The following is a 72,089-nucleotide window of genomic DNA, read 5'->3' on the forward strand; positions in this document are numbered from 1 at the left end:
GTTGCCTGGTGGCAAGCTGGATTGATTGTTGAGCTTCGTAGTTCTTTAGAAACCTGCAAGGAATCAATGTCAGAGGAGCTGGGGTGACTAACCCGGCGAGGTCGCTTCGATGCTTAAGTCAGTACTCTCATAATAGACTGCGAACTAAAAATCACAAAGTATGAGAGCTAGAATATGCTCATTTGTCCCCCCAATGCCATTGGGGTTGGTGCCTTGATATAGGCATTGTTTGGCGTGGGCTTCATGCATCGCATCCGAGATTTCCGTGAGGTCGTCTAAGTGGTCTGAGATTCCCGAAGGTAACCGCCATGCATGTTGACCACCCTCCGGATCATTCGGCATATGGGCCAACTTCCAAGGATCGTGAGAGTGTTAGGATATGCATGCCGAATTCGTCGGCAAGCACGTCTCGTAGACTGCCAGGTCGGCGCCTGTGCCAGGCCGCCAATTCGACGCCCGTGCCAGGCTGCCAGGTTGGCGCTTGGGCCAGGCCACCAAGTCACGCCTGGGCCATGCCGCCAGGTCGCGCCTGGGCCCGGCCGCCAGGTGGGACACCATCAACTTGGCTAAGGCAAGTTGTTGCCTAAGTGGTTCCAGGTGTCACCTAATTGTTCCGAGGTGCCATATGTCACAATATCATTGGAGGGCCAAATCCGCCCTCATCAACACCATCATCCACGAGAATGATGCCTAACATAAATTTCCACATAAAAACTGCTTCCATATATGCTTGTTCCAGCTAACATTAGTGCTTTGCTTAAAGTCCTCGTGAACTCCCATGCAGAAGAAACAGTAAATTCACCATTTGAATTATTCATCCACACTAGAAAATCCCTATTATTAGAGAGCCTTAAACCAGAGTTTACAGCAATGTCTTGGATCTCCACTTCCACATTAAAATTATCTGGAAAAGACCATGATCCACTAGTACCCAAAACTTCGTTAATTTTGAAGTCAATTAGACTGTTGTCATTAGTAAAATTACACAAAGGGCCCATACCTGACCAATTTTGATGCCAAAAGGATTTGTTGCCATTCCCAACTATCCATTTTACATTGGAAAAAGCAATCTCTTTAACATCAAAAATTTCCTTCCAATATCAAGTCAAGTTTGCTTTTAAATTTGCCATTGCCAAGTGATTATCACCAAGGTATCTAGCTGTAAAAAAATCTAGCCCATAAGTTATTGTTCTCAATCAATTTGAAACAAGCCTTTACCCTAAAAGCTTTTATCATCTCAAAGAGGAATTGCACCCCTAGACCCCATTCCTCGCATGGTTTACACACAAAATCCCAACTTCGCTAATGGTATTTAGATCCAAATTTAGAACTGCCCCAGAAGAAGTTAGTTAGCATCTTATGTATACGGTGGATTACTGCCTTAGGATATGTATGGGCATGCTATTAAGCACATGCCTAATGAGGATTAATTTACCACTTGAAGAGAGGAGTCTCGCCTTCCAACCTTCAATCTTTCTATCATACCACATCTTTCCATCCACACTATCATCATGGAATGGTACACGTCGCTGTGCCAAAATCTAGGAAAGCAACAACCTTTAACATATGGGAAGCCAGAAATAAGTGCATTTTTTAGAACATAAGGCATGGACACGAACAAATAGTTAAAGCAATTGGATGCTTCTCCATCGAAATCCCTCTACCCCAATCATACAACCCAAGACACATACCATAAACCAGTTGCAACATATCAGTATATCAACTTATTTACTGATGGCTCTTTTGATCCAAATTCAGGATATGCAGGACAAGGGTTCATCATCCAACATGTCCATGAACACTACACCATTGCAGAAGGAAGCTCTTACTGGGCAATCAACAGCTATAAAGCTGAAATTCGAGCCATGTTAAGAGGATTGCAGGTGGCCTATGAAAAAGGGGTTCTACATCTTCTGGTATATACTGATAATGCAGCGCTAGTCAAATTCACAAAGACTGATCAAGTCTCTCAATGGTTCGAGCTACCACACAGAAGCTACCTCAGAAGACTGATATGCTCTTTTGAATCTATAGACTTTATACATATAGCTAGATATTACAATCAAGCAGCCCACCTTTTTGCATATATATCTTGTAATGGACAGCTTAACTTATATTTCAGTACCTCCCATCCAAATCTTGTAAGCACTTCAACTTAATAGAATTGAAGACTTCTTGATTAAAAAAAAAGGGTTGGCATCGATGGATAATTGGGCCTTTTGATGGCCTCTATAGTTGGGTATTTGGGTTGAATTGAAATGGTTGAGATTTCAAAATCGAGGTTGCTTAGCTGGGTCAAAATCAACGTTTTTGTTTATTGACATTTGATGACCTAATTTCGGACATCCTTACCCAATCCACAAACAACCCATCTTATGAGATAGAATTTCTTAATTAACTTTTGTGCTTTTCTGCCTTTTGGCTTTGAGGGTGTCTCGCATTAAGTACCAGCCACCTGCCGCTCCCCCATTCTGTCTTACCCTTTCTTTTCTCCTTCATTTAAATGATCTTGACACGTTAAATTAATAGTATTCAAATTAACTGGGAGAAGATAATCAAGATATTTTACTAATGTCCCGTTTGTAATGGTTGAAATTTTGATTGAGCTATTTCTTACTAAGGCATCATTTGTTTTGTGGATTTTAGTAGGGGGGAAACTGGTCAATGGGATTGTTATTTCCATTGACCAGTTCTCTTGTATTATTTTTCAGGATTTAAGTGGGACTCATGGTATATATGTTTTTCTTGGATATCACTTACTCAAGGAAATGTTATCATTCTCCTATTTGACAAAGTTAATTTTCCCAAATGGATAGTAAATGCTTAAAATATAATATGTCAAAAATACCCATTAAACAATATAATCTAAAAAGTATGGACTTGTACCCAAGGGCAAAAATGATAAAACATAGAAAAATTAACCACTTACCCAGAAAAGTGAGTGAGGCAAAAGAACATAAAAAAGTTGAGAGATCTCATTTATTGGGTAAATTTAACAAAAAGAAATATAGATAAATGCACTTACTTGGATAAACAACCTCTTTATAAACAAACAATTCTCGAATTACCTTGGAGAAGCCATTAGGAGAAACTTCAATGAAAATTTGTTATTTTGGCCTTTCCGGAATTTTTACCAAAACATTGTTTATAAACCATCCAAGTGGGGCCTGCCTTATAAAGCAAAAGTCAAAAGCTACAAAGCTAAAGCCCTTTCTTCAAAGGGCATACCGTTGTTTAGGGTGATTAAACTTGTATTGCACTACTAGGAACAGAAAAAAACTTTGGATGTTGGGGTCAATGGCCTGGGCTGTAGACGAGCTTCTTCCCCATGACACTTATCATGGGAGTGGAATAAAAAAGAGTAATTGCATTCAATATTTCTTTTTTTTTTTGACAAAAAAGATAAATAGGGGACTGAATGAATTGGCCCTCCTCTTTAGCTCCCACTGCATTTGGTAGCATTTATGGAACCAAATTTTGGATGTTGGAAAAGTTACAAGTCAACTATTTTTTGCTCACGGTGATGGAGGCTGAAACACTAGAAAATTTCCGACATTGCCAAATTACCAAACATCGCCTAACATGAGTTCACATCTCTGCCCCATAAGGAGCCGCCCCACAGCACATCCCCGCCGTGTATTGGGATAGCAGGAGATGTTTCTAATACACGGCGGGGATGTGCTGTAGGGCATTGTGGGGTGGCTCCTTGTGGGGCGGAGATGTGATCTCGCCTAACATGCCTGGATCTGATACAGATTTCAGATATGATAGTTATTTCCTTCGCTGAATAGGACATGACGTGTTGTTACTTTCTTACATCTTTTGAACAGGGATCCCTTGCTTTTTCTTAACAACAACCACTAATTTTATTGAAAACAAGGGCTTCTAAAATTTATGAAGAACTCTTTCTTTCTGATATGGATTTTTTTTTTTTCTATTAAAATTTGCCACATGAAAAGCACAAGCATGGTTCAAAATATCAATGCATATTGTGCTGTATCATAGATAGCAGTTCTTTGGGTCATCTAGATGCTAAATGTTGAAAGTTAGGGGTTTTTATATGGTTTAAACATTAATATCCATTTGAGAATAATCAAACTATTCTGAGGTAGAGTGCAGTCTAAAAATCCCTTTTTTTCTTAAGAGTATCGATTGTTGAAAATTCTGAGCACACGATCTTTGCATATTCAGAGGTATAAATCATGACGGAAAGAGGGTGGTGCATGTGATCCTTACATTCTAGAGTGCTTCCGGTCTATGAATTAAGCTGAGTAGTTGATTCTAGTAAGTTGAAATTGTTATTTGGGCTCATTCATTTACCCGTAAATAAGAGGGGGAAGTTGGTTGATGGGTATCTCTTTCTCATTGATTAATTTTATAGTGTTCTTTTTGCATTAAATGGGGCCCCACGGTAAAGATAACTTCATCTATTTGGGTAAATAAACATCTCTCCGGTGGATAAGTAATTTTCTCATTGATCAATTTTACAATGTTATTTTTGCATTAAAGGGGCCTCACGATAAAGATAGCTTCATTTATCTAGATAAATACCCATCTCCCATGCAGGTAAGTTAGTTTCATGCACAAGGGAAAAGTTTATAAATATGATGGAATAAATTTGTCCTTTTCACATTAACTTTTTATAAGTAAAAATATTATTATATTACTTAATTGGAAACCAAAAGAACATGAGTGAGTGAACTTATTCAGGTAAGTGTTACACACGAAACATTTACGTGGGTAATGCACTTACTTTGAGTAAGTGATGAATTTGTAAATGAACATGGCCTTAAGAAAAGATCCTTTACATGATAAAATTTCCTCCTCTCTCCACCCTACTAGCACCACCATGGTACCTCTTTTGCAGTAGCCATGCTTAAAATTCTAAAACTTTAAGAGGAAAGTGTATATAAAATGAAGGGTTTGATTACGATAGTAAAAAAAAAACTTGTAAGAATCAACTAGGATCATAGAAGTGGTAAGGTGTTAATCAAAGTTCATACGAGGGTTTTGATTGGTCAATTCTCTTTATCATACCTTTCCCACATCATAGATTTACCTTGAAATGAATTATATAAATTCTAGCATATAGGAACACTGTTCATTCTATATGATGCAATAATGAATTGTGATCACAGTATCACACAACCCCTTGTATTGACACACATGCCACTTTATGTATTATGACCCTAGGTCCCATTATGACATCAGCTCCCATGGAATGAGAGGCCAAGGTCTTTTTATACACTATAGAATGAATAGTGATCCGAAAATATAGGCCATTATTCATATATTCGTTGAATAAACCAAATTCAATTATCTCATATTTTCCCTTCAAATATGGGCCATTAATCATATATTCAACCTAATTTTTTTTGGTCCACAAAGCCTTACAAATTAGAATTTCCCCTAAAATCTAGGTTCCCTTTAAATTTTAATTGCTTATAAAATGTATGACAAATAAATAAATTCCTGAAATTTGCATAATGTTTAGTTGCACTAGAAATAATGTGGAAACTATCCTACAGATGGCTAGGTCCTACATGTTCAACCACATATTTCTCAATTATTTAGGTTTATTTTTGAAGTTAGAAAACACCTAGAAAATCTACTAGATGTACAATTTATTTTCTTATTTGTAAGTACATGTAATTTACCATCACCCGGATTATGACGAGGGCATTAAAGAAAAACCATATGGAGGAATCCAGACCGGGACACCTATGCAATGCTACATGAACACTTCATCAAAACGATGAAAGGCTCATACACTTGCAATGAGCACACCGGGCCACATAAGACTTGCAATGGGCACAAAATGCCTTATAGGATTTGTGATGAATATAGAGGGTCACCCAAAGACATGTGATGAACAATGAATGTCACCGGAGATTGGTAATGGATGCAAGATAACATCACATATCCAAAACAAACCTAGCATGGTGACAGTATCATGCAATGAGCACAATGCGCCATCCGAGACCAGTGATGGGTATATAATGATATTGCAACTCTGTGATAAACTCAATACACTATCATCATCTTGCAATAAGCATAAAATAGCAACTCACGCCATGATGAACAATAAACAAAGCCAAAGCCAGCAATATATGTTCACAGGCAACTCGTGCTCCGCACAATCATGGAAAGCCACGACAAAACGCTTCAAAGATGTCTTATAGAGACATTCTAATACGTCAACCAATCGAAAGTCCTGACATGTGGCTGCGAGAAAACCCGTGAAGGGGTGTAGCTGACAATTGACATGCGCTATATGATAATCTTTAGAGAAACGAAACTCTATCTCTAGAAAGTCTCGTTAGACACATGACCAAACCTTAGTGAAGTTTGCTTGATAACTGACATAAAGATAAATATCAATTTTTCTAATAGGGAAAGGTCTATTTTGGGATCTTCCCCTAATAGCCTTACGATCCCGTTTATAAAAATAGAATCATTATCCTCCACATTAAAGCCTTAGGAATAATAAAAGAATATGCAAACCTGAATTGATCAATGCCTAACTCCATTGAAAAAAATCAGGGAGCATGCATATAAACAACCACTTATGAATCTACAAAATAGGATAGATCAGCTCATTGAACAAGAAAAGCACGAAAGAATCACCCTTAATAGGCTGCATTTGGTTGCAAAAATGATGACTATACATTTTGGTTTTTTATTTTTGCGTTTAAATTGATTTTGTCACATTTGTATGTGAGAAATAAAATGAAATAACCTCCACTTTCAATGAAAGAGAATGGAGGTAAGATGGATGTTATTAGAGTGAAGTAAGATGCAAGATGATGCAATTCCCATGAGGAAGATAAATTTTGCATCCGTTCCTTGGATGAAATGTTCTCACTCCCAATAAAGGAAAAATAGAAAAAATACAAAATTTGCATTAATTAGAAATGCAAATCATAATTACAAATAAATAATAGCGAACTGAAGGGGGTTCCGATTTTTCTTATAATACTTCCAAAATAAAAAAATAATTAGGCTTGGAGAAAGTCCAAAGCTAGCTTTTCTTTGTTTATTTTTCTCAAGACTCCCCCGTTATTAATATTTATTTAGTAATAAATAGTTAATAATCCCCCCTCATTTTAATATTACAGCCGGAGCCGGGAATTCTGAACACTGTTTCTGTTTCCCGCACGGCCGTGCCTCCGAGTCTCTGACTGTTAATCTGTTACCGATACGTTTCGTTTTCGTCTGGATTCGACTACGTCATCCGTGTCATTAAAATATAACTGAGTATATTATCCCAAATATAAGGGACGCATTTCCTACACGCCTCGTGTAGGTAAGGGGACGCAGATAATAAATAGCACGTGACAGCTTGGCTCCAGGCTCGGATTGGGTTAACGTCGAACAGATTCTTCACTTTTCACGTGATACTAGGCCACGTGTATAAAGTTCTCATTTTAAGCTGCTCGTAAAGGAATGTACTGGACCGTGTAGAGACCAATTGACGAGTTGGGATCTGCTCTCATTTAACGCGCCTCACACCGATTTCACAGTCACATCCCACTTATGGACGGGAGATGTTTCCGATGTGCGGCCAAACATGCTGTGAGGTCGCAGTGTGAGGTGCGAAGTGTATGGAGAAGATCTGCCCTCGCAATGGACATTATAGAGGAGCGACTAGCGAGCGAGGGAGAGAAGGACAAAAGAAGAAAGCAGCCGTGCAGGTTGTGAGCGGAGTATTTCGTTTCACATGCGTGTGTGCGTGTGGGTTTCAATTTCAAGACGTTCAGACGCGGAGCGGCGGACGCCGAAACAACCGAATCCACTCTCTTCTCATTTGGTCTTTTTTTTTTTTTTCTCTCTCTCCCCGACAGAGAGAGAGAGAGGGAGAGAGGGAGAGAGAGAAAGAGCATCAGACCTTCAATTGACTCTGGAACGATGGCGGCTTTTAGGGTTTTGTAGAGATATTTGAGTTCTATCTATGGAAATGCCCGGGAGGCGATCCAATTACACTCTGCTGAGTCAATATCCTGAAGAACAGCAAGCACAGCTGCAGCAGCCATCCAAGTTCTCTGTGGCGGGTGGTAGTGCAGGTGCAGCGCCAGTGACGTTCTACGAGTCTTTGTCTGCGGAGAAGAACAAAGGGAAGACGGAGAGGGGGTTCGATTGGGATGGAGATCATCGACTGCAGCAAGGGGGAGGACGGATCGGGAGTATGTTTCCGTCGATCGGATTGCAGAGGCAGTCGAGTGGGAGTAGTTTTGGGGAGAGCTCGTTGTCGGGGGATTATTACAACCAGCCGCTATCTGTGGTAGCGAATGATCAGGAAGTTTTCGGTCAATTGCAGGAAGATGGATTTAAGGTTGGTGGTGGAGAGTCGAGGCTGAAAGTGGTGGAAGCGGGAGGATCTTCTTCGTCCAAGAGCTGGGCTCAGCAGACTGAGGAGAGTTATCAGTTGCAGCTGGCGTTGGCGCTTCGGCTTTCATCAGAAGCCACTTGTGCTGATGATCCCAATTTCTTGGATCCCGTCCCTGATGAATCCGCTCTCAGGTCTTCTTCTTCCTCGGCAGAGGCTATGTCTCATCGATTCTGGGTACGCTTTTACTTTTATTTATACATATTTGAGTTTTCCATGTTTTTTGTCTGGTTTGCTTTAAGCTTCGTGGTAATTGGCCTCTAGGGTTTGATTGTTCCCTCTTGATAAAGTAAATTTTAATGTTCATTCCTCGACTTCCTCGACTTTAATTCATTTAGAAAATTCATGACTGAAACGATGGAATCCAGAAAGTTTATTTATTTTGCCCTCTTTTCTGTTTGCTACACTGAAATGTTATCTGAAATAAACACTGAATTAGGCCATGAGTGTAAGGTTGTACATTATAATTCAAATAGCTTTCAGGGTTTCATAACAATTGCCTAAATTACCTAACTTGCTATCTATTCCCAGTCGTTATTATTGTTATAAGTATACCAGTATCAATAATGAGATTCGATCTTTAAGATACGTTTTACTTCACTGAATAATTGATTCATCACCTTCACTTATATCAGAAAGAAGAGGTAGTTTTGGTTTTTGACCAACAGACTGATATCTTATATACTATTCTTTTTCTTTTTTTTTTGACCAGTCACTCTTATGAGGTGCAAATTAAAATCTGATTTTATCTGTCCATTTTATTTCGCTTGCTCCAGGTGAATGGTTGCTTATCTTACTTTGACAAGATTCCGGATGGATTTTATGTGATTCATGGAATGGATCCTTATGTATGGACAGTTTGCTCTGATCTCCAAGAGACTGGTCGGATCCCATCTATTGAATCACTCAAGGGTGTTGATTCTTGTGATGGTTCATCAATTGAAGTGATTTTAATTGATAAACGCGGTGATCCTGGTTTGAGAGAGCTACAAAGTAGGGTACAGAACCTTTCCTGTAGCTGCATTACTAAAAAGGAAATGGTTGATCAGCTTGCAAGGCTTGTCTGCCATCACATGGGGTGAGTAGTTTACATTGCTATACCTACAAGTGTCCAGAATTCATTTAATCATGCTATAATTCTGGTAACCAAGCTTTTTGTCGCTGTCACAAGGGGTGCAGCTTCTACAGGAGAAGATGGTTTCCTTTCAAACTGGAAGGACTGCAGTGAGGTTTTAAAGGATTGTTTAGGTTCTGTTGTGTTTCCACTGGGAAGTCTATCATTTGGCCTTTGCAGACATCGTGCTCTTCTGTTCAAAGTAAATTTCTTATCTTATATTTGACATTTTAAAGTTCATGGTGGCTGTATTTTCAAATCTTTGATATGTTCAATTTTTTGGTGTGTGTGGGGAGGGGGGAGGGTTGTGCCTTCGTCCTAGCTAACTAGGGGTGCAAATGGATCGGGTCATGATCCGATCCGCTCATATTTGGTCGAATTTGGATCACCCCTATCCGATTTGAGAAGATCCGATCCAATATATGTTGTATATTTATAAATATATATAATACATATGTATATGTTATATATTTATTTATAAATATATTATTTATATTGTATTTTTATAAATTTGTTATATTATTTATTTTTTATAAAAATATGTATATATATGAAGAAAATAATTAAAAAAATACTTGTGTTCTGTGTTCTTTCTTTATTTAAATTGGTATATTTTTATTTTCTTTTAATAATTTATTAATTTTTAAAGAAAACAAGTCGGGTCGGATCAGATCTGAAGATCCGACTTACCGATAGGATTTGAATTCAAATCAAGGCTTATCAGATCTGACCGGATCAGATCAGACATGAACAGTGTCAGATCGGATTCGGATATATCCTGATTTGAATATGACCTGATCTGTTTGCATCTTCTTTGATCTTTTGCTGCTATAAAGACTTCTGCCATTATGCCTCCATTTAGATGTTCGTTTGCAGACATTTTATCTTGTTCGATTTATATAAGAAACACATAGGATTGAAACCATTTTGTCAAGTCTGAGGAGGTTCACTTGCATTTTTGGTACACTTTACAGGTGTTAGCAGACACAATTGACTTACCTTGCCGGGTTGCTAAAGGTTGCAAATATTGTAGGAGAGATGATGCCTCCTCCTGTCTTGTGCGGTTTGGTCCTGACAGGTATTTTGTGTTGCTTGGGCCTTGGCTTCTTTACCTTGATATTGATGATAAAGTGTATTATCAGCATAATTTGCTTCATGTGAATAGCATAAGAACAGGACTAAAGGTCCCCAAAAAGGCGCTGTTTAATACAAAACCAATACTAATTGTCAAAGAAGGTGAAGAATAGAGAAGAAATGGAAACTGAAGCAAAATGAGCATGTTGATAACCAAAAGTTTGGGGGGGGGTTGAAAAGATGCATGGGAATGGTAAAAAATACAGATAAATCATATCTATTGTAATTGATGGGCCTTGGGATCCTTTAGAACAAGACTTTAAATTGGTATGACTACACCTAAGCTTCCCAGGGCACCCTCTAATGCACCCCCCCACCCCAAAAACAATGTTCAATGCCATTTGCGAGCATTCTTTCCTTTTAATGAACTTTTTTTGAAGATAAATAAAAAAAGAAAATTTAATAAGGAAACTAATTAAAGAAGATGCATCAGGGTGATAAAAAATCACCCAACAAAGGAAAGACCAAGACTTTCAACCTGACCCCTTAGATAATCAACCCTAATGACCATGAGAGACCAAGGTTAATGTTGGTGTTGGTGGAAATGTTGACTCTCCAAATATAAGACACATGTGAGAAATGTCGGAAATATTGTAAAAATTATAGACACAGTGGAAACATTGTAAAATATAGAATGATAATTTATGAAAAATAAAAGAATAGGCACACCTTTTTAGATTATCTTGTTCCAAATCATTAAACAAAGCTAAGAAACTAAGGTTATAGACAAAATAATACTTTCTGAAGTTGCCCTCCTTAAGATTCAGAGCTTCATGATAGAATGAGTTAAAGCAAAATTTGAACTCATAAAAAGTGTAAATGGCTGCAATGGATCAACCAAATAATCTATTACACAAACAAAAACTAATATTTAACTTCATGTTTGAAATGAATATTGAGCTAGCTCAAAGTGGTAATCAAGTTAGACGAACAATAACGTTGTTACTCCACATATATACAATATTGTTACCAACTTATGTTATAATACTATCCCTTATACTCCACATAGTGCTGATAATGTTCATTGAGGAATATGTTGATTCCAGTAAATTTCATGTCACTACCCATGGAAGTGAAAATGGAAATATGTCGTGGAAACTATCTCTTGTACTTCACATAGTGCTGGTACTGTTCATTGGGGAGTATGTCGATTCTGGTAAAATTTCATGTTGCTACCCATGGAAATGGAAATATGTTGTGGAAATATTAGGGAAATTAGGGACATTTTGGACCATGCGAGACAAGCTGAAAGCCCCCACCCCAACAGCAAAACAATGAGCTATGAGCCCAAACCAAAGATCACAAGGAAGCTCCTTCCAAAATTCACAAAAATAAACAATCCCACCCAACCCTCCCAGCCCCTACCTTATAACAATGAAACGCCCTGAACCCAAAACCTCAATTCCAATTAGAACCAAACATCAAGCTTTGCCCATTTCCTCAGTACATTCAGTGTCTAAAGCAGAACTCTCTCTTCCTTTCTCAAAGGCTTTCTTTATCTTCTTCCCCTTCTTCTTCGGCCCCACCCCAAATACTCCTATCTTTAATCTGGCAAAAATTTTAGAAACTTGCACTATTTGATTAGTTTTCTGTCTTCTGAATCTTTTTACTGTGTTAGGAATTTTCTCCATCACCGAAGAAGCAACCCTGTTAGCATTGATCCTTTCTAACTCAAATATCACATTCTTTTCGAATAATTGAGCTGCACCTAAATCTTCTCTCTCAGTGACTCTGTGTTGCTACAAACTATGTATACATGCTGATAGAATAAAAGTTAGGTGGATTCATGTAATCGTTGGAACAGATGGGAAGACTACACTCTTGCAAGTTCAAGAGTACCGAGATAAATGTTTCTTCCTAAATGGGATTGTGAAAATGCAAGAGGAAAAGTAGTGCCATCCACAGTTTCAAGGCGCCAAGGCGAGATAGGCGACATGGGATCACCTTATTGCCTACACCTAGGTGATGGTTTTTTTTTGAACAAAAAAACATGAATTCTTGGATGGATTATTCCCTACATCTTCATAAAGATGTATAAATTTCATTTAAAACATAGAAAATCAACATATTCATGAAAAATGCAAGAAAGATAAGACATTTCAGAAAATAGAGGGTTGAGCCTCTATTTTTGTTGCAGGAAAGAAGAAGAACAAAATAATAATCAATATGTGTTGATTAGACAAATTTTGAGTTCTTCTTTTGAAGTCTTCAAGAGCAGCTTTTCCCATGGATAGAGGTAAAGTATTGTGACCTAATGGTTTTTCCATGGGATTCTTTCAAGATTGTTGGGAAATTGTTAAGGAACATATGATGCAGTCTTTGAAGAAATTCAAGATACGAGGAAATACTTGATGTGTGGGATGACAAATAAGGGGGAAGTATGTAAAGTAACAAGGTTATGGGGTAGGCAGCAGGGGCTGGCCTAATCTTCTATGAGGTGCAACCGTGCAAGTAACATGTTTGTTTGTATACATTTCTTCTCGCAATTAATTAATCTTTTCAATAGCTACCAATAAAAAATTCATAGGTTAGAATTGTTGGATCACTGTTTGGTTGGAAAATTCTTAGGGGGAACTCTAGATGAAGAGTTCATTTCTGTTTTGATTGGAAGCTGGGCTATCCTGTTGATGTTAAATTGTTAGGTGGAGGATTGTTCCTATTTTGTTTGTAGAGAAAGGAAGATGCTGTAGATGTTCTTGAATGGGAATGTTCACAAAATTGAATTCCTGAATTTTGAATTTGATTGTTGGAAACCACTAGCAGGATATATTAAATGATCAGTTTTCAAATTTGGTTAATTGGTTTGGAATATTGTATTCAGAGTACTCCTTCATGCTTTGCCTTTTGAGTTGTCAAGTCAATTAGTGATGTTGGTAGATTTACTGATGTTGATAGGAAAAATGTCAACTGGAGTCTTATTAAGCTGGTGTGGCCATGTGGATTCTTGTAGAGGAGTTTAGAGTTATTATTTTAGAGAGGCTAAAGAGGAAGACATCATCAGGTTCTTGTATTATTGGTGACGTCAAAGAAAAATCTTATTCATAAAAAAAGAGTCAAAGAAAAATCTTTGGAGTTGGATATGACGAAGGAATGTTTAGTTCCAGCTTTGGCTGAAGATGGTGATAGAGGCCTAGAAACAAAACTAAAGAAGGCTTTGCACGATTTTCAAGACACCAAGGCGAGGCTAGACAACAGGGGCACCTAGGCGATGGATTTTCTTTTAAATAAAAACCATGAATCTCACAGTAACTCCCTAGGCTCCATAGCAATTTCACTAGTAGTTATCTATAATCTTCATAAAAGAAGTATAAACTTCGTATTAAAACATGATAAATCAACATATTCATGAGAAAAAAGAAGAAAGAAAAGAAATTTCAAAAAGTACAGGGGTGCCTAGCCCAGTTTTTCAAAAATTTGTTGATTGGACATTTTTCTTTGACTTAGGTTTTGAAATCTTTGAGGATTCAAGACAATTACACCAACACATGTTGATTGAACCCATCAGCTTGGTGTGGAAAATCTAATACTTGAAGGAGACTCTAAAGTTGTTGTGGGGTGGCTGGCAGATTTGGACTCGGTGGTTTGTGCTACAGGGATCTTTTAAAAAAAGCTAAGTGGCTAACTAGAAACATGGATATTAGCTTACACTGGGTGGGAAGGTTGGCAAATGCTCTGGCTGAGTCTTGCCAAACAAGGGGTTAATGGGGAAAATTTTTACTGGTCTGCTTTGTAATCTATCCCCTACTGTTTATCCTGTAATTTTCTTTTAAGGAGAGGTTGCACGTTGCACCCCGTGCCTCTCCTTGAGATACCTGTAATAGCTCTCATTTCTTGTTAATAAAATGACATTTCAATTATCAAAAAATGAGAGCTATTACAGGCATCACTATTCATTATTTTATGGTAGTGATGGTGTTATGTGCCTACATGTAACTATGAATGGTAGGATTATAGTTTATTTGTTTTTTAATGTTTTTGTGGGTCATTTTGGGCATTTGTGGAACCGTGGAAGGTATTGAGGCAATTCCTGTAGGATTATAGAAAGAGGTTGGAGGTTCCTGTTGTGGCTTTCTTATTGAGGCAATTCCTTTTCTCTTTTGTGTACACTTTTTCCTTTTTTCTTATAAAAAAAAGCTACAAACACGGTTTTGACACGTGGAACTATCATGAAAGAAAGAAAAGAGAGAAGAAAATGTTTTTGGGTTGATCATGAAAACTATTATGAGAGAGAGAAATGGAGAAAGGAAAAAGTGAGATCATAATTAAAATAGAACCAAAGTAAAAGAATTCAAGCACAAATAAAAAGTTGGACTCAACCAATAGAGGTCGAACTCCTCTTTTATGTATTGGTAATATAAAATCTTCTGATTTTGCTCTTTTTCCTTGCTGTCTACCCTACACACCATTTTGATGTTTTTTTAATGACAAATTTTCTAAGCATGCTTTGTGCCAATGGTTCTTGTTAAGTTGTTTTCATTGGCTTCGGTTCGGATTGGAGCATCATTACCATGTTATAGCAAGTTCTGTGCCAAGTTAAAAGTGTTAGCATTGGCTAGAACCATAAGTTTTGATGAGTTGTTGTAACATTTATTGTAAGAGGAGGCAGTTAGAAATATGTCCACAAGGAGCAATGAGAAACTCATCTGCTACCCCTGGTGTTGGTTGCTGTATGCATTGTTCCTCAAAGACTCTCTTAGAAGCTATCATGATATGGCAATATATAGTATGTTCATTGCAAGAGGTTCATAGAAATACTGTTAACTGCGCAAGTTTTTACCGTAGAAATATTTATTTAAACTAAACTACCAGTCCCACTCTCTTGTGGTCTTGCCCCTTTTGATCCTGGGGCTGGATTTCATGACTCTGCTATTTCCTATTTTTGATGAGATGTTTACATTATTGACCAGATGCAAAAGAATACGGACCTGATCAAAAAGAGAAAGAAAAAGGGAAAAAACCTACAAAAGAAAGAAAAAAAATTAAATCTTCCATTACTTGTTTGTATCTAATCCAGCAAGATTAGCATTTGTATCTAATATATTTGAGCTGAAAGTCTAATGAACTAATCTTATTTAGCCACATCAACAATTATGACTGTGTAACCCAAAAGAAATTGTTACAACAGACATTGTTCAGGTTGTGCATAGGATGAAACATGATCTCTCTGTAAGTGCTAATGAATCCTCATTTAAGCTTATTGACATTGTTAGGATTGCCATATCATGTGGTAATTTCTAGTCATTCCATTCCCATACTTGGTATTAGATTCATGTGCCTGGCTTCAAAATGTGATTGCACCACATTAGTATCCTCTGTCCCATGGATAATGGACTGATTATTTTCTCTAATTTTTGAAGAAAACTAGATGGCAAGTTGGGAAGGATGAATTGCGTTTAGCAGAAATGGAAGCCAAACCCTCAGTGTGAATGGCCAACCAAATCCAACTGCAAGCCCAAGCTGACATTAAATGAGATCATAATTACCATCCAAAGAACTAACTTAATTGAATCAGATTAGGTTGGCTAGATCCATTTTAGCTTGAGATACAATGTTATGACTAGAATTACACATAAACAGTGACTAGAAAGAGGACCCAAGATTTATAAAAAAAAAGGAAAGAAAGAGGACCCAAGTCCTGTTGAAGACAACTTGACATTTTGGCCATTAAACCAAACAACAAAGTTGTTGTCAATACATTTCCAGAAAATTATATGGTGAGTTGGTTCTGGTTTTCTAGGGCCTGAGCCTGTGCAATACCCAAGTTTAGATCTGGCTGGGGTTCTTAGGTTTAATTGCAACCTGAGGTTCTAAGAAAGCACCCTAAAGCTGACCTAGTGCCACTGTTTTGGCTGGTGAAGGCAACTTGACATTTTGGCCATTAAACCAAACAACAAAGTTGTTGTCAATACATTTCCAGAAAAGTATATGGTGAGTTGGTTCTGGTTCTCTAGGGCCTGAGCCTGAGCCTGAGCCTGAGCAATACCCAAGTTTAGATCTGGTTGGGGTTCTTAGGTTTAAGTGCAAACTGAGGTTCTAAGAAAGCAGCCCAAAGCTGACCTAGTGCCAGGGTTTTGGCTGGTCAGCCTAAGTCATAGCCTAGTAAACACAAACACAGAGACAAGGGGGAAAAACACAAAAAGAAAGGGATAAAATAAAGTATTTTTCTTCTTTGTTGTGTACTGAATATTTCATTTGTGAAATGCATGTCAAAGTTTAACACCATGGCAGGCGTTTATTATTCACATTCTATGGAAATCATAGTTTTCAAGGCCAAGGTGAGGCTAGGCGACTGGGGGGTGCCTAGTCGCCTAGGCAATGGATTTTTTATGTTAAAAACATAGATCCTAGGGTAGTTCCCTAGGTACCATAACCATATTTCTTTAATAATTATTCATGATTTTCATAAGAAAAGTATAAATTTCATATTAAAGTATAGAAAATCAACATATTCATGAGAAGAAAAGGAAGAAGGAAAATAGAATTAAAAAAATATAGGGGCTGAACCCTTATTTTTATTATAGGAAAAGAAGAAAATAAAAAGTATTGGTAGTAGTAGTAGTAGTAGTACTTATTGGTTCAGGTTTATAAGTCTTCGAGGGTTCAATACAGCATTTAGCAATGTTTGTGTTGATTAAACCCTAATAAATAAGAAAATAATAAAAAAGAAATTAGTATATAAACACACAAAATGATTATTTTAGTTTAATAATGTCTATTTTATAATTATAATCTCAAAAAAGAGTGAATAAAAAAGTATTTTATAGTAGGAAGTAGAAAACTGTTAGGCGATTAGGCGAGGCGAGCCTCAAAGGGCGCCTTGTCGCCTAGGTGTCATCTTGACAACTATGATGGAAATCTTAATGATATATGGGTATTTTATGCACTAGATTGTGGAATATAATTATATATGATGTTACAGTCTGTTGGGATGCCTTGTGCTTATTTCTGAGGATGTCCACATATCATTAAGATATCCTTTTTTTGATAATTTATAATTAAGATATCCTTTCAACTTTTGCTTTTGCTTTTATGTATGATTTCACTCTTATCTTTCCGGGACTCTTTTACTGAATGTACTATGTACCGAAAAGAATATCCTTAAAGAAAATGCAAAAGCAAAAAGTTGGAGTGGGGACTCTTCCCTCTGAGATAGTTGCTAAGTATATTTATATGGTTTCAGGGAATACTTGGTTGATTTGATTGAAAAGCCTGGTTGCTTATGCGAGCCTGATTCTTTGCTCAATGGTCCATCTTCCATCTCAATTTCTTCACCTCTACGTCTTCCAAAGTTCAGAACACCTGAAACTACCGAGAATTTCAGGTCCTTGGCAAAACAGTATTTCTTGGACTGTCAATCACTTAATCTCGTATTTGATGATTCTTCAGCAGGTGATTATTTTACTTCATGCAATTATTCAAATAAAATGAGACATCCATTTTCCGTGCTGGTATGATCTGGAGCTGATAATATCTGCTCAATATTGGCAATATTTGGAGAATGTTTGTGTAGTTCTGCTATTATAATCTATTGGGATAAAAAGGGTAATGACAGAAGATGGCTGTAAGCATCTTTACAAAACAATCCAATGTTAGCATGCCACATTATTTGAAGGAAACTGGGAAACGATTCTAAGAGTTCACATCTTTACCAAACATTCCAATCCAATGCCAACAGGATTTTTTGCAATGTCAGCAATGACACTTTAACGTAATAGAGTGCACTGATCTTTGTGGCAACACTGGCAATGGTGTTTTAACATGATAGGATAGATTGGTCAGAGCAAATGTGTTTTAATAACAAAAAAACCCTCAGAGCAATAACAGAGAAAGGGGTAGATAAGGGAAATAGGAAGTGAGTGGTAACAGGAAAGAGGATGACTCTTACTGGAATCAGCACCAGCAAGGCTTTGGCATCAGACCAATATGTGAAGGAGTCAGCACCTTAAATTGTTAGAATCACTTTTTTTTTTGTTTTTTTGATCAGTAAAGTGTTTTTTTTTTAAATCTGAAAAGCTTTGGGTGCATAAAAGGTGACTGGATGGTCAGCTTCAGCTAATCATCCTCGTAATTAGTATCACATACATTTTCCCCCTTATTGTACCATTCCCCAAAACAACGAGTTCCTTGTACCCGTTTTGCTAATCCCATTTGCAAGACTATTAGCTGACCCTGGTGTCCATTGAATGACAGCTCTCAATTTCCTCTTTTTGTTAAAATCACTTCAAAAGCAGTTGGAAAAAACACTTGATTACCTTCCAAGTTTCTATAAAAAAGGAGATGCCTTACATATATTTATTGGCAAATAGAGTAATTTCACATGTTCACATGAATCTTCAAGGTCTTGTCAGAGCCAAGAATTTGGGAAATGCTTCTAAAAGCTTCAACTCGTACTTAAAGAGGATCTATTTTGTAAATTTTTCCCAGATAATAGTCTCTTGTCTCACTTTGTTCTCTTTCTGGTCATTAAAGTGGCCTGAGGCTCAAGCTTTCTTATCAATTTATAATTTTATACATGGCATTCTTTTTGACTGCTCATTATATGATGAGCTCTGACTTGGTTATTTCTATATTACAGTTTGGCAACTAACAGGTATATAGTGGTTTTAATTAGATGCCATTTGTTTTTGTTTTATCACAAGATGCTGCTGCTGATAAAGAAGATGTTACAAATCCACAATTTCCTAGGAACACTGATACGGGCAATCCATTGATTCCTTCAAATAACAATAATGAAGTATTTGTCTCACCTCTTCCACAAGATGCCTGGTTAAATACTCATGAACTGACACAAAATTTGTATAATCCTCCTCTCAATGTTGGAAGTTCAAAACCTCCCATCCCACTAAATCGTATCCATCCAAATGTTCTGGCCTTACCTGAGACTAAATTCACTGAGAGAGGTCAACTACTAGCAAGTAAATCTAATGAACTTTCTCTTGATGTGGAGGACTTTGAGATTCCATGGAGTGATCTTGTTTTGAAGGAGAGAATTGGAGCAGGTATTTTTTGTTTTGCCTTCTAGATATATTCCTGTTTCTTTGACATGCATGCTATGTAGTTAGATCCTAATAATCTTGTAGGAGTCTTTACTGGATGGTCCTGACACTCTGCATTTCAGGTTCCTTTGGAATTGTCCATCGTGCTGATTGGCATGGTTCGGTAAGCATTTGTCCTTTGATTTACTGAGCTTTGACCCTGTGCTTAACAATTTTTGGATTTTGGTTGTAAATTTCCTCTCTTTTTTGGATAGCGGTAGTATATAGAATATCCTGGCTGGCATTTTTTTATCAATGCTGTCAGACTCACAGCAGACATTGAATTTTTTTGGTGACTGGATCATAGGTTTAACAATTCAACCATTTTCCTCATCCAAATAAAATTGCAAAATAAAAAAAAAAGAAAATAGTTCCAGAATATCATTTAAAGATATTCTTCACAATAGATATTAGAGGGTATAACAGTAATATATATATATATATATATTTTATATCTAATGGTGGTATTTTTGACCAAGTAAACATTTCTAAGAATGAGCAAACAAAGAAGCTGTTATGGCCATCCTAGTTCTCACGGTCAACCATCCAGTCCAGTCCAAGTCTGATAACATTGGTTTTGACTTTTGATATTAGTGACTTTAGGAAACCAATTTGATGGCAATTTGGAGGCTTTGGTTTCATAAGGTGAAACTGCTATGTAATTGTCTAAAATATTTGTTCACAGTGTTTGTGTGATGTGGTATTTCTGCTTATAAACCAGACGGTCCAGACCATCCAGTCCAGTCCAAGTCTGATAACATTGGTTTTGACTTTTGATATTAGTGACTTTAGGAAACCAATTTGATGGCAACTTGGAGGCTTTGGTTTCATAAGGTGAAACTGCTATGTAATTGTCTAAAATATTTGTTCACAGTGTTTGTGTGATGTGGTATTTCTGCTTATAAACCAGACGGTCCAGACCTGATGTTCAGGGTCAGTTTTTTTTTTTTTTTTGGTGGGGGGGGGGGATGGATAACCAAGGTTTTTATAGAAGAAAAAGAATGAATGTGTACGAATAAACCAAACTTGCTCTGAGAAAGGAGTGAGATTTCCCTAAAAGTGAGGTTTCTTTCATTTAGCTCATACTTTTGCAGTGAGGATTCCCTGTCATGCCCCAAAACAACCGAATTCTGTCTACCCCTTGTTTAGCCAACATATGCACAGCCCATATGTGGACCTATTGACCCATTTCACTTCAGCCACCCTTTGTCCTGTTAATAATTTTATTTCCTTCATTATATTTCTGTGTCCCCAGGGATTTAACTCTTGATTTTCCATCAACCACAGCACCACTTTGGAGTCCCCTTTTATTATCAGATTTTGGAAATTGCAAGATGTAGTCACCCTATATCCTTGCACAATTGCTGTTAATTCTGCCAATGTGGAGCTACCTTGGCCAATGGACCCTGAAAATAAAGCAAAAATGCTTCAATGAGAGTCCCTAGTGTCTCCTCTCACACCAGATGGACCTGGTTTGCCTTTGCTACAACATTCAGGGTCATGGTTATAGATATCCATTCTTCACAAATGCAGGCTGCTAAGGTTAAAAAAAGGAATTTTGAGACTTCCAATGAAATGGTTCCAGAATGCAATCCTCAGAACTCAAGAAACCTTTATCATTTTCCTTTTAAACACACAGACACACGCACACAGAGTTGACCTATGTGTTTTTTTTTTTGTTTGTTTTTGATAGAGAAATCAGAGGAGAAAAATGGGAAGTGATGCAGATATGGAATCAAGAAAAGAAACCATGAGAAATAGATGAATTTTCTACTTCCTAAACCAATTTTTACTTTATGGTTGTAGGTGTCTTAAGAATGGGATTTCAAGTCCTCTAGAAATTTACTATTATTAGGAAATTGAAATGACTATTTAAAGTAATTTTGGACTTTTTTTTGAGATAAAAGGTAAAGTATTTCATTAACAGAAGATTGAAAAAGATCCAGCCTTGCCCACTGAGGAACTGAGCAAGGCAAAGCTTTGTACAACTCAGAAAAACCAAAAAATAGCATCATACAAAAAGATTTCTATACTCCAAACAAGAACTGTAAGGACAATTCTTGAACAGTTTGTGCGTTGCCACCCAGGAGTGTAACCTTCCCCAAATGCTTCTTAAGACTTCCTCCTCTGATCTCAACTGATTTTCAAAGAGTCTCTTGTTTCTTTCCAACCAGATTGACCACACTACTGCCGCTGGCAGCACCTTCCATACAATCTTACCTCTTCTCGACAGACCTCTTAGACCCCAACCCCGTAACAGATCCAACACATACCTTGGGAGGCACGACTAAACTCCAAAAACCTCTAACATCTTCATCCAAATTACCCAACTAAATCTGGAGTGCAGGAAGAGATGCTCCAACTTTTCAGAATTGTTGCCACATAGGACACATCTGCTTGGTTCTACTACCCAACCTCTCTCTGTCAGATTGTCAGCTGTTAGGCACTTCCCTAAGGCAGTTCCAAAGTAATTTTGGACTTATTTTTCATAGTAATTATATATATATTGGAGCAGAATGGTGTATGGTTGATGTCTCTCCATGCGCAAAATGGTATCCCACAGTAATTGCTTTATATTTTTGTTCTCAAACCCAGTTTTATTTACCACTGTACCAACAGATATCTTACGATTCCCTAACTCTCCATGTCTAAGGGCCATTTTAGTCTTATGTGCTTTTTGTCCCCTTTTCCTTGCTTTGTGGAACACAAAATTATGACTGTCAACATTTTGCATCTATACATGATATATAAAAGAAAAGGGGGGGGGGGTGTGGTAATAGGCTCTCCTTGCACGAAATGGAATCTCAAAGTCCCCCTTTCATTTTTTCTACTAAACATCTAGCCATTTACAATGATGCCATTATATAAAACGAAAATAATAATGACAAAAGTCATCTCAAAGTCTCTCTCTCTGAGCCCAATATTTAGGGTTGTTAATGGGTTGGGTCTTGTTCGAGATAGCTTGTAGCAGTCTTGTCCCAATAAAATCTTATTTATTTATTTTACCAAATTAAATAATTTTTTTTTTGATAATTGAAGAAGAATTATATTAAGAAAATATGAGAACTATTACTAGCATCCCACTGAGAGGCACAAGGTGCGACCTCCCTTAAAAGGTGAAAATCACATAGCACTATAGATCAAGATTACAAGGTACCCAGTACAAATGTTCCCTCAATACCCCTTGTTTAGCAAGATAATCTGCCATAGCATTTGTAAACCTTCCAGCCCATGTATGCTAACATTCATGTTTCTTAATAACCGGTTGGCCTTCTTTGAGAGGTTCTTGTAGCACCAAATAATTGAGCTTGGATCTGTAACCAACCTACAACAATCTTGGAGTCACCTTGTAAAGCTGCCAACAACTCAGCTCTATTTGAGTCTCCTATTCCCACTGGGCCTGAGTACAAGGCTAAGATATTACCATCCTTATCTCTCAAAACCCCTCTTATACCTGAGGGGTCAAGATTGCCTTGACTGCTTCCATCAAAATTCAGTTTTATACAGCCTTCCGGCGGTGGAGTCCATACTATAGACGCCCTTTCCTTCTTGAGGGAGCTACTAGCCACCTCTATGCAGTTCCTTCTAAAGTCATCAAAGGAGAACAAATGGAAGAATTCTGAAGTTCTCAACCAATGAATTGCCCTTGTTAAGATACACTCTTTGATATCTGGGAGACTTTGTTCCTTTTCTTGAAAAATTCTTGCATTTCTTTTCTCACAAATTGTCCAAAGTGTAGCTGCTTTGATGCATTTCAACATGATCCTCCCTCTTTTTGTGGGCCATACAAAAACCGACGGGTCAAAAAGCATACTTACATCAGTGGGTAAATTCCACCTGCAACCAAACAAGGCAAAAATCCATTCCCAAATAGTAACAGTAAAGGAGCAGGAAATTAGTAAGCGGAAGCAGTCCTCACCATTAGCTTTGCAAAGAATACACCAGCTAGGGGACAGGCACATAAAAGGCTTCTTTTTTTGTAGGTAGTCTAGAGTATTGATTTTCCCATAAAACACTTCCCAACAAAACAAGATAATTTTGGGGGGAACAGGCTTTTAGCCCAAAGCTCCTTTACATGAAAAACCAATTGAGTGGAGGAAGATTACGTAGAGCTTTCAAAAAGGAGGCACAAGAAAAGGAGCCTTTTGGGTGGGGGACCAAATCTTCTTGTCTGACTATAAAGGATCCAAACAAACACTATCAAGAATCAAAAGAAGTTGAGAAACATCACCAAGTTCAGCATCCCTCAAGCCCTGATGGAAGCAAAAATCCCAATTTAAAGACAAAGACAAAAAGGGGGAGGGAAGGAAATTAGAGACAACCTTATTCTTAAACAAGGAAATAGAGTAGAGAGAAGGGAAAAGGTCTTTTAAGGCTGAATTTCCCACCCAAACATCTTCCCGAAAGAGAACAAAATTCCCTGAGCAAACATCATACTTGACAAGATTAAGAAATTGGGGAAGGATGCTATGAATCGCTTTCCAAGGATTTGTCAAAGTAGCTCGTTGAGAAACACCAATATCCCAGCCATTATTTGAACAACCATGAATCCTAGCTATCACCTCATGCCATTATTTGAGCGACGATGAATACTAGCTATCACCTCATGCCATAATCTCCCTTTTTCCAAGGGCCATCTCCACAATCACTTACCTAACAAAGCTGTGTTCTTCAGGACCAAATTTCCTATCCCCAGTCCACCTTCTTCCTTACTTCTACACAGTATATACCACCTTATTAAGTGATCCTTTTTTTCTTCCCCTAGTTTCTATATAAAATTCCTCATTAATTTCTCCAATTTCTTTGCCTCCCTAGAGGGGATTATAAAAACAGAGAGATGATAAATCGACAAGTTAGTTAGAGTGGCTCTTAACAATGTTACTCTACCTCCTAGAGAGATATAGTTCTTTTTCCAAGTAGCTAATCTTTTTTCAAACCTCTCTAGGATTGGAGTCCAAAACTTACTTTCCTTCGGGTTAGCACCTAAAGGGAGCCCAAGAAGCCACTTGACAATTTAAGCACTCAGCAATGAACTCAATGACCCTGTCATCCAAATTTATTCCCACTACATAGCTCTTATTCAGATTTATTTTTAGGTTAGAGACACTTTCAAAGTAACTTATCAAGCTCTTTAGATTCCTCGCTCTCCGTAGGTTGCCCCCTTAATTGAAAATGATGATATCATCCGCAAATTGGAGATGGGTAATTGGGACATTACCTCCTCCCTATCAGCCTTAGAAAGTAACCTACTGAAAACATCTGCTACAAGAGTAAACAGAAAGGGGGAAAAGGGATCACCTTGCCTTAGTCCTCTAGTAGCAGGAGCTGATGCAACCCTTCACCCACCTACACCACCTATCACCAAAGTCAGTTTCTAAGAATCTTTAACAAGAAACTCCAGTCAACTAAATGATAAGCTTCTCTAGATCCAATTTACAAACCACCCCTTGCTGGCCATACCTCATTTCCTCCACACTTTCATTAGCTATTAAAATTTGATCAGTTATTTGTCTTCCTTGCACAAATACCCCTTGGGCTTGACTTATTAATTGGGGTAACACTGCTTTTTTTCTCAGGGACAAGACCTTAGCCAGAATTTTGTAAATACTCGTCACCAAACTAATTGGCCTGAAATCTTTGGGATGTCTTGCATCTAACTTCTTAGGAACTAGGGCTAGAAAGGTGGCATTAACTCCAAGGTTCACTATATGTTTATTTGCAAATTCCTTAAAGACCTTGAAAATGTCTTCTTTTACCACGTCTTCTTTTATTCCACTCCTTTATTTTGGATCTAAGCCTTTTTAGCTTTTTATAAAACTTGACTCCCTCCCACCTTACCCCCTTCAACTCCTCATTCCACCATTCCACAACCCTACGCACAAAATCAGGGTGGGCTAGCCACATATTCTCAAACCTAAAGGGACGAGGTCTGCTTCCCAAGAGCTCTGGTCCTAAATGGTCAAAGGTTACTCTAGGCAAGGCTCTAGCCACCAAATCCCTCCAATGATTTTCCCACTTTTCATTAAAAAGGAATTTGTCCAATTTCGAACAAAGGGGGGTTTCCTGAAAGTTGGACCATGTGTAATTGGCCTGCAACAAGGGTATCTCCTTCAATGCACAGGTTTTAATAAAGTCATTAAACTTTCTCATACTAGAGGTAACAACACCTCGAGGGTTATTTCTCATTACAAAATCTAATGACATTGAAATCTCCCCCCAAACACCAAGGGCCATCCCATAAACCATTAATTCCATATAATTCCTCCCACAATTCATTTCTTTATAATTATTTGACCCATATATATTCGTGGAGACCCAGGTAAACCCATCACCCAAGTTTTCAAATTTCAAAGACACAGAAAACCTTCCAACAAGTTCCTCAACTGATTCCACCACATCCTCTCTCCATAGAGTAACTAGACCTCCAGAAGCTCCCCAGGAAGGAGCTGAGTCCACTTCACTCCTCTTGATTTCCAAACACTTCTAACCACCTTCTGTCTAACTCTGCTAGTTTGGTTTCCTGTTGCAAAACTATATCAGGTCTCTCTCTTCTCAAGAAATCCTTAATCAGCCTTCTTTTTCTTGCACTCCCCAAACCTCTCACATTCCAATTAATAATCTTCATGAAGCTTCACACTAACAACAGCCCCTCTTCAAACCCAGAACTCCCTTAAAGGGGAGCCTTTCTTCTCTCCCCTCTGCTGCTGAATTCAATGTTTCTCTCAATTTCAGAAATCAATCTCTCCACCTCTGATCTCTTTTTTTTTTTAGATTTCCTTTTCTTCTCCTTTTTTGTTGGCTCACCTGCACCTGTCAAGTCTTCTCCAACCTGAACTCTAGGAGGTTGTCCTTGCCTGGTTGGAGTAACTTTCCCATCCTCCACCTCTGTTTTATTAGACCACTCGAACTCCTCTTCATTTTTCTTATACTCTTCCAATAAGACACAAATTTGGGCCCAAATTCCTTCTAACTACTCTTGTTGTTTCAAAAGTTGCCCATTATTCACACCACCTTCTGAACTAAACCTCCCTTCTAGTCTGTCCAATTGGGATGCTGGGTTATCTGTTACAGGCACAGTACACACATCAGTAGCAAAAACGGAATAGACAAGGTTACCTGACTGGGGAGGAGTCATTGGGACTGGTTCAGGAACAAAGGAAACCTTTGTTTCCTGTGCCTGCTTTTTCTGTGGAAGGCTAGAAGAGGAAACAGATACTTTTTCAACTGAAACAGAGGTAACCTTCTCAAGCTGTCATTTTCCTGGTGAAACGTTGCAAATCTTCTTGGTGTTGACATTCTCCTTCAAACAAAGGTCCTGTGATTGCTGAGCTACTGGGATGAACTCCCTTGTGGAATTAGGTGTACCTTTAGCCACTTCCTTTCCCTCTCACGTGCCCTTTTAAAGCCTCATGTGTGAGTTGGCCCGCTGCTTCTGGACCTACAATCCTTGGCCCATCATTAAACTCTTTCTGGTCCAAAGTATAACCTCTTTTAAGTTCCAGCCCATTTAACTGATCTGGCCCAACACCCTGGACTTGGGTTTGCAGATCCAGTTCAGGTCCATTTACGGATTTACCCAACCCGATAGGTTGTTCTGACTAGGAGGATTAGAAAAACAATTCTTGGTGCCACCTCTCACCACCTGAGCATAGGATGTATTGAAAGCCGAACCTTTTTCTTGTTCTATACATCTTAGACTTCCCCCTTCTGCATTACTTTAGGATCACCCAGTAACTGCCTACCCATTTTCGTGCAACTTTTATTTCTTCGTTGACTTTCCAATCCCAAGCTTCCACGTAAAGCTCTAAATTCCATGTCTTCATCTTCTACCTTGCTTTCCCTCCACAGTGCAGCTTCAATGGAGGAAGTCAACCAAACCGATAGAAAGATTCCATCTACTCTTCACTTTACTGGGTATATCCTCAGGCTTAAGACCACTAAGCATTAAATCTGCAGATCGAAGATCATCCCAAAACACGCAACCAGCACTTTGGGTAAAAAAAGGGTAAAGGGGAAAGCTATGGGCGATTAATAAAAAAAAAAAGATCATCCCAAAACACTCCGTCTAGACGAGCTCCATGCAGCACCACAATTGAATCTGCTACCTCTTTGTTCCAGAAATGAAAAGGTAGCTCTATGACATGCACTATCACTCCATCCGTAACAGAAAAATCTTTTTGAGTTTGATGACGGAGTCCATCTAAATATATTAGAAGTCCCATCAGCATCAAGGATATTCATGGCCACAACTTCTACTTTATTTTCAAGCAGATCTAACAAAGCTCTGCAGCTATCAAAGGGTGTTAGTGCAAAAGTGTGTTGTAATTTTAGATTTTTTATCAGAGCATCTGCTACCTTCTTCCAATCATCAACCTGTTTCTCTGCTTCTATCACCAACTTGCTCAACCAAACTTTCTTCTCTGAGCTTACAAGCACAGTGTGATTACTATTACCTTGAGTGCCAGTCAATAATTTCTTCTCAAGTGTATCAGCACTACCAACTGCCTTAGGAACCTCCTCTTTCTCCCCAGAAGACTCTACTTCTTTTGTTATCAGTTTTAACAGATAGTTGTCCAAGGTCTTGACCACCATTTTCCAACAACAGCTCTTCCTACCTTCTGGAAAACAGACTTGTTGCTTCCTACCTTCATCAAAGAATTCTGAGAAAGCTATGAAGGAGCCTTTAGCATTTTTCTTACATTCAACTAAATAGCTTCTTCCTGTGCCAGTGGATAGATCCTTCTGACTGCTTAACTTTCCTTCAGGCAAGCTTCCGAGATAAAACCTCTTAGCCACTCAATCACCTCCAATCCGACCAGCAAGACTGTTGCCTTCTTAGCTTCCCTGATCTTTAGAATGAGCTGCCCATATCTTCACCTCTTTGAACAAAAAGTTTTTTGCTTCAACTTTAAGAGCCCTCCTCCATCGTGCCGCTGTTTAGCATCCTATATTTTTCTAAATACTTTTTACCTAACCAATACACTCTTGTTTCTTCATCAGTAACAATTGGAAATTCTAAGGTCTAAATTAAATAACCTATCATCCATAAATATAAATTGCTCTCTCTCTCTCTCTCTCTTTCCAAATCTGATATTTCAATTCATCCAACTTAGTTCCGATGTCAATTTGGATTTACACGAGAAATATTTTCAAATTTATATTTACAAATATAAATATTATATAATCTCTCTCTACTTTCTCTATGAGTCCAATGTTTTGGGTCATCCAACTTTAGTTCAAATTCAGATTTAAACTGAAAAATATTCTCTCCCTCCCAAGTCCGATGTTTTGGGACATCCGACTGTCAAATTTAAACAAAAAATTGCAAATTTATATCTATAAATATAAAATATTATATAATCTGTCTCTCTACTCTCTCTGAGTCCAGTGTTTCAAGGGTAGTGGAGACGGTTCTCAAATCTAGGTGACCCACTTTCCCCAATTGATGCCTTTGGTTCTGAGCTTGAAATATAAGCCTAAGACTGGTCAAGGCTGAACTTCATTCTATGCATTTGTTTTTCTTTATAGGGATAGTGATGGAGAGAGAGAGAGAGAGAGAGTAGCGATGGCAATTTTTCCCCGTCCAGCAGAAAACAATGACGAGGATTAATAGGGATACCCGGTCAGGGATAGTGATGGGGATGGCGAGCGAAGTCCTTGCACTTCCTCAATCCTGATTATATATCAGAAAATATATATGTTTTAATTAAAAAGGTTTGGGGATTCAGCTACTTTACGCAGGGGCCCCCTTGCTAGTTTATACTAGAGAAAAACATTGCTTGATTTTCTTGACAGCAGTTAAAGCTTGATCTGACATCAAGGGAACAGTAGAAAAGTTTCTCTGTGAGATACAGCTGCAGGATTTTGAATAATTTTTAGAACAACAAAGAAAAAATAGAGAGAAGTTTATAGGGTAATGTTGGGGCAACTTGGCAGTTTCTAATCATACTCATTTATCTTTCTTTTGGTCCATTTGAATTATACTGGTTAAACCTCTCTAATTACTATTTCATTATTTCTCATAAAAGATATTATTTTCAGGATGTTGCTGTGAAGATTCTCATGGAACAAGATTTTCATGCAGAGCGCTTCAAGGAATTTTTGAGGGAGGTATATTGCAACAAAATTTTCTGTTATTTATTTATTGTAGACAATAGTAAAATGGTATTCATTGCTTATCCAGCAGTTGGATAGTAGGCTATAAAGTAGCAAAGAAAAAATTGCTAACCACATCTTATTGCGTTTAACTAATTTGGTTTTTGCAATCCCCTCAGGCCCTGTTATTTATTAACAAGTTAATTTATATATGAACCAAGGTGGATAATGAAGATCTAATTTCTGTACTTGGAGAAAATGTTCATTGCATCTTTATGCTTATTTATTTTGTGGATTCCAGGTCTGAAGTATAATTTCACTGCCTGTGTTGTTTATTAGGTTGCAATTATGAAACGCCTCCGACATCCAAATGTTGTTCTTTTCATGGGGGCTGTTACCCAACCCCCAAACTTGTCCATAGTCACAGAATATTTATCAAGGTATCAAACTATAATTTTCTCCTTATATTTCTCTTTCATGGGGTTTCTTAACATCACTTAGTACAAGTAAAATATAGTTTGAAGAAATAATTACACTATGGCATTTGAGTTGCAGAGGCAGCTTATACAGGCTATTGCATAGGCCAGGTCCAAGAGAGATGTTGGATGAGAGACGTCGGTTAAATATGGCCTATGATGTGGTATGGCTATGTAAAATTTCATTTTGTTCTGTCTCACATTTATTTATTTCTTATCCTCTTATCTTATCCATGTTTCTGTATTTCAGAATTTGTGTCTCTTGTATAAATTTTCCTTTTTATCCTATGATGAAGTTTGTTGAGTTACTGATCAAAAAAAAAAAAAAAAGATTAGCAAATCATTGTCCTGTGAGCTGATTTTTTCTTATTATTTATTATTTCTGATATGAAGTTTACACTTGATTGAGTTCATGAGCTTGGGATGCCTATGTCCAGGCAAAGGGAATGAATTATCTTCACCGACGGAATCCTCCCATTGTTCATCGAGACTTGAAGTCTCCAAATCTTTTGGTGGATAAAAAATATACAGTAAAGGTATGAATAAGTGAACGTTACTATTGGACATTTTCCCTTCATCTAAGGTTAAGTGGTGCACGGGTGCACACATGATCCCTTATTCATGCTCTTTATATCTTATTGTGAGCTCAATATGTTTGAATTTTGGACAATATCTTATTAAGTAACCACGATAGGCCCTATACAGTGACTGTAGAAGCTAACCATGATATATAAATAGTCAATCCCTCTTATAAGCATCATTTAACAAAATCTTATTCCCATGATATATATATCACCAACAGCCATGACTAGACGTAGGCCATTGCTCTCCTTGTCACCTCAACTTCCACTTGTTATAAAAAATTCTGCCATTTCTTTCCTTCCATAGAGCCTGGCATATAGCTGTGGGGATAGTGCTCCAGATTAGTCTTCCCCTTCAGTTTAGACTCTTCACTTGGCAACCTTTAATAACCTATTGTAATGTTTTGAGGAAGCACCACTTAATAATAAGCCCCAAAGAAATGCTCCCGCATTGCACTGAATGAGCAGTGAATAAACAAATGGTCCAACCCTTTCAATTCATATTTTGCATAATAGTAGTACACAGATCAAAAGATGGCGGTTCCTCACCTCTTCTTGATAGTTGGTCTCATCTTAGGGATTCCCAGGGCATTTGTCCATGTCAAGGTCATTCTTGATGGGATTGGGGATTCTCAAATCTCCCTTGCAGGAAAAGGGTGTGACTGTTTTCCCCATCTCCACTCCCTATCGTCCTCCCTGTTTGCATCAGATGTATGCTTCTGCAGTTTCTGTAATACCTTCTAATGCTTCTTGTGATCAATTAGGTATGTGATTTTGGCCTTTCCCGATTTAAGGCAAACACCTTTCTCTCATCCAAATCAGCTGCAGGGACTGTAAGTTCCGTATTTATTTTTTATTTGTTATTTTCCTGATGTGAATTGTTGTGTAGTGGAATGGAGTGCTTGCAATACTTATTAAGCTCTGTTTGATTAATTCCTTTTTTTTATCAGCCTCAATGGATGGCACCAGAAGTTCTTCGTGATGAGCCATCAAATGAGAAATCTGATGTTTACAGTTTTGGTGTAATCTTGTGGGAGCTTGTGACACTACAACAACCTTGGAGCAATTTAAATCCAGCCCAGGTACATTCATTGGTTTATTTGTTGAAATATAAAGATCATTAATATTGAATGCACATATTTATAGGGTATGTTATTGGTAAAACACTTGATTTGATCAACCCAAGAAAAAATATTCGCAGCAAAGTATAAATACTAGAGGGGGGAGGAAGGACACAAGGTTTCTTCTGCTCTGTTTGGTAGTAGCGGAGGATTGGGATCAAATCCCGCTTGCACCAGGGACAAGGAAATTTGAATCCAATGCATGTCCAGGTCCTCAAGGAGTCCGACACGTCTATTGAAAAGTGTAAAGTATTAAGTTAGGCCATATTTTATAGGTTTTGTAAATTTGACTTTGTTACTTGATAATATTTTATGAAAAAAGTGTCCATTGTGTACATTAACTGTTACTTTATGTCAATAAGCAAGTAGATAAAGGAAAATGTTACATAAAAGTGCCCTAGAATCCCTGGAGCATCAGAATCCCATGGAGTATCCAACATGCCAATTTTCAAAACTAATGGTTGGGGACTGGCTGTTAAGTAATATAAAATCACACAGATAATTTAGAAATATAATTTAAACAAGTAGACTAAAAAACTTTGAAGGTTAAAGTATTGATTCCTAATTGGATCTATTGATCCATGACAATGTGTTTAGGAGTATGCAGTTCAGTACCGAAGTTTTTTTTTTTTTTCCTGGCTTTCATGTTGGAGCATCGTGGTTGTTGTTTCATCTAGATTGGTGGGAAGTAGTTTTAATATTCTCTCTTTTAATCTTGGTAATGATTTAACTTTTTGGTAAAAGATTAAAGGTCCTATTTATGTGGGAGCCTTCTTTCCATGATACAAGTTCAATCAACCTTCCAACTCAGCACCCATAATGAAGAGCAGAAGAGCCATTCAGATTGGAATTTAATAAGGATTTCTTTCAGAATGAGCCATCATTGCCTTTTCTTTGATGAAGACAGTGGAGTGGGTACATTGATCTCCTTCTATTGCTACTTTCAGTGAACAAAGACCAAGGATATTGCAGTCCCAAATTCAAGCATGTTACCCAACAATAAAGTAATTAAATGAAACAAATGTAAAAATTCAACAAAATATTTCTATGAAAATTTACTACTAAATGCAACTTATCTGCATTCAAAAAAGTGTTATCCTATTTATTTGGGGTTGTCTAGTTGAAGCTTTCTCTCATAACATACTGCCTAATTCAGATGGGCTCAGATTTCCCAACTAATAGCCACTGCAATTTAGTTTGATGACACCACCACTGTGAAGTTGAAAGCTTACAGCTGTGGCATCTAACTGTTAAGATTCTATTTCTGGTAACAATTTTATTGTGGGTCTGGACTGAACACAGGAACTAATTAATTTGATGGATGTTAGGCTCCAGTTATAAGTTCCCTATAAAATATTTCATATGTAAGAATCTGATTATTGCACAAAGGAGGCCTCACTTTGTCGTGCAAGAAAAGAAAACAACAAAGAAAATGAAAAACAGAGAAACACAAGATTTAACGTGGTTTGGCAAGTTGTGCCTACATCCACATGTGAAATATACATACGGGCAATGTGTAGTTGAATTTTGCATACCTGACCCTATTTTGCATGTTAGAGGCCCCTTTTAAATTTTAATACAATACACCACTTGGTTCCACTCACTTTAATACAATTCAACTCACTTGGTTCCACTCACTTTATGTTCGATACCTTTGTGAAGATTTTAATTCATATTTTCAATTTAACTAGATCTATCATGTTCTTATCAATTCCATGATGTTATACTTGATGGGGTCTTACTCCTTTTCATGAACTACTAATGATTAAGTTGTTCTGTGGCCAAGGTTCATAGAATTAGTCTTCTGCCAGTTTCCTGCTATGTTTTTTTTTTTTTTTTTTAATCACTTTTGTTATTTACTGTTCAACAATTCAGGCTCCAAGCTATTGTTGCTTGTTCAATCTTACAGACTTGTTAAGTTGATTGCTCCTTGCTTTCCTTCTTGCAGGTTGTAGCAGCTGTTGGCTTTAGAGGCAAAAGGCTTGAGATTCCAAGTGATGTAAATCCTCAAGTAGCGTCCTTGATTGAGGCCTGCTGGGCCAAGTGAGTAAAAATTGTCAAATTTATCTTAATTTTAGTAGTTCCGTCTATTGCCTTTGTTGTATCCATTCCTCTCACAATTGTAATATTTTGAACTGCAGCGAGCCCTGGAAACGCCCCTCTTTTTCTAGTATCATGGAATCCTTGAAGCCATTGGTGAAACCCCCAGCACCTCAACCCATTCGTGCAGACATTCCACGACTAACTTGAAGAAGTCAAATGGGCACATGCCGGTATGCTTTTTTATGATCTGATGGGTGACAGAGTCTCTTATTCTCCTAGGTGGGTGCATTTTTTTTAATCCACATCACTTAACTCGAGCAAAATTGCTTTTAACTCTAGCCATCTTTTAATTTCAAAGACTAACATGCCATAATCTATGTGACCAGAGAGAGAGAGAGAAGGATTTAGGCTGTTCAAACAAAATTAGGCTGCATTTGGCATTCCTTATTTTAAGGACATATCCTTTTTGCAGTTAAAATGTCCCTATGAACAGAGTTTTTAACTGCAAAAAGGAGAAAGTCCTTAAAATAAGGAATTCGAAATGCAGCCTTAACCACCAATATTCTTGGTAGATTGAGGAAGCACACATTTGTTCACAGTTTTCTTCAATGTGAAAATGGCAGTCTATGCTCTGACCGTCCATGTTCCAGACTGCAGGTTCACCGGGCTCTAGTGGGCATTTCCTTTTTCCATTCTGAGAAAAGAGGACTCTTAACTTGGGCTAGGGGAACTACCACCAGATCACATCTTACTGGACAGTGTCTGCCAAACACCATCTTTACCATCTCCTGAAGATATTGATCTTACGTGTTGATTCTGCACTTGCCTACACATAATTTTTGTATGTATCATTGCTCTGTAATTAAATTTTAAAAACAAACAAGTTCAAGGAAACCAAATATGCCTTCCCCAGCGGAAGCAATACCGCTTCAGCATTCTTTGTGTAGAATTTGCAGTTTGGCTATATAGGCCGGCCTCTGTTGATATTCCCCGTGTGTTAGTGATTGAATTGATGGCCTATGTTGACAAAATGCAAAACAGAACATGCTATGGCAGAGTTTTTTACATGGAACGCAAAACAGCTCCTGATTATTATTATTATTTTTTTTTCTTTTTGGTAAAATGCATCTCCTGGTTAGTGATCAACTCTTTATGTTTTTGGCAGGTCTTCCACTCTTATTCTCTAATATTTTTCTTTTTTATTCTCCTTAGTTTTTTCATTATTAATTCCCATTTCCTAAAATGTTTTGCTTAGTTTTGCTTCGGAGGGGGGTAAGAATCTGCTGCCAACACAACCCTCAAGCCATTACATTTTCCCATGAATGACAAGGGAGATGTTTCCACTCTCCAATATGCGACTGCAGAGGCTAGGGAGAGTAGGAGACATAATGTGGTGCCATAAACAGACTTTGCTTTCAGTTGAATGTTAAACCTATTGACAAAAATTTGAAGTCTGATATCAGAATCTAGCTCCAATTAATTTTAGAGTGGTGTGCAACCATGTGGCCGCCTTGATTGCGAACTAGCCATTTGGGTTGGGTCCTCATCATAGTTTTTCATCTCTAATGAAATTAAGTCAGTACGTATGATTTTATCCTTTGAGAAACTTGGAACTATCTGCACTACGTTCCTTGATCCCATTTCTTATTTGCCTCAATGTTAAATTGATCATTTCTGTGTAGTTTAAATCAAAATGGCAACCCACCTCTTGATTTAAGTTATCACGGTATAACCCAATCGATTGTCAGTCCATAAACAAATATCCTTGTCATTTCACATGATGGTAAGTGGCTTGTCAAAAAGGTAAATTATTATATAGGAAAAAAAACTTGTGTAAGGTAAATGCTTTAATTAAAAGTTTATTGGAAAAAATATCTAATTAAAATAAATAAAAATATATGGATAATGATATATTTAATTTAATAAAATAAAACAATAAATAAATAAATACATAATCAAGGCCATTAGGGGATAGCGTGAGAGGGAGATTTGACTTTTGTCATTGTATTTTTGTTTTATATAGTGGAATAATTGTAAATAGTTAAGTAATAATTAATAAATAAATTTAGTAAAATAAATGAGATAAATAGACAATCAAGTGAGAGTAAATATATATAAATATATATACGATCCTATGTCTTTACTTTGCTAGCAATAATAATTTGTTAGATTATTAAATTATTAATTAATTAAATAATTTAGTAAAATAAGTAAATAAATAAAACTTTATGTATTATCAACACAAGATTGGTAAAAGTTATCTCAAATTATTTAATTAATTAATTTAGCAGTGTTAATGGTTCATGCTGAAGTATCAAGCTACCAAGCCCATGAATAGTCTTAGCCCTGTTTGTGGCCTGGCCTGGCCTAAGACTTGTCTTGCATACCAGCCCAGCCCGCGGCATGGACCCATGTGGGCTCGGGCTAAAATAAAATTTTTAGATCTTTTTAATTTATGTTAAGTTTTTCATTTTTTTTTCAAAATTTTTACAAAACATGGCATAGCCTGGTTCGTGATCTGGCCTGGCCTAAGACTTGGCCCACGGCATGGCACAAGCCCACACGTTCTTGGACCGCATATTCTAATATTATATACAATAATTATATAATATACAATTTTATTATATCATTTCATTTTATTATTCAATATAAAAACAATTGTATACATCGAAATTCATATAAAATAAAATTTTAAGATTTTTTTAATTAATTAATTTATTTTAATTTATGTTTTTCATTATTTTTTTTTTCAAAATTAAAAAAAAAACATGGGTTAGCCTAGTTCGTGGCTTGACTTAGCCCGCATACCAGCCCAGCCCGTGACATGACACAGGTTTGTGTGGGCTTGGGCCAAGGGATGTGTTGGGCCGACCCCCTAAAGTATCCCAATGGAGGGAAACACAGCCCGGCTTAGAACGACCCACATGGCATAGCCCAACACGGTCCAATTGATCACATTTAGTTAGACTTGTACATGGGCCGGGCCGGGCTCGGGCCAGGCTTTCACTCTGTATTAATAGATTTTTTTAAGGCCTGAGCCCGAAATTTATCCCATGTTGTTACTACTACTGAAGTGGTTGAATAGAGAAAGAGAGAGTGTGAGAGAAATTATAAAGAAAAAATAAAAAAAATGTATATATTAAATTATAAATATATATATATATATATTTCAATAAATATTATATTATTTATATATTTTATATAATATATAAAATACATATTATGTATTTTATAAAATATATAATGCTGAGTCGGGCCGGGCCGGGTTGGGCTTTTTTGACAAATCCCGAGCCTGGCCCGTAACACATTGGGCTTACTGTGTTAGGCCCACGAGCCTAATTACATGATCAAGCCCGACCGGGGTGCGGGCTGGGCCATCGGGCTACCTGGCCCATGAACAGTTCTACATTCAGTAAAAAAGGTTAATTCCATAAACTTGTAATTTCATGGAAAATAGTTTAGAAATAAGTAAAATAATTAAATAGGAAAATCTTCAAGCTTGTTAGTAACCTCTTCAGCTTCAGCCATTAAGGAGCCCAAACCTCCTAAAAATCTTATTTTACTAACGACAAAGTAATAAATTTTTCAGATCAGCCACAATCAAACAACCTCCAACAAGAAAACTTGATGCCCAAAATAATAAAACCAGGAACTTTGGATCTCTCGTTTCATTCAAATTGGAATTCAATGCCATTAATATTCCATACACCTTTCATGTTTAGCATCAATTATGTTCTCGTTCTATAAACAATGGACAACATAACTAAGCAAACTGATGAGGACGAATTTGGCCCTCTAATGACATCATGACACATGGCATCTCAGAACAATTGGATGATACCCCGATACCACATAGGCAACGACTTGTCTTAGCCAAAATGATAGAGCCTGACCTGACGATAACAGAGAAAGGGGTAGATAAGGGAAATAAGAAATGAGTGGTAACAGGAACTGAGGAAAGAGGATGACTCTTAACTTTGGTATCGAGTTTCAACTTTGATTTGGGTATAGAGTTTCAACTTTGGAAGAAGCAAATAAAGAAAAGAATGGCAATGATATATTCTTCCTTGCGATGAATAATGGTAGAGATTAATCATACCTTCCGATGGAAAGCTTTGCGTCCTCCACAACCTGGAGAGATGAAGTCGACAATAAGACTGAGAGAGTCGATGTTCTTTTGGGGTTTTTCTTTTCTTGAGATGATAGATTTCGAACATGGCTCCTCTCTGAGTCATCTGGGGTTGATTGGGCGTTTTGTTGAGTTTAAAACGAGGTTATTTAAGTAATATTGTATGTAAAACAATTTACAAAAGGCTGAAATTGGTATATAGAAAAAATTGATGCATCAGCTTAATGTTTTCCGTCTAAATTAGTGACGGAAGGGAGGCTTTTGATGAATTTTTCAAAAATTCAGTAGAGGTATTTATTACAATGAAAACATAGGGAAGCTCTTATGATTATCATAAACTTCAGGGGGGGTTCTATTTTGCCCTAAAAAATATATTAGGGCCCACAGCCACATCACATAGTTCCTGCAAAGTGCAAACAATAATATTTACAAACAGCAGCAAGCCCAACCCAATAATCGATAGACTCTATCTAATGCTGGATAGACTACTATTAGAATTCTAGAAGCAATTCATGAATTATTTGATCCTTTATGTTTTAGATAAAATGATCCTCAACTAAGTTGTCACACAGTCACACAAATAACCCATATAACTCGAATTGACATGATTAACCTATTTTTGTTTATACTAAATAATACCTATAACCTAAGTTAACATGATTAACCTGTTTTAAATTAAATAATAAATATTAAAAAAATCCATTAATTAAACAAATTCATAAAAACTATTCAATATCATCCTTGTATACCATAATAATATTTCATTTAAATTTATATAATTTAACACACTTCGAATCATAGTATGAGTCTTTTTTGAGCTAGATGGGTTAATTTGAAATTAACACGTTTATTAATCACATTAAATGGATTAATACAATTTTGACATCGACACAATTAATTACTGTCATCCCTAACCCCCTTTGTATCATGTTATGGGGTAGACGTGTATCAAATACTGTCAACCCTAACCCCTATTGTTTAGTCCCATGAAGCAGAGGAAAAGTGTATCACATTGGAATTTGCGTCGACACCTTACAGCCAGAGCGGCCCACCGTGTCTCACATGACATTCAACCGTGTATTAGGAACATCTCTTGTCATCCATATCGTGGTGAGATGAGCGCCATACTATGCGTAGCGCTGCACTGAAACAATTAAATCAAAACCTTTCATTTGTAGCCATGGTCCCACCCTGAATTAAACGAAGTAAATTTTGTAGAGCCACTGCAGTACATATAAGGCCATGATATTTTGCTTTACTCTGTCGTAGCGCTGGTAAACAATGTTTGATAGACTAGTGTGAGTTCTATGCATACGTAATACTGGCGTATTCACTTCACTGATTAGGGAGAGTTAGCTTAGTTCCCCGTTAGAAAAATACCCGTATCAAACGCCGATGTATCTATGGTAAGCACAAATGTACAAAACCTGGACCAATTACGAGTGAACACGTCTATGATTCATATAAATGGGATCCACGTGTGCATATGGAATACTGACGTGTTCACTCATAATTGGTTATTTGGCCAGTTTGGCACACTTTATTCATACCACATCCGGATTCGCATCAAACGGGCTTCATCTACGCTCACGGCCCACGCGCTATCTTTATATTCTTTATTTATCTTTCCCATCTCCATTGCAAATCCTTTGGAATCGAAATGACCCTTGACTCCTCTCCAATTTACGAAACTCAACCACGCGGGCGCCAACTCTCCTCCTGTATCGTTAACCATCTGTCTCCCATTTGACTTCTTGTAAAGCCATTTAGGGTTAGGGTTTTCAGGGTCTGAGATTTCTGAAACCCGTTCCGATCGGATTTTGTCAGCTTTTAATTTTAATTTTTGAATGTTTTGATTTTTATGTTCTTTAATGTCTCTGTAACATAAAGAGGATTAGGGTTAGGGTTTTGAATTTTTTTTCTTGTTTTGGTCTGTATTGGATATGGAAATGGAGAGCACGCGTAGATCCATTGATAGGTCTAGAGAGCCAGGTTTGAAGAAACCTAGATTGGCGGAAGAGGCCGAACGGGACAGGAGTTCGAACGGGGTAGTCGATCGTGAACGACCATTTCCGCAGAGAGTTTCTTCCGTTTCCGGTGCCGGAGCTGGACCGTTGCTCTCAAGGTTTAGAACGAACGAGAGGGAGAGAGATGATTCTGTTCGAGGGGCATATCAGCAACAACAGCAGCTTCAAGAACTTGTTAGTCAGTACAAGAATGCTCTTGCAGAGCTCACCTTCAATTCGAAACCAATCATCACTAACCTGACTATTATTGCCGGGGAGAACCTACATGCTGCAAAGGGGATCGCTGCCACTGTCTGTGCGAATATTCTTGAGGTGAACCGGTTTATGCCGTTCTTCCTTACTGTCTCGACTGTAACTGTTTATGTGCTGAATTCCGAATCATCTTCTGGTTCTGGTGCCTGGCATTGTTTGAGTTGTAATATATCATCGACAAGAAGGAATTCATAATTTAGATTAGTGGAATACTAGACTGTAACTGAATTGTCGAGGTTCAGATCAATGTTTTTTAACTCGTCATCTGACCGGAAAATGAAACTCCAAAAATCTATTAGTTATGGTACTGGAAGGTTGATTACTCATTAACCTCTTTTTCGTTCCTAAGTAGATGTATATGGCTAACACATGGCAAGAATTGTCAGCAGGATTCATTACTTGCATGGGGGTTTTCATGTGATCTACAACATTTCACAATCTGTTACGAGGCCATGACAATAATATTGGATTAATGATTAAGGGTTGAGCATATAAGCAATAAACATCATAAGATGTACTGAATTGTGTTTGTTGCCATGGTTAAATAACATTGTCTCTTTGTAATCTTCTTCTAAATTTTGGATTAGGCCTTTGGCCTCAAGATCATTCTTTTTTGTTGTTATTTTACTTAATCATTTTATGCACCCTAATTTGATAGAAAACGTGACTCTTGATAGACCATAATGCTGGACAAAATTCATGTAGCTAACCCCAAATAATTGAAGCTGAGTTGAATTGATCACTTCATACACTCTGCTTCTTGTCTGTATTACTAATAACCATTAATTGAAAACAATTACTTTTTTCTTCTTTTTCTGTTTGATATGTTGAACTAAATAAGAGGGGGAATGGAATATCTATGTTTTCATACGCTGATAAACCACAGGAGATTAGCTGGATCAACATCAACATCATCATGAATTCATCATCATCATCATCTAAACCTTATCCCACTATTCAGCTACATGGATCCTGTTTTCCATTCTGTTCTGTTTAGTGCCATATCCATTGAGGAGGTTAGCTGGATGATTTCTTGTATTTAGTAAGCATATATCCCTGTGGTTAGAGTTGGATTTGAAATTTATTACCTTATAGTGAACATATTTTTCATCTGGATTATATCTTGTTCTGGTGAGAAATATTGATCTTTAAAACCCTTGTAGTTTCAGTGGTGCTTAGGGCAAGTACTATTTTTTTGGGTGGCTAAATTCGGTAATTGTTTCTGAGTGAACTTTGCCCTCACAATTGTGGGCATATGTTCTTGAATGATTTTTGTTTTCAAGGTCTCTGCCTTCATTATGTAGTGGATGGCCTTTTAACATTCAGCATCCTCGTGGTCAGAAGACTGGAAACTGTGTCAAAGTTCTGGCAGGTGCAGAGCTTGACTTATATCCATGCACCTGAACAAATGAGTACATGGTATGTATTGGAGCATCAAGGTCTTGTAGGTGGTACGATGACATCGTGTTCCAGCTTGCTCTTGGCTTCCGTTCTCTTTTCATTGTTTAGTGTCCGCCATATTATTTGGAACATTAGGTTCATGAACACTACTACTGTCTTTCTATAGAACTATGGTTGTGAGAATCATAATTTTTAAGTTAATTATAGAGTTCCAATTTGTGTTTATGTTGGGTCTACTAAAAATTGGCTAATTTGGCTTGAGATTAATTGGAGGTATCTGATTTAGAAAATTTGACCATTCCACAATCAATATGCATAAACAAATTTCTGTCTTGTTGTTTCTTAGATAACATGTGTTGAAAAGCTGTTTTTCCTCCAATGTTGAAGATCTTGAACATACTCCTTGTTTGCTCATTTCCCTTCTCATTTTATTTTCCTTATTGTTATTGTTTTTCTTTTGTTCTCATTTCTTGCTGTCAAATCATGTATCTGTTACTAAGATTTAGTTCTCACGTTCAGTGAAAGCCCAAGTTGTTGATGTGGCTAAATGTTGATGGCCTTCACCATGTCTTTACCATCACCCCATGTTGCTGATATTTGATTGATGTATTTAATCTTGTCTGAGATTTTTTGTTTTGATTTAGTTTAGAACCATGTTATAGGTTTCCTCTTAATTTAGTTGTTTTGAATTTCTTCATTCTATGAAGGCATCCTATCTTTCATGATTAATTTGTATGACATAAATTCTTTGGGGAAATTTAGTAATGTTGTGTTTTATATGACTGCAAATAATTTGCAGGTTCCTAGCGAGCAAAAGTTACCTTCTCTCTACCTTTTAGATAGTATTGTAAAGAATATTGCGAGAGATTACATAAAGTACTTCGCTGCAAGATTACCTGAGGTTAGAATTTTCCATCTTCCTGTCATTTAGAATGGCTTGTGGAGTAATTGGTGAAAATTTTATTTGGTTTACATGGTTTTTCTGTTTTATCACTGCTCTAATTTTCCTTAATCAGAAAAATATTGGAGAAAATAGGCCATTTATTTCAGTTGGGTTCCATAGCCATAATTTTTTATTTCTATTTTTAATTTTGTGAACTTTGTAACTGATAGGCATCCACACTTCAGCTACTGGGTTTCTTAAAGTCTTAGTTAATTGCAGTTTATTCCCCTTGCATGTCAATGGATTTTTCTAATCTTCATTTTATTATGATGTTTCTTAATTTTTCTAAGCTGCTATACATTGTGCTATTTATTGTTAGAGCTACAAACCAGTGTTTATTTTATTTTTATTTTTTTTTCTAGGTATTTTGCAAGGCCTATAGACAAGTTGACTCCTCAATTCATCCTGGTATGAGGCATTTATTTGGGACTTGGAAGGGGGTATTCCCCTCTGCAACCCTTCAACTCATTGAGAAAGAACTAGGATTTCCACCAGCCATTAATGGTTCATCATCAGGAACCACTGCATCTAGGCCTGATTCTCAGTCACAACGCCCTCCACATAGCATTCATGTAAATCCTAAGTACCTAGAGGCGAGGCAGCGCCTTCAGCAATCAAGTAGGGTGAGTGCAGTTCTACTTTTAACTTATGTGATTTAGTCATGTTTTGCATACTGGGCACATTGCTATCATCCTGGGTATGCGTGATACAAGATACATGTCTTCGGTACCGCTTATTATTTTCTGATGTCATATTTAGTAGATAAAAGCTACCTATCCTTCATTATCTTATTATTCAAACAATGTCACGATATGGGTTTTGCACTAGGCTTTTAAGAGCAGTTTATGTCCGTGCTCCAGTGTATATAATTGTTACATTCCGTCATGTCTTGTAAGAATTCTTCTCCTTGATTTGTGGACTGGAAAAAGGAGTTTCTTTCAACAAAATACTTATAATGGGCAAGTAAACATATGGATCATGGTCATCAGGCATCTTTTATTTTATGTAAGAATACAATTAGAGCTAGAAAAAACCAACTTAATGGGATTCTACTCTAGTATGGGAAATACAACCAACCAACTTGCCAAGATTGATCTAGACATCAGTCATGACTTAATCATGTCATAGTTCTAGCTAAGTAACAATCTTCAAGGTGTGAGCTTTTAATTATTTAAATGTTGGTTATAATGCTGATAGAGCCAAGCCAAGGTTGGCCCAGCTTGGGCCCACTTAACATTTTTTAAATGTATTTCACATCATATAATATAAAGTTTTATAATTAATGAAAATTTTTATTATTTGATGTTAGAGGCCCAAAGTGTGGTTTGACCTGGCTTAGGTTCCTATAGACCTGGACCTGGACTTATATTTTAGGCATGGAGTTTGGGCTGATTTGGGCTTGTGGTTGGGCTATAATCCCTTATCATAAGTGCTGAGCTTGGCTTGGGCCTAACCTGACCCATGGTCACCCTTACTCTTGTCTCTTGATCAATTTGGCCTCTTGTTTTGGAGCATGTCACAAGTGTTGATCTTGATCACTTCCCTATAGAAAGCTCTAATCGTTGGAGGCACCGGTCTCTAAACTTCTTTCGAGACCCATCAACCAGAAGCTATAGCAGTAGCAAGTGGCAGTGAGCCTTTTAATCTGATGGTCCAGATCTATTCTATTGATAAAATGGCCTGACCCATGTTGAACTGGTGAAATCATCACCCTGGAAGAAAACTGGATCAGTCACATCTTTCTTCCACTTAAGTGGTGGAAGGGGATTCAAAGGGGGTGGTGGGTTTATTTAAAATCATCGCTGGATGGTTCATCCTCAATTTTTTTTTACCTCCTGCCTGTTAATAGGAGAAGAAAAATGCTGTGAAAAGACAATTATAAAAAAAAGCGCTGTGAAAAGGTGACTCTCCACATCTGCTGGCTGTATAAATAAAGAAAGGAAATGCTTCTAAAATACAAGCGATACAAGAACAAGAGGTTAATTAGTCATAAATAGGCTTTTACTGCTTGTTGTACAAAAGTAGCATCAATGTGGTGATAGATAGAAACAAAATAAACCCCCTTTACTGAAAACATCATAGTTGTTGATTTTCTTATGCATTACCTCCAAAAATAAAGCCTTACTTTAAGGGAATCGACCTATCCTAGATATTTTTAGCTTTGAAAACAATAAGAGGGCTTAACAGAAGGAGAGAGCTTGAAGGGAGCACAAAACTACAAAAGAAACCATGGGGATTTGTCAACCATTATAGTCACCATGATTTGCGCGGTAGCAATGATTATTGTCAAATCTAATCTAACCCATCTCCCCTTAATCCCCTTCCCTGGTATTTTATTAGTGAGGCCCACCTAATACTAAGCCCCAAACTCAATCAGGTTATATGGTTGATACTTGCGTTAATTAGTTTGTTTATGTAAGTACTCTTAACAACATCGTTCGGTCTTAACTGTAAATTCTGATTCTTGGATTTTGGTGAATACTACCAAAAGGAAAAACAACCTTATATTGTAACTCAAAAAAACTGTTTTTTCCATTGGCTTAGTTATAAGTTTTTCAACTTCCCTCCTTCCTATTGATTCCTTTTTTTATATGTATAAATAAAAGAAGAAATATGTGTATTGATCCACTTGAACTGGTTTGAACTGTGGTGCTAGGCTGGTCTCCGACTCTGGCAAGTCATGCTCGAGTTATATGGGTTGTTGAGCAGTTCTTGCAGAAGGGTTGGGTGACTAGGGTCTATTTGGTTGCTGACACTGCCATATAGTAATTCTTTGGGATGAGTTGTCATTTGAAGTGTCTACTGACATTACATTAATATGATTTTATTATCATTGCAAGTTGCAGCATAATCCAGTTTCATTGCACACCCAGTGAACTAATAATCTATGGAGCTGTACTAGTGCAGTGTATTAATGGCGGTTTTGGGTGTGCTTATTTGATGGAAAAGCACTTATTTCAAACAGGCACAGTATAGGTATTTTCAAAATGATGTGGCGAGCCAAGACAGGCCAGAAAGAAAATAAGCCATTTAATAATAAGCCCAAAATTTGGGCTTCTCGAATAAGCACTTATTCGGGCTTATTTCCCAAATGCAAATAAACACTTATTGGTGTGGTCCTGACCCAAAATAAGTGTTTATTTTTAAGCACTCCCAAACTTAGCCTAATTTGGATTGTTCTAACTGATCCAAAAAAACAGATTTTTTTTTTTTTTTTTCTTTTTGTGTTCTTATGAGACTTCATTGGTTTGCTGAATTTTTCATATTTACTTTTTCTCTCTATATTGCTATCTGTGTGTGTGTGTGACTAGTAATTAATTTAGTCAACCAAATCTTGCATCATACCTTTCTTGAATGTTCGCTTGGATTTATGTAATGAAAGCAATAGGAACACCTAGTGACAGTACCAAGTGCACAGCTATATCTTCTTAGGATATGGAGAGGCTGGAATAATAGCCAGGGTAGTAGTGAAGGCTAATAATAGATTTCATGTTAAGATGCATTAATGTTATTATGTGTATATGCTTTTTATCCATTTTAATTGTGTTGTAACGAGATAAATTCTGCAGAATGTTCCGCGTCCTCAGAAGGAAGCATTGAGTGAGCCTGTTCATGAGAAGAGCAGTACAGCAGGATTTGGGGATTATGAATATGGTTCTGATATTTCAAGAAGCTCCAGTTTGGGAGTTGGAAGAGCTAGCGAGAGAGTTACTGAACGAGAGGGACCTGGTAAGCCTTGGTTTGGAGTTGGTGGCAATGTTACAGATGCAATTATTGGCCCAAGGAATGGATTTGAAACCCAACATGGGTTCCAAAACTACCCGCCACCCAGATCTGCCCAGCCTGTTGTGCAGATGCAACAAGCACAAAGCATTGCAAGTAGAAACAGCAGAGGGGTGTCTAGGAATTGGAAAAACTCGGAGGAAGAAGAATATGTTTGGGATGATATGAACTCCAGATTGGCTGATCATGGGGCTCTGGATAGCTCAAGGAGAGATGGTTTGACACCTGATGATGCAGAAAATCTGGTAAGCATATGCTTGAAACAAGCTTTTGACATCTCACTGGAGATATATATTTGATATGTCTTCTTGCTGGAGAAGCCATTTGGGGGCAAAGGTGGATTTTAATTGCAAGCAATCTTGCTTGCTGATCAAAAAAAAAAAAAAAAAAGAAATGCAAGCAACCTTGCTTTTTTAAAGCCTAATGTTTTCAGATGGTTGAAATCTAGAGTGACAATATATCCCTTTAGCTAAATGGCATTGTGCACAACTTCTATGCATATGTTGCTTCTTTCATCAAGCTATTTTCTACATGTCCTACATTCTTCAGGTATGCATGTCCACCAAATGGGGAATGAGCTTCACACTTGAGTTAACAGTATCCATTATTATGTTGAAAGCATTTGATGACTTTAGCATAGTTAATCACCATCAAAAGAAAAAAAAAAGGAGTGAAGTTAACTGGTGCAAGATCATTCCAAGTCTGAAGAAGAAATAGTGAACAAGAATTCTTATTGCTTGACATTTGAAGATGTCCCACTTTGGCCAACATATTTATTGTTTACCATGCATGCCTTGTCAGGTTATCATGATAGGTTGAGAACTTGCACTTTCACTCGTGTCATCTTTGTGTGAACATGGCATGTATTTTTTCCTACATACAGACTTATTATGAATGCAGTTTCTGCCTTTTTTCAGTCAAGCATATGACTATCTTATAATTTCAGGTTATCTAGCTCTGCTGACTTAAATTTACTGTGCAGGATGTTGATGACCACCTATCACAAACTCGGAGTGAACATGAATTTGGGTCAAGGATTACAAGAGAAACTTCAACAGATATACCTGTAACAGAGAGAGGAAAATCTGGATTTGGGCATCGGACATCTTCAGGGTGGCCATTAGAAGAGCCACTTCTGATTTCAGGCAAATCAGAAGGACAGCTTGTATCTTTTGCCAGAACAGGTCTTCGAGTGCCATCTCTTGTTGGAGCTCCAAGCACTGGATCTTTGACAAATGCAGGATCAGGATCCACTGGAATATTGGGGCAACAACGGCATAAGCCTCTCAGACCAGCTTCCCCATCTGGACAGTTGTCCATGCACCAGCGTCCCCACTCACCTTCATCTTCAGCAGTCCATCAGCATCAACAAGCACAGGATATGACTGATCAGCCCGGTCCCCAATCATCACAACCTCCAGGATCATTGAACCGGATACCTCAAATTTCAGTTTCTCAAGATTCTTTTCCAATATTGCCTCAAAATCAGATCCATCCAGGTCCTTTGCAGAATTTGCAGTCAAATCATTCACAGCTCCCTCAGCATTTACAGACATCATCTTCCTCAGTTCGCTTGCCCCAATTAAGGCATGGTCCTTTCTCTCATCAGCAGCCTCAGTCTGAACAAAACCAATCTCAACTATCTGGTCAAACCCAGAAGCCACTTTCTCAAGCCTCAATTTCTGGAATGCCACAAGCAGTAGGTTTGTCTGCTTCAGGCCATTCTAATAATCCTGCTACAGAGACCTCGGGAGAAACGAGTACAAGTAGTTTGTTGGCTGCAATTATGAAGAGTGGCCTACTTTCAAAGGTTTCAGCAACTAGTAGCCTTCCCAACCTGAATTCTCAGGATTCAGGGGTGCAGCCTTCTAATTTGAATATCCAGCCCCCTTTGCCAAGTGGACCACCTCCTTTCCAGCTTACGTCCTCTGCACCAACTTCTGTATCAGGTCTGGCTTCTCATGTTAGTGCATCATCTCTAACAGCAACTGCCCAGAGAGCATCTGGACTACCTCCTCTTCCACCTGGTCCTCCACCGTCCTCTTCTGTTTTAGGTAGTACTTCACTGCAGACATCGAGCATGGCCAATGCTGTCCCAAACCCATTGTCAAACCTTTTGAGCTCATTAGTTGCAAAGGGCTTGATATCTACATCATCAACGGAGTCACCAACTCTGACCACAACCCAAGTTCCAAGCCGGCTTCAGAATCAGAGCCCCAGTCCGGTGACTAGTAGCTCCATGTTGGTTTCTTCAGGTCCCATTTCGTCAACCGTTCCTACAACCTCCAGGAGTGAGGTAAATTTATCAGAACCTGTGGTGAAACGCCCAAATGCCTTGTCTCAAGTCTCTACAACACAGACAGAGGATCTTATAGGCACTGAGTTTAAACCAGAAATTATTCGGGAATCACATCCATCAGTGATCAATGGCCTCTTTAATGACACTCCTCATTGTTGTGATGTATGTGGCCTTAGACTTAAACTGCAAGAACAACTTAATAGACACATGGAGTGGCATGCTTCAAAGAAACCTGAATCAAGTGATTATGCAATTTCGAGGAGATGGTATGCAAGTGTGGCTGACTGGGTTGCTGGGAATGTGGGACTTCCATCTGGACCTACAATTATTACTACTGTTGAAGAGGCGGTGAAGACATCAGAGGAAGGTGAACCAATGATCCCTGCTGATGAAAGCCAGTGTATATGTGCATTATGTGGGGAACTTTTTGAAGACTTTTACAGTTATGAAAGAGATGAATGGATGTTCAAGGGAGCTGTTTATATGACAATCCCAGTGAGGGAAGGCGAGATAGGAACTACTGATAAGTGTGCTGCCCAAGGTCCTATTGTGCATTGCAAGTGTATATCACGCAGTTCAGTTTATGAATTGGGACTCTCTGCGCATATTAAAATGGTAAGGAACTTTGTATTTCTGTTCTTCAAATAGTGAGAAATTATGGATATGTGTATAGCCTTTGTCTTGACAGAGCTGTACCATATGCTTAGAAACCATTACTGATCAGAGAGGAGTGAACTGGCATTTGATGTGTCCAGATTTCTTAGGCACTAGTTTAACCTTGTTGGATGGTACCAACCATCTTTATCTAGACATTCTTCTGGGGTATTTGTTATGTTACTTTTGTTCTGCAGAAGAATGCTTGTAGCAATTTGTTTATTTCTGGTGAGGCCACACAAACGGTGGGTCCAGAGCCTGAGCATATTTATCATGGTATGGGTAGGTTGGTAATCAAGGCTAAACATAAAGTGAGCTTGTATTAACTCTAAAATCCAGTCTGTAACTAGAGGCCTATGTGTAAAACCAAGATTTTTTTTTTGATTCTAGATGAATTCCTCCTATTCAGAGTGCCTCTGGTGGGCATGATAAGACTATTATTATTATTATTATTATTATTATTATTATTATTTTCTCCTTTTGTTATGCTATTGAGGTTGGCAGCTTTTGTTATGGCAAAGGTTTCTAAACATAAATATGGTTGTTCCAAATGATATACTGCATTCCGGTACCTCATGCTATGGTGGGTTCTCTTATTTTGCAGGAGATAGATGGATGATGCTCTGAAGGGAAGAATGCGAACCATTTCTTGTAATATGGGTACAATCAATAAAAGCTGACGTGGATTACCCAGGTTTTTATACTTGTAACAGCTTATATGTGCATGATAATTGTCATGCTGTTGGTCTGTGCCTGAAATTGCTCCACTGGGGGGGGGGGGGGGGGGAAGATTCGCTCCCACTTATATGTTTTTCTTTTTCTCCTCATATTTTCAAAATTAAAATATATAAATCCAACAAGGTTTGCACCTCAGGTTTCTTCACTAATGTTGCTTTTGTATTCCTTCATGTTTCTGTTTAAGTTTTGGCAGTTTCAGTGTCTAATGCTATCAACCAAAAAGAGGGCATTTCGCAATCATTTATGCACTTATATTTGAAATACCCACTAAGATGGCAGAAGTATCACTGTATCAGTAAATACTAACAGAACTTAATGGGTGCGTGTTTCAGTTTTGGCTTTGTAAAGAATGTTTTATCAACCTATTTCTATGGTAGCAATAAATAAATCCGTTTATTCATTAATTTTCTATTAATTTATCCCATCCTGGTTTCGAGAATGTTGATACCTTTCCGTCTTTCTCGTACTCCATTGATCTTGTGGATGGTTTTATTTCAGTTTATGGGTATTGGTTCCTGATATATCTTGTATACATTGTCGCGTTCTTTTAAATCAGCATTTCCATGAACCAAAGGGCAAAGGCTCTGAGTCAGAATCTATGTTAAGGACTTGGTGCCTTTGTGGCTGTGGTGGCACGTGGCAGATACTAATTGCCCCCAACAGCTAAAGTTTTTCCGTTTCTTTTCTACTATTATTCTAAGATGACTTGACAGTTGACAATGTATTTTTGGTATAGGCAGACAACTGAGTACGTGGCTTGTAATCTTAACAAGAAAACGAGCCCAGGAATGATCGTTTGTGATTTACTCTATTTTTCTCCGTTTCGATTTTGGGAATTTTGTTTTTGGTCCCTGTCGTTTTATGCTTAATTGTTTATAGATGGCACCTAGTTCGATCAACTGGGTCGAATGGTTCAGGTGATTTAGAATATTAGGGCAAATAATATTCATTTGTCTTTTGTAAGAAGAAACATAAAAAGAGTTGTCGGCTGAGAAAGAAAGGGAAGAAGGGAGAGAGGAAAGGAGCAATGTTCAATTATTATGTATTTTTATTTTTCTTAATGTAAAAGTTTTTATTGAAGATAAAGAAAAAAAAAATGAAATCCCCCTTTCCTCTTTTCTCCTCTTAAGGAAGCTTATGCCTCTTGCATTTTGAACTATGTTTCACGCCTCTAAGTAGTGGAATGCCTTTGTGTTTTAAAACATTGATATTTATTTTTTTAATTTTTAGAATAAAATATGCAAAATAATTATTTTATCTATTATGTCCATAAATCCATTCAATTTTTTGTTACATATTTACTTTTCTTAATTTTAATTTAATTTTTGGAATAAAACATGCAAAATAATTTAGTTTTTAGAAAACTAGAATAAAACATGCAAAATAATTACTTGATCTATTATGTCCATAATTAGATAGTATGTTTCTATTCCCAACTTCCCGTTTATTGATTATAATATGTAAATGTGTTATTTTTCTGCATAAATAACTCATTTATGTCTTATATTTAGTGATATTGATGTTTATTTATGATTTATTAGAGTATTTATAGCATTTTCATGTGTTTCCATGCGTATTCAAGGCATATCCCGATACATCTCTTAAATTTGCCTTTCCGATACGCATAGCATTTCCGATACTTTGAACTTTGGAAAGAAAAAGAGGAAAACTTAGCAAATTTGCACCATTGCGATCTCAAAACCTCTCTGGTGATGATGAGAAGCATCCGATGTTCACCGGTGATGATTTGAGAACCGAGAACAGTGATATAAAATTTGCAATCTTCTCTCTCTTTCTCTCTCTCTCTCTCTCTCTCTCATTGGGATATTAGTGATCTCCGTTGTCTGGGTTTAACAAGTCGATGGTTTGATCACCTGGGTCAGCGGTTCTCTGACCAAGTCAATGTTTTTTGGCCAAAAACGGGTTAAGGGTGAAACAGATGGTTGCTTGAACAGTTTCTGGGCTGAATGGTCTGACCATCCAAGTCAACAGTGGTTCTAAAACACTGGATGATACTATTCTCATTTTTCTGGTAAATTATATTTTCAAGAGAATAAATTATTCAAAAAATGAATGTGGTAGAAGTCCTATTATGAGATGGACAAATGTTAAATTAGAGAGGGTAAGGTCTAAAATGATATCATTTAAAGGAACTTTGGAGTAGATTCAATGGGTGAGGACTAAGATGATTTGGTCAAAGCAAAGATCATTGATGGTGCCCATAAAGTGATGGGTTCCAGGTTGAAGGGGCTGGAAGAGTAGGGACAAGGTTTGAGGTATTTATATGATACGCCCTTAATGCCACCGATACAGGTAATATAAAGAATTATAAGATTAACTTAAGATTGGTCTCCTGTCAAATTGTTACACCTAAACATAAAGAACACTAATAGTTTTATTTTTTTGTTAAATCAAAACTCTTGATAGGCAATAAGAGTATCTATACTTTGAACTATTAAAAAGAACATGAGTTGAAGTAATAAGAAATGACGTAAAGCTGTGTTTGTTTTTGGTGTAAATGAGAAATGGGGTAAATTTTGCATCTCAGTTCAATTTTACTGGCATTTATTTTCAATGTGAAATGTTTTTTTTTTTTTTTTGTTAAACCAAAACTCTTGATAGGCAACGAGAGCATCTATACTTTGAACTGTTAAAAAGGACATAGCTTGAAGTAATAAAAAATCATGTAAAGCTGTGCTTGTTTTTAGTGTAAATGAGAATCGGGATAAATTTTACACTTCAGTTCAATTTTGATAGGGTTCGTTTTCAATGTCAGTTTTACATTGAAAATGATGTAAACTCCACACACGCGGTGGAGTTTTATATTGATAATTGATGTAATGACTACATTGATTTTATCGATGTAATTTTTTACATGCACTGATTATACCTTTTTCACTTAACGGTTCACTATATTTAAACTGATCGATTTACTATTGAATCGATATATTTTTACATCATACAAACTTTACACAAAAAACAAACACAGCCTAAATGATTTAGTATTATGTTAGTTCTTGTTGAATGTTGTTGGTTGATAATGGACTTTGAAGAACTGTTTCATGTACCAAATAGTAAAACTGAAATTCATTTTTACATTTTCTTGGGGTATTGAACCTTACTTTGAAGAACTGTTTCATGTACTTAATATTAAAATTGAAATTTATTTTTACTTTTTTTTTGGGCTATTGAAGCTTTGCTGTTTATGTTGGATGCTGAAAAATGATTTTAGGAAGGGCAGTTTCTGTGCAGGTACCCAACCCATTACGGTCCCTATCCGGGGTGGTCATTGTTTATCAGTAATAAATGATTGATGAGGGCGTCTTTCCAATCCTAAGACTTCGACATATAGCAACATGGTAGAAAATATGATAATGGTTCAATGGTGAGAGGTTCGAACCCTCATGTATTTATAATAGTCCAATCAATTACATTTTGAGTGAAATACAAATATTGAGGTATTTTGATGAGAGTATAACACAACTAACTCTAGATAAGATACAAGAGAGATAAGATTAAGATGAGGATAACAAGAGAAGATAACAGATCGTATTAGGATTGTTAATCATTACCCAATACGCCCCTCAAGTGAAATGTCCGAGAAGGACATGAAGCTTGGATCGTAGAGTAACAAAGCGAGCACCACTAATCAGTTTGGTTAGAAGGTCGACGACCTGATCTCCATAAGAAATAAAAATGCACACACACACACAGTGCTTTAGTACTAGATCCCATAAAAAGTGAAAGTTGATCTCAACATATCGAGTACATGCACAAAAGGCTGGATGAGCAACAAGATACGTGGCGCCAATATTATCACACCAGAAGATGATGAGCTCATGAGCTAACAAATGACCCAAATCTTCCAATAGGGACTAAACCCAAATAATCGTCGATCATTAGGGCAACCAGACCAGTTAGCATCTGAAAAAGCCTGAAGCGAGAGAAGAGCTAAGGTGGAGTAAAAATAAGACCATGATCTGCCATATGTTTGAGATATTGTAAAATACGTTTAACAGCCACCCAATGATCAGACGTAGGAGAGTGAAGAAATTGACATACTTTATTGACAGAGAGGGAGATATCGGGGCAAGTAATAGTAAGATATTATAAAGCTCCAGCACTGTTCCGATATTCCGAGGGATCTGAGAGAGCAACACCACTGAACTTAGAGAGTTTAGAGTTCATAGCCATAGGAGAAGTGAGAGGTTTGGCTTTGGTCATGTAGGCGCACTGTAAGAGATCTAAGATATACCTCCACTGAGTGAGAATAATCCCATTTGGTTGTGTCGTGATCTCCATTCCAAGAAAGAAATGTGCTGGACCAAGATCTTTTGGAGAGAAAGTACATTTCAAAGAAGAGACCAAATCATTAATTGCAGACAAAGAGGAACCGGTAAAAAAGAATATCATCGACATAGATTAACATATATAAGGTCACCAAACCCTTGGTGTATATAAATAATGATGGATCGACTGAAGACATCCGAAAACCTAAGTAGAGGAGATAAGAGCTAAGACATGAATACCATGCATGCGGAGCTAGTCAAAGGCTGTACAAGGCCTTAGTAACTTTACAAACATGATTAGGAGAAGATGGATCCTCAAAACCCTTAGGTTGCCACACATAGATATCCTTAGAAACATACCCGTTTAAAAATGCATTATCGAAGTCCAGTTGTCGAAGAGGCCATCCAAGAGTAGTGGAAAGGGTCAGAATGGTTTGAATGGTAACTGGTTTGACCACCGGATTGAAGGTGTTAGTGAAGTCAACCTTGGGAACCTGACTAAACCCTTGCACGACTAGACATGCTTTGCACTGAACAATAGACCTGTTAGCACACCATTTTACTTTGTATATCCATTTGGTGCCAATAATATTCATATGAGGTTGGCAAGGTACTAAGGTCCACGTGCCATTGGAAACAAGAGAAACTCACACGACATCGCTTCTTGCCAACACGGCTCAGTAAAGACTTTAGAGAAACAAGTGGGTTCACGAAGATCATCATGAAGTGTAGCGAGCAATGCTTTAGGAACTGGATAGCGTGAAGCGCTATGAGATCGAGACGGATGAGAGCCAGCGAGAGAACGCATCTGCATGGGATGAGTGTGAGAAGATGGTACTTGTATTGGTTGAGTAGAGTCGAGCAGATCTTGAAGAAGCTGGGTATGCCTCGATAGAGAAGAAGTGGAAACACTGCCCAAAATGGGACTAGCGTCGGTTTGAGAGGTTGTTAGTGGGTCAATCGATGGTGATAGTGCAAAGATAGCTAGTGATGGTGCAGAATCTGGCGGTGATAGTGGAATGGATATTGTAACACTAGTGTAATCATCTGAGGCCGGAGGAGAAGGAATACCTAGAAAACAAGACTCATCAAAGACCACATGTCGGCCGATGTAAACTCGTCCTGACGGAGGGTGGAAGCATCTGTACCACTTGTGAGAGGCGCTATACCCAATGAAGATGCGAAGATGTGAAGCAGGGGATAACACACACATCCGAAGATGTGAAGCATAGTGTAATCTGGACAAAGACTAAATAATGCCTCAAAAGGCGACTCTCCACGTAGCACTTTGGTAGGCACACTGTTAATTAGATAGACCGCAATAGAAGTTGCATCATCCCAGAAGGTGAAAGGAAGGGTTGAGGTAGCCACTAGAGACAGAGTAGACTCGACGATGTGACGGTGCGCACCACCTTGCTCATGTGTACGCGGGCATGCAAGACAATGCACGCCACCTTGATCGGCCAGAAAATTGGAGACAAATCTATACTCCCCTCCCCAGTCAGATTGTAAATATTTAATTTTCTTCTCAAACAACATTTCTATATATTTCTTGAATTTTATAAAAATATCAAAAACATCCATTTTTTTCTCATCAAGAACAACCAAGTAAACTTACTAAAATCATTAAGAAAGGTTAGATAATATCTATAATCATTATTGGACGCAACAGGGGCGGGGCCCCACACATCTAAGTAAATTAACTCTAAGGGAGCACTAGATTGATCAAAAGAAGAAAGATGAAGTTTACGACTCTTTCCTAACTGGCAAGACTCACAGAGAGACGAAGCGTTGCTGGCAAAAGATGGCAGGGCAAACTGAGAGATGACTTGTTGAACTACATGGAGAGAAGGATGCCCGAGTCGTTGATGCCAACCATGAACTAACGTACGTTCACCTGCAAAAGCTGAAGTCGTTCTTGATGCCAAGTGTACCCGGGAAACAATAGAGCCCGTCTATACTGGGTCCTCATAGAATTTGCCTCCCCGTATAATCCTTCAAGACAAAATAGTCGTGATGAAACTCAAAAAATAGATCATTATCGTGAGTAAATTTGCTAACAGATAATAAATTCTTGGAGATGTCAGGCACATGCATTAAATCATTCAACTGAAAAGTATGAGAATTATAAGAGATGAAGAACCAATATGTGAAATCAGAAAACTTACACCATTGCCGACTTTGACCTGATCAGAACCACTGTAATCTGAATGATTTTGCAGGTTGTCGATGTCGGGTGTCATATGGTGTGCTGCGCTAGAGTCAGGATACCATGTGGGATCAAAATTGGAGGCAATTCCTCCATGAAAGGCTGCTGGTTCAGATTCTTCTGTTTGTAAATTATTAAAGTTAAGATCATACTGTAGTGACCACCGATTCATATTCCAGACCTAGGCCGAATAAGACAAACATAATGAGATCAATAGAACTAATAGGATCAACAACAACAGATAAATTATCTAATAAACATTTAGCTTTATTAATGTATTCAGTAACTGAAAGAGTTCTTTCTTTAAACTCTGAAGTTCTTTGCGCATTTGAAGAATCCGAGATTGAGAATGAGCAGAAAAGGATTTTGCCAAGGCATTCCATACCTCATACGATGGCCAAAGACCTATCACTTGAGAGAACAACCTATCACTTGAGAGAACACACTCACTCTGTGAGCGTGGAGATGATCTAGCTGAGAACAAATTGATGTTGTTGAAACCATTCGGCATAGGTAGGGTTCGGAATCATGTTGTCGGGATGGGTAGGATCGGCAACCTCTTTGGGAGGTGCCTTAGTGGTGCCATCAACTATTCCCAAGCTTGTCAGTGTAGAAAACCAGGAGCAACTGCGCCTTCCGGAGTAGATAGTTGTCTCCACTAAGCTTGATAGGGAGATAGTGAGAAGATGCAGCAATCGATGAAGAGATTGACGCACCGGTCAAAGACACACTGGACTGAGAGCCTCGAGAACTTTGAACAGTTGCAGACCTGGAATCAGCATTGGTGGCCATGGCGTTTGGCTCTGATACCAACACAGTAGAAAATATGAGAATGGTTCTATGGTGAGAGGATCAAACCCTCATGTATTTATAATAGTCCAAGCAATTATAGTTTGAGAGATACAAATATTGAGGTATTTGGATGAAAATACAACACAACTAACTCTAGATAAGATACAAGAGAGATAAAGATTAAGATGAGCAGAGAGCGAGGATAACAAGAGAAGATAACGGATCACGTTAGGATTGTTAATCATTATCCAATACTAAGCCTAATGTTAGTATATCCTTGATCAGCTGTTACCTTGATTGATTTCATATATTCTTCCTTCATCAGTATCAACTATCAATTCATAGGCCTCACAACCTTTGCTTTATAGTTCAAATTCTCTTTTCGCTACTTATCTAATCATTGCCTCCGCATCATCTCGGACTGAAACATCATAGAGGACCTTAATTTGTCCATATGGTCTGTGTTCTTCCATTGAACAATTTTTGATCCGTTAGAAGAAGCAAAATCCTTCTGGAATAAGGGACAACCTACTTAAATGTCAGAAAGAGATTCAAATTGGAGCCTTATGGGTTGTGGGTAATGAGTATTGATGCATTTTGGGCTCCTGAAGATCCTATTTTGAATCATGGAAACCGGCAGAGAAGAGTAGCAGAGTTGATTGATGTGGAGAACCAGAGCTGGAACGGAGCTGAGAAGGCCAAAAGTGTATTTGATAAACACCATTGAAGCTCCATCTCAAAAATTGGTATACCCGTATACCCTCCGATCCTGTTAATGCTGAAGACTTTGTCCTCTGGACCCGCTCTTGTATTGGCCATTAATTACCACAGCTTTAGGTTATAAAGATCTTAAATTAGTCGGAGCCCAAACTTCTGTAACTCGTCCACCTTTTGGTGATGTTTAATGGAAGTCTTTCGGGCGCAATACTCCACACATTCCCGCCCAAGAATTCATGTCTTCCAGCTTAAGTGAAGGTGTACTGTGCAATATTGATGTTGTTTGCTCAATTGCTGGCGACGTGGTCTAAGCTAATTAAGCTGGAAGATATTACAATTAATTTACAAAGGAAGTTGATGAAGGAAGATTTGGCCCGACTTCGCAAATCACGGCACGTGGCAAAAAAGGCAAGTATCTCGGCACTTAAAACAGCGTACCGAGGGTACAAATGTCAAAGGGAAGGGGCCAGCAGGTCCGAGCTCCCTAGCAAGGGGCCCGAACTCCCTACTTAGTGGCCGAACTCTCTGCAAGGTGCCCGAACTCCCTACTTGATGGTCGAATTCTATGCAAGGTGCCCGAACTCCCTACTTAGTGGTCGAAACTCCCTGCAAAGGTGCCCGAACTCTCCCTTAGGCCTCGAGTCACACAAAACAGAGACCCGAACTGGCCCGTCTTATGACAGTTTGGGGCCCCCTTATCCGAACTCGAGACTTTGCCTCACGCACCGCTCCAGGCACTTTGCTTCCGGAGCATTGAACTGGACGAACCACGACCGTACCTGGCACCAAAGGATTCCGTATCCAGGGGCGGCGCACCTGACTGACTTGGGATCTGACGCTTGACGGCCGTATTTCCAACGGCCACCTGCCACCGTCACCTGTCACCACTGCCTCCAGTTACAGAGACGACTCCGACAAAAGGAGCAGTGACGGTTCTGCCCCAGCAGAGACGATGATGCCCGAACTGGCAGAAGCACGGAAATACTCATTCCCGACCTGACAGGAGTCTAGGAGTGAGTGCGCGAGGTGGTTATAAAAGGCTCTCCACCCCCAAAGAGGAGGTATGCAAACTTTGCGCTATCTAGTTTATCTTGCCTTTGAAGGATTCTAACTTAAGCTTTGGAGCCTTTACCCCGGGTTCTCCCCAGAGCTTCCTCATCTCCCCCGTTTCAGGTTCTCTGCTACTCGGTTCAGAGGCAAGATCGCGGACAGCTAAGACCGGCCGGATAGCGCATCATCAATTGGCGCCGTCTGTGGGAAACGCTTCAAAAAAGCCTCCCTCCAAACTCTCATACCCCCTTTTCCTCTTCAAAAAACCCAACACTCAAGGCCTCTTCCAACAACGCCGGACGCGGCACGGAGACAAACACCACCGGGGAACAACTTCAAGTTCCCGTGGTGTGCGTTGGACAGTTCACCATCCCCCTTTCGGTGGATGGAATCCCCAGTTTGAATGCGCCACAAACAGTGGCGCCCGTAAACCTTCCTGCCACAAGCATCCCCTTTCCTCCCCCTATTGAGACAACCTTTACTGAACCGACTACCGTCCCCCTCGCAGCCAGCCAAAATCGGTTGGACGACCTAATGCAGTGCATGCGGGCAATGCAATAGTTCCAGCAACACCAGCTTCACCAGCACCAAGTGCTGCACAACATCTCCCAGTATCACTATCAATAGCAGTTCCCCCAACTGCCACTGAACCAACCACTACTTCCACCTCGCCACCCTACTCCGAGGCCGGCCAAGGCTTCCCCACAGGATGGACACCCCCACCAAGGCAAGGCCTCCAGGCCCCAGAACCCCCCTAATAGCTAGGCCTCGTCCCCAGGCCGAAGAGAGAAAAAAACCATTCCCGCCTCGCAGCTCGCAGGCGGGTCGGGCACCTCGCCCGCGAGATCGGTACCTCAGCGCACCAAGCCCGAGTTCCCACTCACGGAAAACCGATTCGGCGCACTGGTAGCAGCAGACTACCAGCATTCCGGGCCCATCGAGCTCGGCAACACGGAGGCCAGCAGCGCAAGTACAAGGCCCACTCAACAGCGAAGGCGCCGGAGAAGTCGCCGAACTGCCACCCGTGTCCTGTCAGAGCTCAGAGGCAAAGAAGAGACGAGCTCGGACGAGGTAGGAGTTGTCCCGATTCTCTCAGTTCCCTCCCCCTCGCCTCGGAACTCCTGGCGATCCCCTTGCCCAGAGATTTCAAGCTCCCACCCCTGGACAAGTATGACGGATCCTTCGACCCCAACGACTACGTTGACGCTTTCCAGTCCCAAATGCACATCACCAGGGCTAGCGAATCATGCATGTGTGTGGCCTTCACCACCACCCTCAGGGGGGTAGCCCGCACTTGGTACAGGAACCTGGCCCCCGGGTCGATAAAGTGCTGGGCTCAGTTCGTGCAGGTCTTCACCGCACACTTTGTCACCAGCAAACAGTGCCCCAGAGCAGAAGAAAACATCTTCGGAGTAGTCCAAAGGGAAGGAGAATCCATACGGGGCTACATTAAGCGATTCAACGAAGCATGCTTGCAGATACCGCGGTTAGACCCCGCGGTGCAGCTCGCGGCGGCAAAAAGAGGGGTAACGCACAAAGAATTCAAATGGCACATGGTAGCTAACCAGCCCGCAACCGTGGCCGAATTCCTCAAGCTCGCGGACAAGTTCATGAGGACGGAGGAAGAAATCAACCAACGAACCGAGGGCGGAAATGAGAAAAGAAAGAGGGAAGGCGAGCCCTCTAACCCAGTCGACCGGAAAAACCTGGCCCGAGAGCCGAAGTCGAACTAGTCGTTCCGAGTTCCCCTAGCAGTTCGGATGGATTACACACCACTGAACACAAGGCGGACCGAGATCTTAATGACGATCAAGGACGCCCCATACGTGAAGTGGCCACCTCGCCTAAAAGGAAATCCGAACGAAAGAAATAAGAATCTGTATTGTAGTTTCCATAGGGACCATGGTCACAGTACCGAGCAGTGTAATAATCTCCTGGACGAGATAGAGGGGCTCATCCATCGTGGATACTTGAGAAACTTTGTACAGCACAACAATAATAACAATAAGGCAGATTGGCCAGGGGAGCACAAAAAGGATGCCCCCGAATCTAGCAGCAGGCCTGCCGAACCATTGCAGCGACAACCTCCGGTGGAGAGGCCAGTTCGGGGAACCATCCATGTAATTGTGGGAGGTTCAGTAGTAGCAGGGTGTACCACGGCAGTAGCCCGGACTTTGGTTCGCAAAGCGGAACCCTCCAAAGACACCAAAGACCGAAGAACCAATCTTCTTCACGGAGGACGACGCGCGAGGAGTCCGCTACCCCCACGATGACGCGCTTGTCATTAAACTAAGGATCATCGACTTCGAGGTCAGAAGCGTACTCGTAGATTCGGGCAGCTCGGCGGACATCCTCTTTAAATCAGCATTTGACCAGCTACAACTACAGAGGAGCGAACTGAAGCCCGCGAACACTCCCCTGGTGGGTTTCAGCGGAGAGGAAGTCAGGCCCCTCGGAAAAATAACAGTACCTGTGGAAGTCGGCACATGGTCTTGCGCAGTCAGACTCAACCATGATTTCCTGGTGGTCGCGACCCCCTCCCTATACAATGCCATAATAGGGCGGCCGATCACGCATATCCTACGGGCGGTGGTCTCCACCTACTATTTGGCCATGAAGTTCCCTACGGACTTCGATGTGGGGGTAGCGTGGGGCGACCAGCTCGAGTCCCGCAAGTGTTATGTTGCCGCCCTGAAGGGAAAAATCAAGGCAGCCGACGACCTCGAGCTGGAGCGGCCTGCGGAGCAAGGCGAGGAACGAGCTTCGCTCACAGAGGAAACAGTCGCAATCCCGACTTCGCCTACGGACCCAGCTCGCACACTCCAGATCGGTGCTTCCATCGAGGAACCCCTACGGACCGAACTGGTGAGTTTTTTACTTCAAAATTTAGATATTTTTGCATGGTCCGCGGCCGATATGCCCGGCATTGACCCTGGCCTTATAACTCACAAACTTAACACTGACCCTGTAGTCAGACCCGTTAGATAGAAGAAACGCAACTTAGCCCCAGAACGCTGGAGGGCGGTCGACGAGGAGGTCGAGAAGCTTCTCGCAGCAGACTTCGTCAGGGAAGTCCATTACCCGAGCTGGGTGGCCAACCTTGTGCTGGTAAAAAAGGCGAACAGCAAGTGGCACATGTGTGTCAACTACACCGACCTGAATCGAGCTTGCCCGAAAGATTGGTTCCCCCTCCCCAGAATTGACCGCCTAGTGGATGCGACCTCGGGACATGAGTTGCTAAGCTTCCTGGACGCCTACTCAGGCTACAACCAAATCCGGATGGACCAGTCCGATGAGGAAAAACTAGCTTCATAACCGAGTTCGGCCTGTATTGTTACAAGGTCATGCCCTTCGGACTAAAGAATGCCGGGGTGACCTTCCAAAGACTTGTAAATAGGCTGTTTCGGCCCCTGATTGGCATGAAAATAGAGTGTTATGTAGACGACATGGTCGTCAAGACACAGTTTTCACAAGAATTAATACAAGACTTAGATTCTGTCTTCCAAATACTGCGTCAGTTTAGCATGAAATTGAACCCCAACAAATGTGTCTTTGGCGTCACCTCAGGCAAATTCCTAGGCTACATTGTCAATCGGCACGGTATTGAGGCCAACCCGGACAAAATAAAAGCCATCCTAGATATGAGACCACCTCGGAAAGTAAAAGAAGTTCAGAGGCTAAATGGCCGCATAGCCACTGTGAGCTGCTTCATGTCCAAGTCAGCAGACCGCTGCTTACCTTTCTTCAAAGCAATCAAAGGCAAAGGGTTCGAGTGGACCCAAGATTGCCAGCTCGCGTTTGACGAGCTAAAAGGTTACCTCGCCAGTGTGCCAACCTTAGCCCGGCCCGAGGAGGGCAAGGTCTTAGAACTGTACCTCTCGGTAAGCGACGAGATGGTCAGTTCGGTACTAATAAAGGAAACAGACCGGGTCCAGCGACCTATATATTATGTTAGTAAAATTTTGTAGGGAGCAAAGACAAGGTACCCGCAGATAGAAAAGCTAGCATATGCACTAGTGATAGCAGCTCGGAAACTCTGCCTGTACTTCCAGGCTCACACCGTCATCGTCCTGACTGACAAACCTCTGAGACAAGTTTTACTCAAACCCGAGGTTTCCGGTCGACTGACGAAATGGGCCATCGAACTCAGCGAGTACGACCTCCAGTACAAGCCAAGGACGGCTATTAAGGCCCAAGCCTTGGTAGATTTTATCGCAGAATGCACGTTTAGCCTCGAAGCCCCTAAGCCGGTCGAGCCCGAGATCCCCAGTTCGGGCGAGCTCGGAGCACCCAAACCAATCGAGTCCGAACCCCGTGAAGTAGCAGCCAGCGTAGCACCTCTCCTGGTTAGACCAAGCGCGAACTGGGATGAAGAGCCCTGGATCCTTCACGTAGATTGCTCCTCGAACCAGCAGGGCAGCGGGGCTAGAATAATGCTACGCGGCCCGAGCGGAACAAAGTTGGAATACGCACTACGCTTTGAGTTTGCGGCATCCAACAACGAGGTGGAGTACGAGGCACTGATAGCCGGGCTGAACCTAGCGCACAAGGTTGGAGCAAAGCACGTAGTTATCTGCAGTGATTCCCAGCTCGTGGTCAACCAGGTTACAGGCGAATATGAAGCGCGCGGGCTCACAATGATTGCATACTTGGCAAAAGTGAAGGAGGCTCTACTCAACTTCGAGTAACACTTCATCAAGCAAATCCTGAGGTCAGAGAACACTGAGGCTGACGCACTGTCCCGATTAGCCAGCACGAGCCACAACGCCCTGAGAACCGTGTACGTAGAGGACTTACCTCGGCCCAGCATTCTCGGTGGGGCAGAAGAGGTCGCTCCCGTCTCTGAAGCAGAGCTGAGATGGATCGACCCACTCGCGAGCTTCCTGCTAGACGGAACCCTCCCCGCGGACCACAACGCAGCCAAGAGGGTGCAGCGCCAGGCAGCCAAATACGTCATAATAGACGAACGGTTCTACCGATGATCCTACACGCTCCCTTACCTGCGATGCTTGCGCCCTGCCGAAGCCGAGCTCGTACTCCGCGACACTCACGAAGGCTTGTGCGGCGGGCACCTGGGGGCAGAGCCCTCGCCCAAAAAGCACTTCGACAAGGATACTACTGGCCAACGATGAAGACAGAGGCCATCGAGCTTGTCAGAAAATGCGACAAGTGTCAGAAGCATGCCAATATCCACCATCAACCCGCTGTCAACCTCAAATACCTCACCAGTCCATGTTCCTTCGCCCAATGGGGAATCGACCTTCTGGGGCCATTCCCACCAGCGACAGGCGGGAGAAAATTCCTAGTGGTGGCAGTAGATTACTTCACAAAGTGGATAGAAGCTGAACCTCTGGTAATAGTTACAGCCCGAAACAAACAGAACTTCTTTTGGAAGAACATAGTATGTCGCTACGGGCTACCCCGGGTACTAATCTCCGACAACGGCAAACAGTTCGAGGATATCAAGTTCCAAGAATGGTGCCAAAGTATGGGAATTAGTCAGAACTTCATGTCGGTCGCACACCCGCAGGCAAATGGCCAAACAGAAGTAATGAACAGGGCCATCCTCCGTGGACTGAAAGCACGACTAGACCGAGCTAAAGGGTTATGGGCGGACGAGCTACCAAGTGTTCTATGGGCTCACCGAACCACGGAAAAAAATGCCACAGGAGAAACCCCCTTTAACCTCACCTACGGCACCGAGGCGGTAATCCCGGCAGAAATCGAAGTACCTACGCTGTGACTAGAAGCATACGACGACAGGACAAACGAAGACGAGTTACGCACCAACCTCGACCTACTGGACGAGGTAAGAGACCTCGCACACATCCGAATTGCGACCTACCAGCAAAAGTTAGCTCGGTATTATAACGCGCGAGTGAAGAAGAGAAACTTCCGCGTCGGCGACTTGGTTCTCCGTAAGGTCATGGTGCCCGAACCCGGCGTAGGGAAACTTGGACCAAATTGGGAAGGACCCTACAGAGTAAAGAAAGCACTCGGGGGGGCATACGAGCTCAAAACCCTAGAGGGAAAACAAGTACCCCGAGCATGGAACATTGTCAACCTAAGGCGATACTACTTATAGACCGCCAAGCAAAGTGGGTAAAATCACCACCAAAGCCTACGGGCTAGGATGCCGAGCTAACGAAGGAATCTCGGCACAAGCAAGCAAAGAAAACCGTCCGCGCGGGTGCGGTTAACTCAGGCAGAAAACAGACCGGACGAATATTCAGTTCGGCAAATACATGAAGTTCGGCAAATATGCTCAGTTCGGGAGAGAATAACCAACACTTAAACAAATCATTCCATTCCAAAAAGTAGGGCAGTACAAAAAAAAATTACAAGCCCGGAGCTATTTCTTCGTCATCAGAAGGCACTTCGACAAAACCCGAAGGCCCCGCCTCGCCCTCGGAGTTTGGCTTGACGTCAGCAGCATTAGCCATCTCCTGAGTTATGTGCGAAGTGGTTATGGCGCTCACATCGTGCTCGGGATACGTATTCGGGATCATCCACCGGCTTAGCTTAAAACCCCACCTATATGAATCCACCATCAGATCATCGAAGCCCGGTGAAGCAATGTACTCATCGACGGCCTTCTTCTTGGCATCTTCGATACCTTGAGAAAAGATCTGCGTTCTCTCCCTGATATCCTCCTAAAGATACTCGACCTGATGCTGCAGGTCCAGCCTCAAGTCTGCCATATGCTTCACCACCACTCCCATGGCCTCGGCATCTCTCTGAGACCTCGCCTGCCTGATCCGTGAAAAATGAGCAGTCTCTTCGGCAGCGCGAGCAGCAGCCTCAGCAGCACGAGCAGCCTCCTCGGCAGCACGACGAGCCTCTTCGGCAGTTCGCGCCTGCCTCGAGCTCCTCGCCACCTGAGCCGCCAAAGCGGGAATAGAAGAATTCACCTACCAAAAGAAACCGAATGATCAAAATAACCAACAAAACAAAAGCCAAAGAGCTCTAAGAAAGGGAAACACTTACCACCATGGCATGGGTAACGGCACGGCAGGCCACTTGATGCAGAGGGAGATCAGTCCACGCCGAGACCTCCTCGGGGAAAATAGCCTCTTTGCTCTTCAAAAGAGCATGGGTCGGCGTCAACACACTCCTGAAATCCCCCTGGGCCCCCGAGCCCGAGGGCCCAGCGTGCGTGTGAGCAGACCCAGAGTAAGCGGGAGCCCCAGAGTATGTAGGAGCCCCTGTGTATGTAGTCTCAACATAAGGGCCCCCGCCGACTCCTGCATCGGAGGGACCATCTCGGGCCCGCTGGGCGGATCTTCTGGCTGGTGGACCGGCACCTCGGGCTCCGCATCCTGACGCACCTCGGCGCGAGCTCGCTTGGCAACCCGCTTTCTCCTCTTCATGCCTTGAAACAAGTGCCCACCTCGAGTCTCTCGCGAATCCATCACACCTACGAAAAGAAGTTCGCCGTTAGTAAAAAGCAAGAAAGACAGCAAGATAAGAGTCGCTAAGTGAAGAACCTACCCGAGCTCAGGCCGGCCGCAATGAGCTTGGCCTCCGTCAGATACTGTTCGCACCTCAGCCCAAGCCGCGCCCATTGCCGGAGACCCTTCGCCGTCTCCTTGTCAAGCGTAAGCCCGGAGTCAGGAGCGGCCATCTCCCACCCGGTCTGAAAAGGCCACCCCAGCACACTTCGCACCCCGAAATAGTCTCGCTTCCATGCTGGGACCTGGTTAGGGAGCTCGTGTAAAAGCTTAAAACCCGGGCGAGGAGACAGGTAGTAAGCCCGTCTGCGCCCGGGGAGAGGACCCGCTTGCTTCTTAAGCATCAAGATTGAAGAAAAAATCTCCAAGTCCAACGGAAAGCTCTCATCGCAGAAAAGGGAGATTGTCCCCACCAAATTTCGAATGAAATTCGGGTGAAGCTGGCCGACTGTCACGCCGAAGTGGTTCAAGACTTCGACGAAGAGGGGGTGGAAAGGCAATCGCAGCCCCGCGGTGAGCTGCTCCCAGAATATTACGATCTCATCAGGATCGTGTTCCCGAGGAAAGCCACCCGAAGGTATAAAATAAGCATACTCCCCGGGCAAGTTATAGTCGAAGGGCTGAACTTGTTTAACATCCGACCTCGGCGAGAGGTGGACACCAAACTACCCGAAGCACCACGGCCTACAGGCTCGAACTCTTCCTCGAGCTCTACCTCCGACTCGCTAAAGCTATCGGGGGATGCAAATTGATTCGTAGAACCTACATCAGACCCGCTGAAATGACTATCAGAGCCATCCAAGCTAGACATTGGGAGTGACGAGTACTCACCCGGACAAAAGTTGTAGACCACAGGAGCTCGGACGAACGGAAGACCTTGAGCGCGAACTGAAAAAACCTGGACGCGAACTGGATGCGAGCTAAAACTCAGACGCGAGCTCGAGAGATATACAAAAGCGACAACAACCGGGGTCCCCCCTTCCCCGCTATTTATGCTCACAATGACCAAAAGGCAACGACTTAGATCAAAGCCAATCCGACGGCCTACGACCGCACTGGCCGCCCGTCGCCCAAGACTGAGACGTGATTGGCGCACGTCTTTCTGAAACTGACAGCGACGACACGCATCTTTTCGAAACTGATGGAACGTCATCACACGTCTCAGAAAAAACGGCAGCGGCACGTCTTTTTCAAATTTGAAAAAACGCCCGCTTTCGCGCCCCCAAGTGGCGCGCCTTTTTTTTGAAATTTCGAAGCAACGCGCGCGCCCCGCCACATCTATCAGCACTTAGACAGGCCAACACGCTTCCCGCATAAATGGACACTCGATGAAACCGAAGAAACTCTGACAACGCACCTCGCGTCAGCAGAACCAAGATTCAAAGTACAGGACAAATCTACCTGGCACCTTACGAACTCCCCGCGCCAGGTTAAGACCCTTAGCACGAGGAGTGGGGGGCAATTGATGAAGGAAGATTTGGCCCGACCTCACAAATCATGGCACGTGGCAAAAAAGGCAAGTAGCTCGGCACTTAAAACAGCGTACCGAGGGTACAAACGCCAAAGGGAATGGGCCAGCAGGTCCGAGCTCCCTAGCAAGGGGCCTGGACTCCCTACTTAGTGGTCGAACTCTCTGCAAGGTGCCCGAACTCCCTACTTGATGGTCGAACTCTCTGCAAGGTGCCCGAACTCCCTACTTAGTAGTCGAAACTCCCTGCAAAGGTGCCCGAACTCTCCCTTAGGCCCCGAGTCACACAAAGCAGAGACCCGAACTGGCCCGTCTTATGACAGTTCGGGGCCCCCCTTATCCGAACTCGAGACTTTGCCTCACGCACCACTCCAGGCACTTCGCTTCCGGAGCATTGAACTGGACGAACCACGACCGTACCTGGCACCAAAGGAGTCCGTATCCAGGGGCGGCGCACCTGGCTGACTTGGGATCTGACGCTTGACGGCCGCATTTCCAACGACCACCTGCCACTGTCACCTGTCACCATTGCCTCCAGTTACAGAGATGGCTCCGACAGAAGGAGCAGTGACGGTTCTGCCCCAACAGAGGCGATGATGCCCGAACTGGCAGAAGCACGGAAATACTCATTCTCGACCTGACAGGAGTCTAGGAGTGAGTGCACGAGGTGGTTATAAAAGGCTCTCCACCCCCAAAGAGGAGGTATGCAAACTTTGCGCTATCTGGTTTATCTTGCCTTTGAAAGATTCTAACTTAAGCTTTGGAACCTTTACCTCGGGTTCTCCCCGGAGCTTCCTCATCTCCCCCGTTTCAGGTTCTCTGCTACTCGGTTCAGAGGCAAGATCACGGACAGCTAAGACCGACCGGATTGCGCATCATCAGAAGCAACTAGATCTCTCTACGTTGTAAGGTGGCGCTTGAAGTTGAATAGTTGAAACTCAATTTCGAAGGGGCAAACGGTAATGGATACTCAGGGAGTGATTGGATTCCTTTTGATATGACAGAGCAATTAGAATAGATGGAATATCACCTTCTGAAACGAATTCATCAGTCCAACTAGAAGGTCTGTTGAAGCTGGATATCCAAGCAGTTACGATTGAGGGAGATGCACTGCTAGCTACTCATAAAAGCTCTGTTGGAAGAGGTTGAAAAATGTTAATCTTTCATGGTGCCTGAAACATATTCTCTCTGAGTGCAGAGTTATCAACATCATCAACAGAATCTCCCGGTGCTCTGTGGTGTTATTGTTCCTAGTATCTGCTAAAAAAGCAGCAGCTTTTTATGGTAGCAAGATTTGCTCTCTTTCTATTCTTAGAATACAGACTTTGTCAAGAACTCCATTTAATTTCTAGAGAATTGTATTGCATCTGATTGTAATCTGAGCACTTAAGCAATGGATTTTGCCTCATTAGGCTTTGAAAAGCAAAATCATTGGTGCTGTAAGTTTATTTTTGTTGAGCCAAATCATCTCTTGGTCGCCATCCTTGCAATGGTTCTCGGGTTCCTATTAATTTTATTCTTATCCAATTATTGACGTACTTCGTATTAAAGGTTTTGGTTTTCGATAGTTTGTTGCATCCATCCTTACTTTGTCATTGACCGGTGTAATTAGTAATTACTCCTCAGCTGATAAGTGATAACGATTGCAGAATGGGCAGTGCGGTTCTCTTTAATCGTCTAACTCCTGATTCTGAATCTGAATTAATAGAGAACCCTCTTCTCTTTTCGGTTCCTTTCACCAACCCACGTCCATGAACTTTCGAAGTTAAGCTCAATCCGTAGTTCTCTGCCATATATACAATCACCATCATTCTCTTTCTCTGACTGCGACATAACTAACCAGACAGTGATGGTACGGTAATTGTTGTTGGTGAGGGCGCCATAACTATCAGTCTATAACTGATAGTTATATAACGTAACGTACATATGTGTTTGTTGTTTGACTCTGCCATGGTAAGTGGTGAATTTCTCTCTCAGTCTTCCAAGTCTGATAGAAAAAGTCATACTTCAGAGACTTTTTCTTTCTTTAAAGCCATATAGCGTAGGGGCACTGATGAAGGGTCATCAAAATTTAAATCCACTCTCTCTCAGTGGTCCCTTTTGTAAAAGAAGAGTCAAGAGTGTGGGAAGAGTCTGATGACCCATCTTATCCTTCATGCCCATATTGGAAGTTTGAATTAATCTATCGGTCATGGAGGCCAATTGATCTGTCAAATCTGTTCCACTCCACTTAGTTCTTAAGAACCCAGTGCGCAACAAAGTTACTGGGGGGCCTTACAAAGACAAAGTTCCAACGCATCCATATTCTATAGCCGACCAGAATCTTCTCTCCTGTCACTAGTGTTTGCAGAGCTGGCTGCCGGCCGACTTGAGCCCCATGGATCATTCATGCAATACGAGTATTATGTGTGAGAGAGAGAGAGAGAGGGAAGTTTGGTGGGTTTACATCTGTTTGTCCTCTCATTCATCTGCTTTGGAGAAGTTGGGTAAGCTTTTAAAAGCTTCTCGCAGTACTGATCTTAAGTCAAGTATGACTGTATGAGACGTGTCAGCAAATTCTTGATTTAAAACTCATTTCATTTTAATGCAAAGAATTAATGGTGCTAGGATTTCTAAATGAGCACCTGTGCACCAAAACTGTAGGTAACTTGCTACCGATCCTTAAATAGCTTAAATATAAAAATTCCTCATCAAAATTTCAAGACCATGCAGTTTGGATTGGCCTTTTGCTTTCATCTTATCTTGTTTTGCTAGCAACAAGCATATATCATACTCCTTATAAAAAGAAAGCGTATGATTTATCATGGGTAGTATATTTTTGATGGCTGCTGCTTAATGTCTCGAGGGGGTAATATATTAAAATTAAATCAAAAGCATAAGATTCTCTTTAACCGGTTATATCACTCCTTTCATTTCTTCTTGTCAAAACACTGAAAAAATTGCCCTGAAGGGAATATCAAGCTCACACTGCTAAGTATTAAAACTTCATGACAGATCTGAGGGATAAAGTCAGAAAACTATTTCTTTCCGAGATCAAAGACATTTCAAGAATCAAAGCCTTGTAGATTTAGTCACCAACATAATAGGGTAGGGTAGTACTGAAAAACAAACACTAACAACTCATATCCATACTATATATATGTAGTAGTTGGAATAATATATAAAAATGAGAGACCAATACCCAGATTTTAAGCTATTTTTGTGGAGGTTTTGTAGCCTTGAGCTGAACAAGAGGTGTTTCATAGTACTGAACTAAACTCAAGGAGAAGACTATGGAGAAACAAAGCATGGAACTTGATCTTGTTCTTATGGAAAATCTATGGTTTATGGTGCTGGGTGTAAATATAGTCCAAATGAGCCTCCGAAGTCTTCCTCCTCTTTAGGCATTCTTCATCCGCGTTGTCACATTTCTCCATTCCCATCAACTGTTAAAATTATCCAAAAAAATGCAAATTACAGTATAAGAAACAGAAGATCAGAAGTCCAAACTCCAAAATGAAATAAAGCAAGAAAAGAAATTATTTTTTGGGAGGGTGAGAGTGTGGGAACAGGACTCACATTCAAAGCATCCTCTTCGACTGTTTCTAACATGAGATCTCGATTAAAAACCCCATTATCCTTTACATCTTTGTTACCTATATATAAGCAATACACTGAACTTTTAGTTCCACAAAAAGTAGTAGCAAAAAGATAAGAGACAGATAAGATGATGGATGGTTACTGGTTAGCAGAAGAAAGACATTTTCTTGATCAATTACCTTGTTTTCCTTCCAAGAGACGAGCGTTTATTGCTGAAAAGGAGAGCAGAATGAAAAGAAGGAAGAGGAGAAGAAGCCCACGAGACTGAAAGGTCTTCGTCATGGTTACAGATTCAATACCAGATGAGAAGAGATGCAGATAAA

At 40.1% G+C, this 72,089-nt stretch overlaps 3 protein-coding genes across 9 annotated transcripts in view; 2 read left to right on the forward strand and 1 right to left on the reverse strand.

Annotated features, from left to right (window-relative positions):
* The first annotated feature begins 7,666 nt into the window (after window positions 1-7,666).
* CTR1 (Protein kinase superfamily protein) lies at window positions 7,667-35,108 on the forward strand. 7 transcript variants are annotated; one of them, XR_016077468.1, is made up of 17 exons: window positions 7,700-8,563; window positions 9,163-9,464; window positions 9,558-9,702; window positions 10,475-10,578; window positions 17,815-18,023; window positions 19,274-19,633; window positions 19,753-19,793; window positions 29,711-29,779; window positions 30,104-30,204; window positions 30,320-30,404; window positions 30,678-30,776; window positions 31,586-31,654; window positions 31,772-31,903; window positions 32,023-32,186; window positions 33,891-33,985; window positions 34,084-34,215; window positions 34,643-35,108. XR_016077468.1 is itself a non-coding variant. In XM_010245383.3 (16 exons), exons 1-15 carry the CDS (start codon window positions 7,952-7,954, stop codon window positions 34,190-34,192), a joined length of 2,532 nt encoding a protein of 843 aa, XP_010243685.1. In that variant the 5' UTR covers window positions 7,700-7,951; the 3' UTR covers window positions 34,193-34,215; window positions 34,636-35,108. The 7 variants fall into 7 exon arrangements, 3 of the variants coding, with proteins under 3 accessions (XP_010243685.1, XP_010243694.1, XP_010243703.1); XR_733634.3 differs by lacking the exon at window positions 32,023-32,186 and having other exon boundaries at window positions 7,667-8,563; window positions 34,084-34,264; window positions 34,636-35,108; XR_733635.3 differs by lacking the exon at window positions 32,023-32,186 and having other exon boundaries at window positions 34,084-34,264.
* Window positions 35,109-39,750: 4,642 nt separating this feature from the next.
* LOC104587695 (pre-mRNA cleavage complex 2 Pcf11-like protein) lies at window positions 39,751-50,615 on the forward strand. Its single transcript, XM_010245409.3, has 6 exons — window positions 39,751-40,453; window positions 42,594-42,695; window positions 43,100-43,360; window positions 46,307-46,765; window positions 47,503-49,434; window positions 50,078-50,615. The coding sequence occupies exons 1-6, from the start codon at window positions 40,058-40,060 to the stop codon at window positions 50,090-50,092; spliced, it is 3,165 nt and encodes a 1,054-aa protein (XP_010243711.1). The 5' UTR covers window positions 39,751-40,057; the 3' UTR covers window positions 50,093-50,615.
* A 20,569-nt stretch (window positions 50,616-71,184) lies between these two features.
* Window positions 71,185-72,089, reverse strand: part of LOC104587709 (putative phytosulfokines 6) — a 1,002-nt gene continuing 97 nt past the window's right edge. Inside the window, exons 1-3 of the mRNA XM_010245420.2 lie at window positions 71,946-72,089; window positions 71,746-71,822; window positions 71,185-71,612 (exon numbers count right to left, since the gene is read on the reverse strand). The exon at window positions 71,946-72,089 is cut by the window's right edge and continues 97 nt beyond it. Of these exons, the coding sequence (XP_010243722.1) occupies window positions 71,505-71,612; window positions 71,746-71,822; window positions 71,946-72,048 (288 nt within the window). The 5' untranslated portion in view covers window positions 72,049-72,089 and the 3' untranslated portion in view covers window positions 71,185-71,504. The remainder of the gene's footprint in view (window positions 71,613-71,745; window positions 71,823-71,945) is intronic.

The sequence above is a fragment of the Nelumbo nucifera genome, chromosome 6, assembly GCF_055504915.1.
Source record: "Nelumbo nucifera cultivar China Antique chromosome 6, China Antique-T2T, whole genome shotgun sequence".
NCBI lineage: Eukaryota > Viridiplantae > Streptophyta > Magnoliopsida > Proteales > Nelumbonaceae > Nelumbo > Nelumbo nucifera.

Excerpts from the sequence above, each read along its gene's own strand:
- CTR1 (XM_010245383.3), top strand. The coding sequence starts at position 7,952 with ATGGAAATGCCCGGGAGGCGATCCAATTACACTCTGCTGAGTCAATAT. Across the intron at positions 9,465-9,557 it reads CTTGTCTGCCATCACATGGG|GGGTGCAGCTTCTACAGGAG; the intron begins GTGAGTAGTTTA and ends CGCTGTCACAAG. Across the intron at positions 31,904-33,890 it reads GCAATTTAAATCCAGCCCAG|GTTGTAGCAGCTGTTGGCTT; the intron begins GTACATTCATTG and ends TCCTTCTTGCAG.
- LOC104587695 (XM_010245409.3), top strand. The coding sequence starts at position 40,058 with ATGGAAATGGAGAGCACGCGTAGATCCATTGATAGGTCTAGAGAGCCA. Across the intron at positions 42,696-43,099 it reads TCGCTGCAAGATTACCTGAG|GTATTTTGCAAGGCCTATAG; the intron begins GTTAGAATTTTC and ends TTTTTTTTCTAG. Across the intron at positions 46,766-47,502 it reads CTGATGATGCAGAAAATCTG|GATGTTGATGACCACCTATC; the intron begins GTAAGCATATGC and ends TTTACTGTGCAG.